This window comes from Thalia democratica, chromosome 6 (assembly GCF_965202585.1).
Source record: "Thalia democratica chromosome 6, ktThaDemo2.hap1.1, whole genome shotgun sequence".
Taxonomy (NCBI): Eukaryota; Metazoa; Chordata; class Thaliacea; order Salpida; family Salpidae; genus Thalia; species Thalia democratica.
In genome coordinates, this window is record NC_139170.1 from 3544094 (window position 1) to 3616182 (window position 72089).

Sequence of the window (72089 nt, forward strand, 5' to 3'; positions counted from 1 at the left end):
TAGTTGTTTTTTAGAAAAATGCTTTATAAAACACTTTACAAACTCTTAAAGCAGTGCAAGAAAACAAAAAGAACCAAAGAAAACGTTAAGCTATATTAAAAGAAACTGAATCACAATAAAAGAAAAATTTATAGATCATTAAGTATTGAAGGTTATTGTGTGTAATTTTACTTTTACCTTTCAGAAATTAAAGAATAATATTTTTGTGTTCACAAGCTTATTTAAATTGTTTTTGTGTTCACAGATGCTTATTTAAATAAGTTTGTTATTGAGTCAACTACATTATTTAAAAATGACTTGAATTTATAAAACTTTCAGGTTTTTAGTTGTTTTAAAGGTGTATAATTTATTTATTTCTCTACTCTTTGTTTTACCAATTTTGTTTTGTATTCTAGTGTAAGTATTGTTGAAACTTGTTTTTGTAAGTTAAAAAATTATGGGTGGAAATAACATAGAATGTAGCTAACTTAATGTTTTTTTGATTTCATTAAAAGAAGATGTAAAAACTATTTATTTAGTTATTTTTTGTAAAAAATAATTCTAAATTTTGTTTTGTTATCAAATATCATGTTTACTTAAACCTGTTATTATTTTCAAATATGTAAACTTTATATATAATAGTAATAAACTAAAACTTAGTATAAAAAAGTATACAAAAATGAAAAAAAATACTTTTTTTGATAAACTTCTTGACTTTAACCAAATGCTATTTTATATTTGACTATTTATTACGAGCTTGTTGCTCGCTTTAAAATTTAAATCACCCGAAATATCGAATAATTGCTATAAATGTTTGAGCATAAGCTACTTTAAATATGTACTAAACTTTGCATTTATCATTTGCGTTTTATTTTTCGTGACGTCACTAGGAGACAAATAAAGTTTTTTTTTGATGCGAAATAATCTCATAACTTTAGGTTTGGGTTTTTATAAAAAAGATTAACGCAAATCGCTAATAACCAGTTAAATTGAAAAGTATTGGTAAAAATAAATTACAAAATTTAATTTATAAAAACTTGTGATAATTAAGTTTTTTTTTTTTCTATAATTTAATAAGTAAATATACAGAATTTAAAAATAAATACTTAGTAAAACTATCAATATTTAAAGAAATATTTTAGTTGATTATAAAAAATATACCATTCTGATATTGATCTGTCAGTTATTTTATTAATTTTATTTCAAACTAGTGAAACTTATAATCTTTATTATATAATTACCTTTTTAAAATCTAATTTCTTTATATATTCTCATATGTAGTTAAATAGAAAAAAAATATTATGGTATTTAAACTTTAAAATTTTTATTTTACTTTTAAAAAACAAATTCAAAATCAACTTGAAATTAGAAATAAAAACAGTAAGATTAGTTTAATAATAGGGTAATAAAATTTTATTTTTTTTACTTTTTCTTTTTATTTACTTTACACAAAACTTTTTCTTTAATTTAAAACTATAGTTGAAAGAAAAATTGCACCTTTATAATGTTAATATAAAGTAAAACTCTTAATAAAAAGTTTTCACTTTTATTAACTTTTAAGCTAAAAGTCTAGCTTCTTTTATTTAGGAATTTAAATGTTTAAAAATCTTAAAATAAAAAGTGTTATGATAAGTAACCTATTAATTATAATTTTTCTAAAACATCATTTTGAAAAAATTTTGAAACTTTTTAACCACCTTTTATAAATGTTTTATAAAAGTACTTGAAAACTAAAAAATCCAAAAATATATTAGAGACAAATAGCGCTTAATTATAAAAATAACAACTAAAACAGTAAACTTATAAATTATAATCAATTTTATCTATAAGTTAAATAGTAAAATTTACCAAAACTATATATGTTTCAAAAGTCTAAATGGCACCTTAGAAATGCAAGCTTAGGCTCGTATAAAAAATTAGTGAATTTAAAAAGAATAACAAGTCAAAAACTCTTTTGAAAATATAACAAAGTTTGTGACAATAATTTGTCTATATATACCTGACGTGGCTTAAAAATAAATAAGCTTAAAGTTTATAGAATCATATGACATCAGACATTTTTTTCTGATTAGCTTCAATTTGAAATACTTTAAGTATACGATTGTTTAGTGATATTTTGCAATATATATTGGAATCTTCTGATTAGTTCAATTTTACTTTTAATGAAAGTTTTGTTATACATGTTAAGCTTAATTTTAAATGTATCTGTAAAAAAGAAAAAACAATGTTAAAATCAATATCTTGTTTTCAAAACACTTTACAAATTATACTATAAATATAAAATTTTGTTAGATAATGTTAAAATAAAGAAAAAAAATCTTAAAAATATTGAAAAAGGCTGTGGATTTAAAATGTTACTAAATGACGTTTTAGAAATGCAAGCTTAAACTTATAAAAAAAATATTCACGTAATAACATTGTAAATGAGTCAAAACACCTTGACTAAATGATTTTTTTGGCATTTCTTATAGGTTAAAATAATTTAAAATAGGCATTACAGTTTAAGTTTTTAGTTATTTTTCAGAGATATATTTATGAAGCTTGTAACTAGTTTTGACTTAGCTATATTATAAAACTTTTTTTAAATTGTTTATGGCCTGAATAAAACTGTGTTATTTAGTTTAGTCTTAAATGAAACGTTATTGAAAAAAATAGTTTTATAAAAATTTTAATAAGATTACTTAAATTAAGATGTAAAACCACATAATAAAATAAATATTAGTTTACTTCACTGTTTGAAAAAGTATAACAAAATTATATTAATATAAAGTATATTGCGAGCTTGTAGCTCGTTTAAAAACTTCACAGAAACTTTTCCGAATCTTGAGTCCTTGTACGTACGAAAATGTTTAAATATATTGTCAAAACTGAAACTTCGATGGTTAGTTGTGTATGATGTCACTTGAATGTTATGCAATGCGATGTTTAAGTAAGATTTAGTTATACTTTTTTCAGATTGTTTTTTTAATGTCATTTTTTATAGTTTATAAATAATTTTTTTAACCCTGAATGCTCGGTAAGACTGCAAATGAATTATTTGTAGATCTCATGTATTTCAATGTTCAGAAATATACAGATACGTTTGTAGCGCTATTAAGCGCGTTACCGAAAAGCAAAGTAAATAAGTATGCTACTTAGTATTTTATTTAGTTATGATGTCATGCTCGATTGATTTTTTGGCAATTTCTCCATAAAAGTATAGCAACTACACCTACTACCGCTCGCTTAACACCACACTTTTGTCATCTAGTGTCAAAAAGCTGTCCTTAGCCATCGATAAGTTTCTCAAGTCCTTAATAAGTTGAAAAAAAATTATACTAAAATATTATTCAAAACTCTTAAGTTATCCTGAGTACTGAGCTTGAGTGTAATGACCATTCCGAGTGTGTGGTAAGTGGGAACACTGTAAAATACCTAGCTCAACAGTTAAACCTTCAAATTTTAGGAACTTGAGTACAACCATTGGCCAGCATTTGGTAAGGTGCATACTGGGTTTGAAGTGCGCAGGCAGCATGAATCATGCGCTACTGATTAACAGGTAAAATTTATGGAGAAACCCAGTTATCCAGCTTAGCGACAATTTTACAGGCTTAAAATGTGGATCCGTGTAGTTGACGTGAAAAAATGTTGGTAGAACTTTTGCATTGCGACCACGTTGGAGCAGCTTTAAGACCAAGTTCAGTGTTAGTAATTCTGATATGTGAAGTCTGAATGTCCTGTAAGTGCAACCAAGCAGAACTTAATGTTTCTTACAGTTTTGTAACAACGAATGTGAAGTTTGCTTGAATAATTTTTTTTTAAATGTTTAAACTTTAGATCAAATTATTTTTCTTATTTTAATAGCTAAATAAAAACTTTTTTTATTTTAGAGAGCGGTCCTTTGTTTTTAATATATAGAAAAAATCCATTTGATTGGGGCTTTACTTTCAGTGTTGGACCCCTTAGAAAAAAAGAGTTTTTTTTATCAATTTTTACTTAGCTCGAATTTAAAAAATAAATAGATAACAAAACTTTTATTTTTATTCTAATATTCATATTTATTACCATATGAATTATATATAACACTTTTTTTTTTTTCAACTGTTAATATTTTTTACTATTTAGCCTTATTCTAGAAATCCTAATTCCAGCTATTCGAGCTAAATAAAATTCGATAACAAAACTCATATTTCGTACTGTTTGGCCTTATTCAGGAATTAGGAATTCTAGAGTAGATGAAAATAATCAAAAAATTAAATTATTTATATGGTTTATAAGATAAGAAATACTTAAGAAATTAGTTTTCTTAAATTTACTATTTGTAATTTAACTAAGTAACTATAATTAAACAATTTCGAAATAAGAATGCAGTATTATGTTATAAACAATTACATCACATAATTAATTTAGTTATTCTGGATCTTTATTTAATATTATTTTTAGTTTAATAAGAATTTCTGTTCATTATTAGCAAGGTTGCCTATAATCCTGGAAAAACCTGGATTTTCAAACTTTGGAGTAAAATAACCTGTAAAGCCTGAAATGTGATTAACTTTGAAAAAAAACTGGAATAATAAACAATTTTTTACATATAAAATTTGATTATAACAAAAAATATATTATTAAAAAATAATTGTTTCTATATATTTTTCCATTAAGAAACACATATAGAGCACAAGTAGCTTAAGCCTACTAAAAGATAATTTGAAACAGTCTGTAACTTAAAAACTTACCTTTGTTATATTACTTATATAACTTTAGTAGGTTTTGCTTAGCCTTAGATGTAAAACGTACCACTGACTCTCAATGACTAATTTCTATTAATTATATTGGTTGTTTCAAATTTATGTAAAGTTAACTTTATCAGGGTTGCCAAAAAACCTGGAAACATTAAAATACCTGGAATTTGAGAAATTTGGAATAAAACCTGGAATTTTTAACAAAAATCACTAAAAAAACATGGAATTTAAAAAAAATTTAACAATCTAAGTAGTAAAATTTCGACTTGACACAAAAACCTATCATATTAATAATTTTTTTGGTCATCATCAACAAATTATTTTTTTAATATGTATATATTATTTAACACAGTTTCTTATCTTAAACTTACCTTTAAACTAAAATTAGACTCAAAGATTAGTATTTTTAAATACCTGAAGAAAACCTGCCTAAAATATTTGGCAACCCTGGTGTATACAAAAGTTGTATAAATTTTTGTAAAGATTAATATACAGCACCAATTTTTTTTATTGCCTTAAGTTATGAAAATAACTAAAAGAGGGTTTAGACATAAAGTTTTTTAATAGTTAAATTTGATTTTGACATAAAAAACCAAAGTTTTATAATATTGTTTTTATTTTCAGTGTGAAAAATAATCTTTTGATCTATATCAAGGTTTCCTAAACATTTTTTCAAAAGCCCTTCTTTAAAAAAAAATTGGAAAAGCTATGGCTTCCGCAAACGATGTTACTCCAAAAACTAGAATTAAAAACTAATACGATCTTTTTTTTAACTTGCTCTTCATTTGCATCTCCGGAATATTTAATTTAAGTTTCGAATGATGACCTCATGGCCCCCTGTAGCTCATTTGCTGATCATTTCCCCCTCTGTTTGGTGGCTTTGCTACTCACAACCCAATAGGAGGCCACTTGGCCAACTTTTGAAAACCCTGGTGTATATTGACTTTTGTACAATTTGTTATAGTTTCAAAGTTAAATTTTGTATATGTTCTATTTTCTGTCTGTAGTATTAAAACATTTACATAACTTTTTGTTGAAAATTGTAAAATTAATATTTTATAAACAAATATTTTGCATAAGTTTTAAGTTATACTAAGTAAGCAGGAAAATCTTACAATTTGGAGTTAATCTAAACAAATAAATTTTTTTAAAATTAGTTTTCATTAAAAAGTTTACTTTTGTCATATTTATTTTAAATGCAAAAATGTGTTATTAGAAAATTTAAGGATAGTTTAAAATATTTTTTTTGTGTTGCTTACTTAAATTAATTCAAAATATTTTACGTTCTTCTCCATATTTTACATTGAAAAAAGTTATTTTATATTTAGTGTGACTAGTGTAGTTATGCTCCTATAAGTACTTGTTATTTAACAAATAATATTTTCAAGTTTCTAGTTTTAAAAAAAGATGCAAGTTAAAATGACGAGTCTGCTTGTAATTACAGGCAGGTCACTAGTTTTTTAGAATTTAAAAAAAATTGTAAGTACATGTTTTTGGTCCATTTTTATTTTAAACTTAAGTAAAAGTTTAAAAACTATGTTAAGTAGTATAACAACATAACAACAAGTTACTATGAATGAGTTTTTCATTAATTTATTTTGATGATGACAAAAAAAATATTTTTGTATAATAGAATTTTTGTGTTAGTCAAAATGTAACTACAGAACATGTAAAACTTGTTTAAAAATCCAGATTTTTTTTTTTATTTTTCAAGCATAAGATTTTTAAGCCTAAATTATAAAATTCCAGGATTCCAGGGTTAGTGGCCACCCTGTAAGTATTATATTTAGTCAGGGTTTATGTAGGGTTTCAATAATAGTATTTTTTATTGATTATACGACTTTATGCTAATTTGAGCTTGCCTCACAACACTTGTTATCAATCCTTTGGCTCTGATAAATTTTTACTCATGTTTTCTTCAAGTTTAATCCAAAGTATTTTGCTTAAAATTTAAAACAATTACTTGTTTCCAAAATTTTAGTGTGGTGCGAATTTAAAGGTAGTAGGCATAGCTGCTATATTTCTTTAAGAAAATCGCGAAATAATTATTTGAGCAGTAAATTCTAAATAAAAACAGCTAAATATTAAGGTAAGAGAAGAAAAAATATATCTGAATACTGGGTAAACTATTATTTTTTAAGCTTAAAACAGTTTTAAATGCATTTTCAAATTAATTTTGAATAAGCCTTTTATGAAACTCTTTTAGATGAAACTTAAATAAAACATCAGCAAAAATTTTTCAAAAGACAAATTCTAGAATAGATCATCATGTGCCGTGAGACAATCTCAACTTATCATATAATAAGCAACGAAAATAATTATCAGAAACTCAATGTAAAGCACAGATTATTTTTTTTATTACAATAGTATTGTAGTATTCTAGTACAGTTTTTATTACATTTTCTAAATATAAATATCTTAATTATTTTTATTGATATATTGTTATATTTATAGTTAAATTTATTTTTATGAAAAAGTTTTTTGACGTCACAAAAAAGCATAAAATTAACCTTGAAAAAATTAGAAAACCCATGATTCACTCTGACAAGTTTTCTTGAAAAACTCATCCTAAAAACACTTAACATTTATGTTTTGCTTGTTATCATCAACTCCATAAATTTTTGTGTAAATTTTATGTTATAGCATTGTGGCCCCCATTTACATATTATAAACCCCCAACATTCTGAAAACTTCCGATAAGATTTTTAAAAGTATTAAAATTACCCTAAATACGCCAGGACCTTTTTTATGGCTCATCAACTTAAACTTCAGAATAATAAGTGTAAGTTTCAAATTGTGGCTTTGTGGCCCTCTTCTAACAGCTTATAACCTCTAAACTTCTTAAAAGTTTGCATAAAATCAAATAAAAGCTTAAAAACTACCTTTAAATACGTTTAAGATATTTGATTTTGCTTTTCACCATCAATTATTATCAAGACTATCTATTTAAAGTTTCAAATTTTAGGCTCATGGATCCCCTATGTCCTGTTTACAACCCAAAGACCGTCTTTGCATCTATTGCCTTCTAAATTTCTAAAATGAACTCAGCCTTTAGGAATCTCTGTTATACACTTGTATACATTTAGTCTTAATTTTTTTTTTACAATAAACAAATTTTATTTAAGTTGTACTTATTTATTGTTTGTTTAATTTTCAGATTATACAGTATTCCTTAACTTTAAAAATGTCAAAAAACCTCAAAAGAACAACGCAGAAGGAAGCCAAAGAAGAAAAAAGCTGCTTTAAAGAGCCAAGTAGAAAAACAACAAGACTCGAATATGCCACACAAAATATATTCAAGTCGCTAACAAATACTTATAACCTAAACTGCCATGAATTTGTTATGCTGAACAAGAAAGCAACTTTTGAAAAAATGAATAAAGTGTTTTATAAAGTCAAAGATTTCGGGAAGCAAGGTTTTTTATTTTTTGTTTTTTTTTTTTCATTTAAAATTTGTAAATAATTAAGTATTTTTTGATTTAATTATTTTTTTTTACTTTTGTAGTTTCTTTTGCAAATTCAATATAACAGTTCAAATTTTAAAATTTTTCTAATAGTAAAATCATTTCGTTATTTAGATTTTTTTATTAAAAACTACTTTAATAATTTTTAATGCATCAGTAAAAAGTGTAAGACTAAATCAGGGTTTTACAAACTTGTTTTCATAAATGCCCCCTCGGTATCAAGCTTTAAAATAATAGCTTTTTTACTAGTTATCTACCTATTTAGTTTTCGTTTATTTACGAGTTAGTGTTGCCTAGTACTGAATTTTTACATAAGGGTGATATCTTCTATGTTAGAAAACTCTAAAAAAACTAAGGACCTAAATAAACGTTTTTTTATTTGAAATATACGACTAAACTTTATCTTTTTATTTAAAATGTAATATCTACAGAAAACCCTATCATGGACATAATTTTGCCAAATGTAACATTTCTCGCGATTTGCTAAGCAATGTTAAGGATTAAAAAAATGCAAAAATATAACGTCAAAATTGATATGAAAAGCAATTAAGTAATATATATCTTGTCGAAAAATTTTAAGCTATCAAATTTAGCTAAAGTTTCTATGAACTTATAAAGCGATGTTTTCCAATGATCGCTTATTCTAACAAATTTTACAGTTCATAGTTTAGCTTTTCTAAACCCAGAAACTTTTTTTTTAGATTTTTGCTAATTAATAAGCTAAGGTGTTCTTTGCGCTATAGAAAGTGTAAAACTAAAGCAAGGTTTCAAAAAAATAAATTTTTTCATCTCTTGCTATGAAAAAGTTTATATATTATCGCTCCTTCTATCATATGTAGCCCTTTTAATATAAAACGACTCATCCAAAATTTACCCCCTTGCTTGTTAGTTGCCCTGATAAAAAAAGTTTACGCAAAAATTTACGCTGAGGGCAGTTTTCCTGATAAAGCTAGAGAGCTCGATATAAGTTGTTATGATTACATGATACATTACAATAATCAGGTTACAATAATAATATAAATTAAAATGTTTAAATTGTATTACTTACAGAAAACTTCACTATGGACGAGTTAGAGCTTGTGACGTCAATGAAATTAAACAAGATTTTACTAAACAAAATTGAATATGATAAAATAAATAAAACTATGATGTCCAAGACTGATATAAATAACTGTCTAGCTATACTTTACTCATCAGATATTTTCAACCTATCAAGTTCGATAAAAGTTTCCATGAACCTTATTGAGCGCTTTTTTCCAATGATTGCTGACTCTGACAATTATTTAGAGTTAGACTTTATCTTTGTTCGAAAGTTACAATCAAGTACTGGATTGGTTGTTGATTCAGAACTACAAGTATTTGATGCAGTAGATAGCTGGTTGTCTCATGACATAACTGAACGTAGCAAATACGCACAAGATCTTCTGTCTAAAGTTCGACTTGCGCTTCTATCAATTCCAGCGTTAAAACTAATTTTAGACAGAGTATCATCAAAGTTTTGTGAATGTGGTGATACTATTGCAGCAGTTTTAAACAACAAACAACAATTAAACACAAACACTTCTAATACCACTAGCAGGTACTGCAACCAAACTAGTTTTAAAATATTAGTTTGTGGGGGTCGAAATACTTATACACCTGTCAGTGATGTCAAATCTTTTGATGCAAATGATGTTAGTCAAGCTGATAATCTTCCACAAATGAAAGAAGTCCGATGGTATTTTGGAGCTGTTTGTATCAAGGGTGAAGCTTATGTGTTTGGTGGTTATGATAACAACATAGTTGAAAAGTATTCACCTGTTACTAACACTTGGGAGTATGTAACTAACATGATAGACAACCGTATACATTTTTCTTCTTGTTCTTTTATGGATTGTGTATACTTTATGGGCGGCGAAATTGATCGTGATTCACAACAAGATACAGCAACTTGTTTTGAGTTTGACACAAAAATTCTTGAATGGAAAGAAATATCAGAAATGAACATTGCAAGAAGAGTTTCAGCTTGCTCGGTGTTTGAAGGAAGAATTGTCGTATCTGGTGGAATGTATAACAATCCTGGAACTGGATTAAGCAATGTTGATGCATACGACCGTGTAGCTGATACATGGATAAAAATGCCCAATATGATCCATAGAAGATTCTACCACAAAACAGTTGCGGTAAAAAATAAGTTATTTGTTGTTGGTGGACTTGGTATAAACAACTGTGAAGTTTTTGATTCTACGACTACTAAGTTTACTTTGTTAAAACAAATTACTCCGAAATATAATTTACACATGCCTTTCGAAGTGGTTGCAATTGGAAGCAAGCTTTTTGTGTTTTGCAACAATGATGATTTAATCACTTACGATTTTGAGAACGATGAGTGGTCAGAAGTAACATGTGAAGCGACAAAAAATGTAAAATGGTATTCTTGTGTTAAAATGCCTATGAAAACTTGTTGAGAATTGTTATTAAATTTAGTATAAACGAACAAAAATTTGTAGGTTTTTGTATAACTATAATTTTTTTAGTTTTCATTTTCTCGAGTGTTATATGTTCGAAAAAGAATTTAAAAAAAGGGTTGGCTATAAATAAAAGCCATATTTTAAGGTTTATAAGGGCTAAATATTGTAGCTGAACATAAAGTTTAGTAGCACTGCAGCTTTTTAACTATACTTTTTTAATTTTTAATGTAAAAAACCTTACTGCAGATTTTTAACAATACCTTTTTTTTGTAATACTGAAAATTAAACATTTAATATGTATTAATAAATATTGTTTGGTGTTTTCTTTTTAAACACTCGTTTCATTGAATAGGTTATGTAGTATTATTTATTGCATAATTCTTACACGTATATATAATATATCATATTTTTGATACGTATTCGTTTTTTTTGTAGATAATTTTTTACGTTAGATGTATTTACCAAATAATTTTAACTTTTATTATTTACCAAATAATAATTAATTTTTTTATCTTTTATTATTTAAAAAAATAGAATTTATTATCGCTTAAACACACGTCTTAACAAGATAAAACTTTTATATAAAAACTATTTAAAAATGTTGTTTTAAAACGTCTAAATTATAAACATAAAAGCCCTCAAGTTTTAAATTAAAGAACAAACCATAATATTCTATAACATATACTGAGAATTAAGCGGTAAAATAAGTAGAATAAAATTTATCAGGGGCATAAGATCGACAAGCCTTGAAAAAATGAAAACAACTTAAAATAGAATTTTATTAGCCAGATAAACATGATTCCGAGCCAAAGAATTAAGTTCCTTCTTCAAATGTTTTTATTTTAATAAATTAATATAATACTTAAATATAAAACGCGTTTGTTTAATCCGCGCAAGTATTTTTTATTTACAGTTAGTAAGTGTTAATGTTTTGCTGTAATGTTAGGAAATGTAAATTACTTTTTCTTTCATATATAAAGCATGAGAGAAGTAGCGTTCGTAGGTTAGTATATTTACAGTTTGAATTAATAATTGTAGCTATTGCTGTTTTTATATCAATATAGCTTAAAATAACTTCTGTAAAAAAACAAAGGTATTCATTTACTAAACAGTTTATGTGTATATGTATATTTTACATATAAAGAGCTTTAAAAATTCAATAAGTTTCAAGTTTGTAAAAGGTTTGCTAGTTGATAAGTTTATTAATTATCTTAAGTATGTTTTTAAAAGACTTTTAAAACTGTTTGGTTATTGATCTTTGCAGTTTTTATTTGGTTATTAGCGAGCAGTTTAACTATCAGACTAGACGTAATAACTATCAATTAACTCTTGTTCTCTATATAGTAAATAAATATTGTTTGTTTAGCTGTTTATTATAACTTGTCCTGTATAGACTATATAAACAAAGTGTATTTAGTTGCCATTTACATCAAAAATAAAAGTAAGTATTCAAAATAATCTTTTGAGAACCGCTTAAAAGTTTTCAGTTCAAAAATCACATTTCCAGTTTCTATAATTAATTTATAACTTTTTTTGCTATAGATTGCATTTTTTTCAAACATCACTAAAGGAATAATTTAACTATACTTCAACGAATACTTAGCTTACGTTAATTTTAAAAGAATTATCAATTATAAACTATATTAAGTGTTTTAAAAATAATACAGTTTATTAATGTTGCTAACACTTTAAAATTTAATTTGCTTCTACAAAAAAAAGAGTTAACCTTATACTTGGTCAGTGTTTCCCAAACTAATTACTAAATCGCAGTATTTGAATAAAAATTGTCCCTCCCCCATGTATTTATACAGTAATTTTCCTCTTGAGTACGCACTTTTCAGCCAAAAAATGTGTTTGAAATGTAATTGATACCGGTGCTTCTTAGGCACGCACCTATGGGCTGTGTTCAAATTAGCTTACACAGCGTGAGAAATAATTTGCAGTTAATTTATTGTAAGCCTGGTAAAGTGCTTTATAATGTTTAATATTATAAATCCTTGAGACTTCTGTAATAAATTCTGTTCAAATATGAATTTTTTCGAAATTAATGAAACCTTTAGGTTAGTGGTGGACTAATTTTATAGTCAACAGGTCATGTTTTCTAAAGACGGATGTTCAATTTTAAAGGGTAATTTAGTAGTACTTATTACAAAAATCAATTTTTAAGTAAAAAGTAAAAAAGGTGAATCTTATTTCTATATAAGTTTTTATATTGATCTTAGGTGTATTTTTTTTGGAATTTTTGTTTATCTTTTTCATAAACTACGTAGTAGTATAAATAAACGTTATAATTCTATAAAAATTACCATAATAACTGCCAATTTTATATCAATATATTCTATAACTTTTAAGATATTTCTTTGTAAAGCAAGCGGTAGGTACTTAATAAACAAAGATTATATGTTAAGTAACTGTTTAGTTACTGTATAAACTTTTTTTTCGGGTGTATTTTACTAAATTAAAAAAAAAACTATTGCAACTTGAAAATTGATATTTGAAAACGGCGATTATAACTTTTGTAGTTTGTTAAAGATTAACTTAAAATATATATATAATTATTTCTAATATACTTGTTTTAACTATCAATTCGTAATTTAAAAAGTAAAATGTTTATACTATCAGAGCATATCAGAATAAAATATATCAGAGAGTATTTCAGTATCAAAAGAAATAATGATTTCAAGAAAACATTTAAAGAGTACGATCTAGATTTGACATCGACAATAATGTCGGGAGAAAATGAGGTAGAGAAGTTGCCTTTCCTAGATATTGAGCACATTCTTACTGGAATAAACGAAAAAAGTTTTTTCTATACCAGAAAATTTAAAAAAACTACCGATGTGAATTCTACTTTTTTGAACGGAAAATCTTTCCACCCACTGAATATCTTTAAAGGTATAATTACAGGCGAAAAAAAAGAATGGAAAGAATAAATGAAAGAAAAGTAGATTATTATGAGAGTTTGAAAAAACTTAATACTAAATGTCTAGCAACCAATTTCAACCCCAAACTAGTAGAAGACCAATTTAAGAAAATTTATTGCAAAAATAAGAACGTTCCAATTGAACAAAAAGACATAACTAAAAACGAAAAGGTATATTGGTCTAATCAATTTAAGAAGCTCCTAAGTTTCACTAAAGAGGAAACAAAACTTTTCCTAGTGCAACTGAATTTCTTTCACTGGATCTTTGTGCTACCCACTCCGATAAATTGATGAATTATCTGCTATAACACCAGGAGGAACTTGCTTCTTTATTAGTATAGATTTACGAGAGGCTTATTTAAGCTTGCCTATGAGAAAGTATGCAGCAGTGATAACTTATTACGGAGTTTTTATCCCATCACGTTGTCAGTTTGGGCTGAAAATGCGCCGATGCGCTTTCAAAGTATGATGGAAAGCTTATTAAGAGAATGTGGGAAATTTACGCGTACTTAGATGACATCCTTGTACAATCAAAAACAGAGGATGACCACCTTATGCATGTGAAAGAAGTCTTAAAGGTATGTCTAAGTCTAGGTCTAAGTCTACTTTTGCTAAACCACAACTAGAGCTTTTGGGACATTCAATAGGTGTCAATGTAATAGACGTGTTGAGTACAAAGGTACAAGCTATAAGTGAATACCCCATGCCAATTACAAAGGAAAGATTTGATAAGATTCTTTGCTCTCGTAAATTACTACCATAAATATGTACAAAAAATGGCAGAAATTACGGCACCCTTAAACGAAATCTCAATGGGCCCGAAGCAAAAAAACAGGACAATATTACAACTAAACGATACACAGGTTCAGTCTTTTGAGAAAAAAAAATGTGCACTGGCAGAGGCGGTAACTTTAGAGTATGAAGACAATGACAAATCCTTGTACTATCCTCCAAAGCTTCCGACACTCACTTCGGAGCTGTCCTAGAAAAAAAAGAAGAAGGGAAAATGGTTTCTTTTGCATTTTTCTCAAAATGTTTGCCAAGACTCAGTAGAGTGCGGTCTATGTTCTACAAAAAACTGCGAGCCCTTTCACTAAGTATGAAACACTTTCATGCAAGAATATTAGGAATAAAATTATTTGTCAAATTCTTTAGCTCTGGTGAACGCAGTAAAAATGATTTAAAAAACCTGCTTACTTCTAAGCAAAGGTATCTGCAAAGAGTAAAAGAATATGACCCAGAAATCATTCATATTCCAGAGTCAGAAAATCTCAGTCGCCCACCCCAAGTAACATCAATGCATCTCTGACGGTATGAGTCAGACTGCAATTGTGAGGAAATACTTGATTCTGAATCAGAGGTTGAACAGGAGCTGCAGTACGAAGGAGTAGATGACGACGGGGAAGTAATTGGCTAAGAGAGTCTTAATAGGGGATCACATGCGACAATCCAGAGAAATGAACCCAACCTCATAGAAAGAGCTACAAGCCTTGAAAAAAAGCTTGAGTTTCTTCAACCAGAAAACCAGGTGCTTATAGTTAAGGAAATTACAGGATAATTTTACCAACTGATTTAAGATTAGCAGTTTTTAATGTGGCCCACCTACGACTTCATCTGGGTATAGAGCAGGGTTTCCCAATGAGTAGCAAAGTGGGAAAAGGGGGCCATGAGCAGTAAAGGAGCCACAGAGGGGGGGGAGGTATGAGGCCATAACTTAAAACTTACACTAGATAATCTTGAGTTGCAGATGAAGAGCAAAAAAAAAGAAGGTCGTATGTGTTTTTTATCGTTAGTATATGAGTAATCTTGTTGAAAGGGGCCATTGCTTTTTCAAATTCTTTAAAGTGGGCCATTTGCAAAAAAGTTTGGGAAACCGTGGTATAGAGAAATCAAGAATGTTAGTGGCACAATGTTATTGGTGGTCAACTTTAAAAAAAAAAAGTTGAACATGGAAATTGGTCGCGCGTTGAGTGCCAAGCTGTCAAAGTAATCCGTCACATTAGGCCAAAAATTGTTATTTTTTTCTTTCATCAGGGGAAGAACGCTTTCAGTTCGTCCACATTAATACAGTTGGTCCAATGGATGTGATTTCAAAGAGTAACAAATATGTTCTAACCATGAAGGACCGGAGTACATGCTCTCTAGTAACAGTACCAATTCCAAACAAACGAGCAGAGACTGTCAGAAATGCATTTATTGAACACTGGTGTGGATACTTTGGGATCCCACAGGTTGTTATCAGTGACAAGGGGGTAGAAGTCAAGAACAATCTCCTTGAAGTAGATTGCCAACAACTATGAATTGATCATCGGACAACAGCCCGCAAACAAATGGTTTCATTGAGCTCCAGTATCGCGTTATAAATCAAGCTCTACGCGCTGAGACGGTCAAAACAAACTGGGCATTAAGATGCCTTTAATAACAGTAGCTATCAATAACACGGAAGGAACCTCATCACACTATCACAATACGCATTTCGAGCGTGTTTAAATCTACCTGGACAAATATTCATGGACAAAGTTCATGGAGAGATGGTAAACTTTCCTGAAGCTGTCATGCGGCTTTTATTGAAAAATATTGGAAAGAAAAGCAGGAAATACAATAACAAATCAAAGCAAACATGAATACTCTTTAGCGCCAAGTTACAAATTAGTGTTGCAAAAATCAAAAATAACAAAGGACAGTTTGTTACAATTTCACTTTGATATTTTTTTACGTCAGATTTATAATTTCTAACCTTTTTTTATATTTTACTACACGCATTAAATGACACAATCAAATGCTTGGTAAGTGTTTTACTGTTAGTCACTAGTATTTTCTTCTTAAAAGAAAAGCAGTTTGAATGCTCAATTGAAGACTAAATGAAAGGCATTATTTTTGTGTAGCGTCTTTTTAAAACCATATCGATCCCTTTTTTAATGTTTTTTATTATTATTGCAAAACACGAAGATTTAAACTAAAACCTACATATTTTAAAAGTTTTATTAGCCAAAATCATTTAGTGTTTTATAAATTAAATGTTTTTGTAAATTATTTTGCATGAAGTTTTTTGCATTGTTTTTATAATATTTTATAAAATAAAATCTATATGTATAAATAGTCTACTAAAACAAATAGTTAAGTGGAAGCGTATGCAAACTTATTTTATTATCTTTCCTAACTTTCCCCAAATCTTTATAAGATCTTAATAAAACGTTTTACTTATTGTTGTAATAAAAAGATTTCAAAACTAATTAAAATTTATTTACAAGAACTTCTTTTACTGTTTGTTTAAGGTTTCATTAAATTTGTTTGATTATGGACTCTAAAGTTTTGAAATTTAACTAGTATTAAATAACGCGTAAAAACTTTGAAATAAAAGTTACATCTAATAAAAAGTATATATTAATAAATTAAGTGTTTTTATATTATTAAAATCTTTCCAATACAAATGTGGTTTTACTAAAAAATTGCTTATATCAAGACTATCCTGGACAATGAAGTTTAAAAGTAATCGTGGTGTACGACTCGATAACCGAATGGTTTTTCGTGAACTAGGTATATCTTCCATATATTTTGAGCGTATTTTTTTATTCATTCAATAAAAAATTAGTATAATACAGCTCAAGTTTTACTAGAACTGAGTAAGGTAAGTTAATAACTATAAGTAATAATAATTTTTTTAATAAAAATAAAATTCAACTTAATTTTGAGATCTAATCAAAATTTTAATAAATATTAAAAAAAAACTAGCACACAATTAAACAAAAACGAAAAATTTTAATTATGTAGCTTTTTAGATGTAAACTACAATAATTTTAATAAAAATTGTAATCTATTGTTTGTATTTTTTTTAATTTTCATAATAGTTTTAATCTTTTTTGTTGTAGGAAATAACAAACTTAACTAAAAAATCTAATACAGAATTTAAATTTGTTTTCTATTAATAATAGCGTACTCACTTAACGAGAAAACCGTACTTAAGCTAAAAAGTACTGTTATGAATACTGAAAAAAATCAAACTCAATTTATAACACTACATTAATTAATGAAATACTGTAACATAAAACTTGCTTAAAATTTTGCAAAAATTTCAAACTTCTTCTTTGTCAAGTAGAAATTTCTATTTGGAATAATGTAGTTTAACAAGCTTCGAGCTTGTTTTAAAAATTCAAGTTGAAGAAATACTTGAACACATACTTATTTAGCAGAACTGTTATTAATATATAGTTAAAACTTGAGCTCTAGTTTGCTTTTTTTGTACGCATGACGTCACTATTTGAGATGCTGGCATTCATCGTCATTAAAAGTAAAATTATACTAACGTTGTTACCCGCCAAAATGAACACTTCTAAAATGTCGTAAACTTTAGTTTTTATGAAAAAGTCGCTTTTCATTATAAATTGTTCAAAGTTGTACACCTTAGAACTATACAAAATGTTTTAACCTTTTTCTTTATGTTATAGATAAACTAAAACATAAAAAAAAAATTTAAAAACTTGACAATAAATTTAAAATGAGCCATTTTATATTTTATTATAGTTAAAGATGTGAAAGATTTTTATAGTTTAGTTTTGTCTTGTCCTAAACAAGATAAAAACGTTAAATTGTATCCAAGTTGCTCACGACTTAATAAGTGAAATATTCATGACCAAATATAAGCGTTTTTTTTTTGGGGTTTAATAGACATGATTTTATTTTAAATACATTACTAAAATTTAATTTAAATTAATTGTATACTTATTCTTTCAAGACTAATTTTAAAGTCAAATTCGAATTTCGATCCGGTCTAAGGCTAGTTTAAAAATAATATTCGGATTCGGGTAACGCTTATTCCAAAATTTATGTTTAATAAACTTTTGAAATTAATTTAAATAAAAAAGTTTTAAAAGTGGTCTATTTCTTTTTTAATTATAGCTACATAATTTATTACCTATCTTAATAACTTTAACATAAACAGAGTTTAATTTGACAATCAAAATACTTTTTTTAAATTTTAACATAAGTAGTTCTTAAAAATTTTTATTAACACTTTCAATAAATATACAAAATAATTTATAAGTTTACTGCATCAAAGAATTAGTTATTCGAAATAATATAAACTGATTCTTTTTTATTTGTTAGCATATTTGTGAAACTATTTTGTTTCAGTCAAAATAAAACTACAAGCTGTTTAATTTGAGATAAACCAACATTATTTAATATTTATAAATTCTTACTAAACTCTGGTAACCCTGCTCGTAAGTTGGCGCTTAAAGTATTTATTTGATTTTTGAGAGTTTTTTAAATGCTTTTTTTATATAATAAATTTATTTGCTATTATATGGTTCACAAAAGTATTACATGTTAAAGTACACCATAAAATTTAAGTTAACAAAGTTTTACGATTGAACGCAAATAAATAAAGACTATGAAAATACAGAATAAATAATTTTAATCAAATTTATATGGAAAATAATAAAAAGTTAATTTTTTTCTGTAATAGAAAATTTTTACAATAAGTTAAATACAAATTTAACAACAATTATCTTATTTTGTTTGCTAACTAGTCACTGATACAAAACAAAAATGTTTTAATTTTAAGGGACTTACCCTTTAGCAAAAGTTAAGCAAAACAGTCTCATGCCAATATCAAAACAAATATTCTAAGCTACAGTAACCATCAGTTCTTACAAAGTAATTTTTAACAAGTGTTTTTTTTTTGAGGTGTATGAAGTTTTTTGAAGAAAATTTATACAGTAAATAAATGTTTATGGAACTTTGATAAAAACTGTTTGTTTAAAGTATATTAAAAATTAGTAAAGCTATTTTTATTTTTTTTAAATATAGCTATAAGTAGTTGTAGTTAATTATACTATTATAATAAATTATCATTTGAAACATACCATGTAAACTATTATAAACCACTTTCAATTTAAATGTAAAGAGAAGTAATTTCATTAAAAATCTTATTTTTTACAGTCATGAACATGTTTAAGATTTGTTTTAGCCATTTGTTAATTTATACCACATTTACACTATTCTTTAAATACAAAAAGTTTCTTGTATTTTTCATATTTACAGTTTTAACAAAAAAATGTTTTAAGTTTGAGGTACATGTCAGAAAGAAATATACTTTTGGAAAACATTAGCTTCAACTGCATACCAAAAGTTACAATGGTTGAAGTATTTGAATTTTAAAATAACCATTAAAAGGTGCTTTTTACCAATTTAAAAGCTGACAGATTAAAATTGTGTTTAGTAGACTATCATTAGGTATTCTTAGACACTACTAATGGTAAAAATTTTTAATTGAATTATTTCCTGTTCAATAGAAAATCATTTTACTATTCTAAGTGGAAGTGAGTAAAATAGTACATAATGGTTTTTTTTTGTTTTATTCTAAACAACACTTAAAATATAAACAATGTTCCATTGACTGTTTTTTTTTTATTTCAAGATGTTAAGTAGAAAAAAAAACTATTTACTAGGAAATAAAAATATATTTACTATCTTCTAAAATAGTACTGTATAGATTTTATATAGTTTAAAAATGATGGTTAAGGTTAATAGTAAGAAACTTACCATTTTAAAAAGGTATGTTACTTTTTTAAAAGTATTTAAAAATTTTTAAAAGAGCAATGTTAGTTAATAATACATATTAAGTTTTGATAAATTTTAAAATTGTTATCAGATATCTTTTCATGCAAAGATTAATAGATTTTAAAAGAAAATCTAATGTAAAACTAATTTATTTTCTAAAATTCAATAAATTTATTATTTTAGTTTTTAATTAAGATAATTTTTTTAGTGTGGTCATTTAAATTGACCTTGAAAATCTTGAAATTTTTAAAATTTGGACAAAACAAACATGCAAAACCTGTAACTTAATATTTAAAAAAAATCAAAAAGTTTTGATCAATAATCATAAAAGTCCTTGAGTTTTCAACAAATTTCCAATGTAAAAATTGAAGTTTGGATAAGATACAAAGTATCTACTCTATGCAATAAAATATATTTATAGAATTTAAACTTTTGTTAAATACATTTTAAGTAGAGCTACAGTATCTTTTCAATTTTTATTTACTTTTTAAATCAGTGTTTGACCTTAAATTTAATTCTATACTTAAAATGAACAAAAAACTTGTAGTTTTAAAAACCTGAAAGAAAATTCAAAAAAGCCAGTTGCCACCATGTAATTTATATTTGGTCTCCTGAAATCTTATTAATATTAAGATTTTTTTTTAATTTGAGCATAAATTATTTTAGACCAGAAAAGTTTATCTTATTGAAACATTTTTAAATTTTACAGTACTTGTTAATAAAATGATTTTTTTTATCTATGTACAATTATCTACAAACATATTTTCTTTATCATTCGTGCAAAATTTTATTTGTTGACACAATAAATTTTCTTTGTTATGGTGTTGGAATGCATTGAAATGTATTTTTTATATCTTAAATGTTCTTTCAATCTCCATTAAAACCAATACTATTAAGTATGCTTGTAGTTTAATATACAATTACATTTGTTAAAATATAAAATTAGAAATATAATTTATATGGGCTTATACTGAAAATATATGTTACTCACTGAAGGATTTGAATAAGACTTTTCCATTTTTTTATTGCTTAAATGAAAGAAATATTTAATCTTTAGAGTAACCTTTTTTGAAAGCCAAGAATTTTACCTAATTTTATTAAAACTATGCTACTATCAGATAAAAAACAATAACATTTAAAAAAAAAATCTCTAAATATTTAAGCTGATCAAAGTTAAACAATGAAGTTAATTATCAAAATTATTAAATGAACGTTGTACAAAAACTACAACCCTTATATATTTACAAAATTTTTAACATAATATAACTGCCATAAAAAAATTTTCTTTAATTTTTTAGCAAAGTTTAGGTAAATAGTTTTTAATCAAAGAAAGTTTAAGCTTTTTTTGTTTATATCATTGTTAAGTTTTACTTTTTTTCTTGTGTTTCTATTTTAAGTAAAAGTTTTAACATATACTTTTAATAAAAATTCTATAGATGCTTTGACTATTTATGTATTATAAATAGAAAAACATTTTTTCAGACATATACTTTGAAACTTAAAAAGGTCTACTTAAGTAATGTCCACACATGAAATGAAAGTTTCTGAACCGAATGAGGAAACAACCCCAACAAAAACCAACAATGAGAAGTCAGCAGGTGATACTGATGCAAACAAAAACCACCAGATTTTGAATGGTGACTTTCCAAGCAGAAATGAAGATGAGAACAACAATGAAAAATGCAGCAAAACTATTTCATTTTCAAGTTAGTTTGTGTGTGAACTTGTATTATAAAAAGCTAAAATTTTATTTTATATTGCAAACTTTTTTCTAAAATTCTAATATTTTTTTTTAAACTATCAAACAAACACTCATTATTTTTATTTATGTTGCTAGATAATGTTTTAAATTTTAATTATTTTAGTTTGTGTTTTTTTAATTATCAAAATCAATCTTTTAATGAATTCATTGAGTAATTTTTATAAAGTTATGTTTAGATTATTGGACATTATTCATTATTGTTGTAATCTTCTAGTTTTTAAGTTTATAAGAGTTTAAATTATTTAAGGATTGTTTTGAATTAAAAGGTAAACAGTGTAATTCAAGACAATGATGGTATTACAACTAACAGATAAAACTGGTTTTATTAATTAGATCAAATTGTATTTTATGCATTTTAAATACCTTTTAATCTGTTTTTAATATCAAGTAATTGTTAGGTGAAAGGTCAGTAATTATAATTTTTTTTCAGCATTTTAATAAATTATTTTGTAAGTCAAATAATTAAAAACTTACCACAGGTATTTGTTGAAGTATACTTATTTTTTGACAGTATCATTTTGTTTTAGTGTTTTTGTTCAAGTTTTAACTTGTTTTGAGAACTAGTATAGTGGCAGCATTTTTTAGATAGATAAAATTTAAAACTTTTGTGCAAAAATGCAATGAGTTCTAAAGTAGCAGGGAATATAAAAGTGAAATTTTATTAGTCTCTTTATTAGTCAAAAAAATTTTTTTTAACACAAATCCTAAATGTCTTATATTTATGCAATAAAAAATTATGATTTTGTTTTCTATCACATACAGAATACTGATATTTTCTGGTTTTTAACATATTAAATTTCTGAAATTTTAACAAAAAAGAAAGTTGTTTCCTACAGATTTAGTTTTTAGTAAGTTAATAATTCAAAAATTTACACTTATAAATTTTTCTACAATACTTCTCCTTATATCAACTTTCTGAAAATTTTTTATTGAAATAACAAAATACAAAGTAGTTTATTGTTGCCTAAAGTTAAATTTTTTTACATTTAGTTTCGTTTTGAAGTAACTAAAGTTTTTCTACATGTCTTGTGGTTACTTAATGTTGGTAGTTTGTTGTTTAATACATTAAGTTCCTAAATTTTTATTTGTTTTGTAATAAGCAGAACTGTAAATTAGTTTCTCATCATAAAACTTTTTTTAAATATTAACCTCACTTGTAACAATAAAATGAAGAAGCTTTATTTTAAAATTTTATGATTTGATTAAACTGCAGTTAAATTTAAGTAAAGTCTGAAAGTCATAAAATGTAAATATTTGTAGAAATAAAAAATATTTTGTCAAATAAGTAGATTCACTAACAGTTTGTTAATCCTTTTTATAAGTTTCATTCATTTGTTTTGTTTAAATGCTGTATTTTAAATTATTAACAGTAAAGTAGAATCAACTTTAAAACAGACTTTTAATTTTATAAGCATAAAAACATTAGGTTTTTATTACTGTTTTTATTTAATTAAACAAGTTCAAAAAAATTTCTTAGGGAAAAACATTACTAGATGAATTTGTATTAGTTCAAGAATTAACTTAAGTAGATAAATAGTATATGCTTATTTTAATTGAGTTATTAACAACTATTGGATCAGGTAGAGTATAATTTTTATGGTATAAATACTGTAGTTTTAATACACTACTTCTGTACAAATATACAGTTTCACTTACAATTAAGTATTTCGTAAACTAACGTAGTTGAACTGCTTTAAATAATAAAATATATAAATTTTATTTAAAACAAACCATAAAGACAACATGAGTATTTTATTAGTTTAGAAAAGGTCAAACAACTATAGAATACATGATAATAATTTGATACTTATTTTGAACTTATTGTTTGTAGCTTAAAAATAATTAATCGTTTGATTATACTGAGTACTTCAAGTTTTAAAAATAACTGTCCTTACTTTTTACTAATCGTGTAATTCGTTGTTGTATATTTTCTAAACTCAACAAGTTGTCATAGTTCTAATTCAAAAGTTATTGTATATTAATTTGAAAGTACTAGAAACATTTATTCGAAGTCTATTGTTTATTTACCACAATGGTTTTATGAAGAAAAAGCTAAAATTTTATATGTAAATTTTTAAACAATTAAAAAAAGATATCAAATGGGAAGAAAGTTTAAAAAACATTATTTGCATATAGCTTAAACTTTTAACTAAAATAAATAGTGTTCTTTTTACTTTAGTATACAGCATAACACTTTAATTATTTAGTTTTTCTTTTGTCATAAACCTTTATATTTTTACAAAAGATAAACATAGATATTAGTTTAAATAAGCAAGTAATTTTTTTGTTAAACAAGTTTATTTAAATTTATTTTCTAAACAGTTTTGTGTAAATATATTTTTATAACATTTTATTACTACTTAATTGTCCTAAAAAAATATTTTTTAAATATTAAATAACATTTATATGAAAAATACTATGAATATAATTTTTATAAGTGTTTTTTTGTAATTGAAAAATTGAGTAAGTATGTTTGAAAAAGATATATTATGGTTTTATTCTTAACTAAGTAGTGTAACTTGACTTAGATTATGTCAATTAATAAACCATGATACAAAATATAAATCGAAATTTATATTTTGGTGTAAAATACATTTTAAAGTGATAGATTTTGGTTTTATTTATTTTTACTAAACAAGTTATAAATGTAATAAAATTGCAAAACTGTTTTTTATTTTTTAGAATAGATATGAAAAACCCAATTTAATTTAAATTAACATATTTGTTTTGTGAGAATTAATTATAATTTAATGGTTCTTAACTGAAAAATTTTTTCCTTCAATATTTGAAAAATCATAAATAAGTATAAAATTGAATAAAGACTTTAACACTATAGTTTATGATAATACGTAAGACTTTTTAACATCTAATAAAAAATAGTAAGGTTTTGTAAAACAAGCTCAACTTTTAGCAACAATGTTTGAAAATTCGTCTACTAACTAAAAAAGTTTTTAAAATCATGAAACAAATTACAATACACATTACTTTAAAAAAAGACTAAAATAACTTTTTATATAATTTTTAACTTCAGGAAAATTTTTGCTTCAATTTTTACCTAAATAAAAAAAAAACGAAACCCAAAATAAAGTTTGTAAACTTTTACTTGATTCTATTACATAAACTATAGTTTGCATTAAAAAAAACACTTTGACTGAAAAAGGTTTTGTAAGATAATGTGAATCACTATTTTCAAAAAAAACTTAGTTATAAAAACCTTTAAAGTTTGAAAGAATTTGTGAATCATTTTTTTGCCTTTCAAAAACTTTTTACTTCCGTTATTGCTTTCTACTTGCTCAAGTTCCGGCTTGGCTCCACCTCTCTTAAACAGCTCGCTGTGACGTCATAATAGACATTCCATTTGTATGCAATCATCGCCAGTCGCTACTGGTCTTTATTGTTCGTTTGTTTATAAACACAAGTTTTAATGGAGATTTTTTTATATCAGAAAGTAGAGAAAGCTTTCAAAAATGTGTTTTTTTTTTGTTTTTCAAAACGTTTGGAGTATAGAATTGTTTTTTTTTGTAAAGTTTAGAAGAGTCTAGTCAATGTTTTAAGCAAGGAGATGCTTTTTTTTATTAAATATTTGTTAAAATTAGTCAATTAATGACAAGAGCCTCTTAAAAGTTTTTTGTTGTTTTAAAGATTAAAATTTTGAATTATTGCTTAGTTCTACAATTTTTGAAAAACTTAAAGTATGTTTTTAAGCTTAAAAACTAAATAGAACTGTTGATAAAACAGTAAATATTATCAAAAAAGCGTTGGAATACCAACACTTTAGGTAAAATTCAGTTTTAGTTTTAAAATGTTTTAATCTACAAAGCACTTTTAATATAACTTTATTTACTCACAAAGATTAAAACATTAAGTTTAGTTTAAAAGAGCTTATTATTTGTTAAATTAGTTTCAGTATGATTAACTTAGTTATTTTGTTTTAATCTGATTTTGGATTAAAAAACAATAAATGTTGATAAAAACAGTTTAAAACTTAAAAATTGAACAGTAACTTTTTAATCACGTAAACATTTATTTATTTTTTATTAGCACGTTTTATTCCATAGCAAAAACCGTGAACAAATTTTCAATGACCTGTTTTATTTCAAACGAGCGTTTGATATTGCGTTAAATCAATTGCAAAACTCAACTGCAGAGTGTGCAATAGTTTATTCAAGCCTTATGTGTTGTTGTCGTGATCACAGTTGCAATCGCACAAAGTGAGTGCTCTTAACATGCGATAAGCCCCTAATGAAGTTTTATTTGAAACCTCTTGTTACATATGTGGTTCCAATTTGTTGTTTTGTTTGGTTTAAATTTTTTTTTAAGTGTTATAAAAACTTAAACAGTCAATCAAATATCAATAAACCCAATGTTGTTTTTTTAAACGTTTTAATCTAATTACAAAGTACTAGTTTCTTAAAATGTTAATATTTTTCGATAAATTTTCAAGAATATTTTAAAAGGAACTCTGTTTTGGTTTTTAGTTTTTTAAGTTCGTCTAGCTAGCTATCTATAAAAATTACAAAAAATTGTATTAGTCATCAATCTTTAATTTCTCAATCTTATTTCGTAAAGTTAGTTAATTAGTGCATTTACATATAGTCAAAATAACTTATAACTATATAACCTGTAGTTTTACACTTTAAAATATAATGCACACTAAACACAAATTTCAGTTATGGTTTTATATCTTTTTATATTAAAATATATATATATATATAAATAAGTACTTTTCAAATTAAGTTTTGGTTTAAGCCCTGTAAATAATTATAAAAGTTAAAAAGTTCGTTAGTTTGATATTCAAGTTGTTAAAGTTTCACAAGACGTCATTTTTAAGACATAATAGTTTTTCTCGAAAGTTAATGACTTCCGCAAACAATAGCAAAAACACCCTTAAAATTTTACGAGCAAATAACTCTCTCAGCAATATAAACTTTTTTTACAAATTCAAACTGTAAACGATGAGAAAAAAGTTCTAGTGTTTCTGACCTTATTTCTAAATTAACTTTTTATAATGAGAAAAAGTAATAAAGAACGTTTAGATATTGCTTTTAAGTCAAACTTTTTTCAATTTTCTATAAAATTCTCCGAACTTACAAGTTAAGTTTCCGTTTAAAAGTAAAGCTAATAGAGAATAATTAAGATTTTTTAAACACTTTAACAAATTTTCTCCGTTTTTTTTTGTAAACATTACCAACAAATTAGCGGTTTCAAAGCTGCACCTAACGAAGAAAATAAAACTTTTTTATGCGAAGTCATTTTTGCTTATTGAAATGAAATAACAAACAGCGAGAAAACATTCGCGGAAATCGGCTTGAAATTAGTGGAAATTATTCACTTTTTCTTGTGTGTCTGCTGCACAGAACAATACTGGGCTTTTCAACTTCCGCCAAAACATGAAAGAAAGCCTTTCATGGAATTTCTTCAACTAAAATAAACATTAAAAAACTTTTCAGCGCAACTTTGAGAAAATTGAAGTTGGATGTTTTTACCGGAAATTTGTTTTATTTGCTTTTCGCCTTTTCGCTTTTTGTTGAAACAATTACATCACAGTGGAAGGTTGGAACGTTTTGTTTATAAAAAGTAAACACAGCTTATTTTGAAATGAAAACTTTTATTACAGCGGACAAAAAGTTTATGTAACTTGTTGTTTTAAAGCATTTTTAGTTTTAGTTCCGGAAAATAAGCGTAGCTTTGAGTATTCAGCAAATACTTTTGTTAAAAAACTGGTCAAGTAGTTGGAATTTTCTCAAAATGCAAAATTTTGTAAACACAAATCACTAGGGACTTAATTGGTCAAAAATTACAAGGTTGCGAATTTTTTTGCTTGCTTTTAACTTTTAAAATTTAGAAAACTACTTTACATATTGATGAGAAAACATGTTTTTTTTAATAAAAACAGTTAGAGCAAAACAACATGTATAAATCTATTCAGATTTGTAGTTGTTGTCAAAGTTGCATCGTAATTCATCAAAAGGAAGTGTACTTAAAATTTTCACAATAATAATTTAAAAAGAAAATTGGTATAAATCTATTTTTATTCTTGCAGCTTATGTGAAAAGTATTGTGTTAAAACAGCTTCCTGTAGAACCCATGTAGCATTATTTTCCTGCTTGCAACAGCTTCACAACTTTTTTTTTACTTGCAGCTTTTTGCATTGTGTTTTTACGTTGGGCTGTATGTGATGAAAAAAAATTGTTTGTAGTTTTTATTACTAGTTGTACAATTTTTATTTGTTTGTAAAGTGTTCATAATTAGTCGTAGAGCTGAACATATTGTTTTACAATTAGTTGTTTATTTTTTATAAATATTAGTGCTGTTAGAATATTATTTCATAATTAGTTATTAAAATATAGGTGTTTTTAATTAAATAATATTTCTATAAATTATGCTATTAACTAAAATTAATTGTGCATTTATAATTGAAAACTTTTTTATGTAGTGTAATTAAGTAATTTGTTTTGGAGAAACTTTTCAACAAATAAATAATTAAGGTACACAGTTTATTTATATGACAATACTTAATTTGTTCTAATTTAAGGAGAAGTTCTAGTTGGCAAATTAATAAATAAAACATAACTGGTGTATGTCATTAAGTAATAGTTATTAATTTGTTTTCCAGAGAAAATTTAATTAAGGTTTTAAACTTAATACTTAATTAGCTTAAATTTTTGGTTCATCTTGGTTTGTAAAGGTGCTTTTAATTCCAATTTATCTTCATAAAAATAACTTGAAGTTAAACTGTATTAACAACGTGTTCTAAATAATTAAAAGTTTAAAGCCTTACAGAAAATGAGATATTTTGTAAAACTAACCTTTGGTAATAGTTGTGTTTTAGCATTTTGTTGTTTTTTTTTTTTTACACATTTGTTTTTAATTAGTTAAAATGAAGTTTGTAAATTTTAGTTATGATCCAAACACTATAAGCTTTAGAACAAAGTATTTGTAGAAACAGCTTGTATAATTATGCTAAACTGTTTTTTGTTTTAAGATGTTTCAAAACCAACATATACTATATTACTAGTGATGATGGTGGTGTAAAACTTGATTTAAAATTATTAAAAAATTAGTCTCATTTCTAAACAAATTAAAAAAATTATACAAACTTATCTTATACCTAAAAACATAAATAATCCAAATAATTTTTAATTATATACCAAAATATATAGGTCAATAATTTTTATAGTCGGAACTTAAACAATCGAATACAATAAAAGCAAACTCATTTTTTGTTCAGGAGCTAAGTTTTTAGCGAAAGTGTTTTATGCAATAATAAATTGAAGCTACGCTACTATAAATTTCATCAGTTTGATTGATACCTTTAACTTTTTTCATAACGTAAAAGTTACATAAAAAATTTGGCACTTTATTAGCGGAAGGTAACATTAAAGAGAAAAAATTGACTAAAAAAAGCAGCAAATTTGAACAGCATAAATAAAAATTTTGTATAAAAGTTAAGAAAATAATCACACCCTAAAGTTAAACTTTTATATACAGCTACGCCTATTTTGTTGTTGGTAAATTTTTAAGATCGTAATTCTTCATTCATAGTACATTATCAAACACAAAATTCAGTTAATTTTCGTTTAGTTTTCTTTTATTTTTCTTTTTGTTTAACTGATTGTTTTATTACTAAATATTTAAATAATTAAATGATAAAAAAGCTATGTGTAATAGCTCGTAAGAAACTTTATAAGCATGTGGTGTACGACTCGATAACCAAAAGGTCCTTTGTACACCAGGTCATTAGACCAAACTTTTTGAACGCTTTTTTTTAAGGAGTTTTAATTTATTTTATTTTACATTTCTTCTAAACGGCTTTAAGTCTTAAAATAAATTAACATTTGTAATTAAAAGATTATTCACAGCTTAAAGTATTACTAGAAATGCGATTAAAATATTAATAGCAAAATAAAAACTCTTACATGTAAAAAACTATCACATATTAAGTTAACTTGGTAAACTGTAAGGTTCTAAAATAATATTTTAACACCAAGCTTTGCATTTTACAGTTGAAATATAAACATTAAACAGATCTTTTTTTACATTTGAAATATGAACAGTAAATAGTTTTCATATTACAACTGAAATATGAACTTTAAATAATTTCCATATTACAACTGAAACGTGAACATTGCACATTTGTGTTTGCAAAGTACAAAGTTTGCTCTCTCACTTGCTTCCTGTTTAAATATTTTTTAAACTTAAAACTTTTATAAATATTTCTTTTGTAGCTGTTTTTAATATTTTATACCTTTGTGCTAACAACAAGTTGTGTATTCAGCTCAACCGATAGAAACAGCAAGCAAAATGAACCTCTCAATGGAACTTTCAAGATTACCTGAAAACGAGGTGGAACTTTCAAGATTACCTGAAAACAAGGTGGAACTTTCCAGATTACCCGAAAACAAGGTCGAACTGTCCAGAATACCTGAAAATAAGGTAGAACTGTCCAGGATACCCGAAAACAAGGTCGAACTTTCCAGGATACCTGAAAATAAGGATTGCTGCAAGGAAGAACCGCTTCAAATTCACCAAAACTCCAGCAATAACCTGCCTAAAGGTTGGTTGTAGTTTTTAATGATCTAAACTAATAATACTTAATTAAGATTTTCAACCTTAATTTACAAACTCTAATAACAATCTCTATAAATCTAAAAACTCTTTGTTGCATTTTACTTGTTTTTAAAATTGAATTAAAGCATGTTTACTGATTTAGTTTTGTTATACTTAATCCAATGTTTTATTTGTTTTATATATAATGAGATTATTTACAAGTCATAATTAATTTACTTACAACTTATCATTCAATTATTTACTGATAAGTATGGCAGTATTTTCCTTCGAATAAAAAAACCATTCTTTTTTTTTAACAAGAATATCACTCACACATAATAATCTACTGTTCCTCACAAACTTTCTTTTGTCAGCCAAATTTTCATAAAGCAAATCCGATCACACTTGAACTTCTTTTTACACAAAAATTAAAATGCTTGACAAGGTAGCAGCTATTCGTATGTAATGCTAATTACCCGCTCACACAAAAGCCGAGCACAGTAGCTGATGAAGACACACTCATGTAACAAAGCTCTCACATGCAGTACAAGGCAGCACATTGTGAAAAATTTTGTTTGTTTAGCCTACGTGATCTGCGCGAGAGACAATTAGCTTCTGCATGAGCTTTCGCACGAAATGTTCAGTGTGCTAGCGAACTTCTTGCGACCAATGTTACCTTACAGTGTTGTTTTGGTATACGAGTTTATTGTGGTTTTGCTCATTTTCTGCCCACAATATGAACCATGTAAAGACTTGTGTATTGGCGCTTAGAACGCCAAAAAAGGCAATTTTTTTAATGTCACTTCAACCGTGAAAAAAACAGGCGGAAATTGATTAATCACGTCGCGCGCTGAAATATGTCGTTAGTTCAATACACACCGCAAACGTTATTTATTTTGTTTGATGAAAGTTGTCATAACAACTTGTGTTAGCTCCTGTGTGCTCATTCACGCGTGACCGAAATCACGTGGTCTGTTGCGCTTGTTCAATAAAGGCTGCTTTTTACTTGAAAACATTTAAAACAATTATATTTTAAAAAATATTTTTTCGCGTTTAACCTTAAATGTTCAAAAACAAGGAATAGATCAGATTTAAATGCTGATAATCTGCTTTTAATTATGGTGATTAGTGTGTGAAACATGAGTGATTTCGAATTTAACTTGACAAGATGTTTTAGAATATTTTAAACTGAAAAATATTGCTTTTTAATTATACATGAAGTCATTTGAAATCTTTAATACTGTATTTTCTTAATTTGTTTATGACAGTTTAATTATAAAATTAATCAGTGTCTTCTTAAAATAAAGTATGTTTTCATCGCTTTTAAGTGCTCTACATCAAAAGTTTATATTTTGTAACAAAACTAAAAAACAACTTCAAGTGCGATTTACATGCTCATTAAATCATACTTATATATCTTAAACATACAAACAAGTCTTATAAGTTCTTTGTACTAAATTTAAATATAGCTGTTACTTTTTGACGTTACAAATTATAGCCGAAATTAATGAATTTTCAATACAATTCAGTTGTTTGACTTCTTGTTTTTCTACTGTAAAAGTATTTAAGCTGATGGATTGTCACTTATAAGCTTCTTGCGTTTAAAACAAAGTACAACAAGTTTAAACTCAATTAGCAAACTAGTTTTGATGTTGTTTTGTTTTGATTTACTGCTATCAATACTGATATTAGTGCTAGCTTTTGTTTGCATATATATCTCAATAGTTTAAGATATAAAGATGTTGCAAATGGAAAGCTTTTAGCACAATTCTTGTTGTTGTGTCACTGAAACTGTTGCCAGGAAGTGATAATTCCCATGGGGTCTCAATAAGTCTACATCGGTTGTACAGTCTCGTGATATATATGACCTTGCGATATTAATTTGTATTAATTGCACAAATTCGTGTGATCTAACCAGCTGCTATTGGTTTGACCCTTTGACATTGTTTTTACCCTTTTTATTTTCAATTTTTTATGTCTGCATTTTTGAATAAAATGTTTTGCTAAGCACGTTTTTTCTTAGTATTTGCAATGCGTTGTATTTAGTTTACGATTTTTGTTTCACCGAGCCTAAAGTAGACTTTATGTATTTTGTTATGGCTGTTTATTTAAATTACAAACATGTTTGAAACACGATTTTTCACAAAAGTTTTAAAACGTACAAGCTGAAGTTTAAACAAAGCGCATACTGTGTTGTTATAAGACAGAGCTTTAATATAAATATTACGTAATATTTGTGCAATAAACTGTCTAATGAGATACTTAGCTTCTCATTACCTTTTAAAGTATTATTGTTCAAGTACGTCATTAAGTACTAAATGGAAGCTTGTTTACAAAAAAGTTTAAGTAAACTTGTCCTTTTTTACATAAAATTAAAATATAGTTTTTAAAAGTTTTAGCTTTAAGTTATTTCTAAGCTTGTTGAATAAAGAAGAATTTTTAACAATAGAAATTAGAGTTTACATAATTGTTAAACTTAATATTGAAAATGATATTAATAATGGTTTTAGGTCTTAGAGAAATTTTAACAAAACTGAAACGTTGATTAATAATTGATGAGCCACTACTATGTATTGTAGCATATTCAAATTAAATTTAATTTAATAATGTCAAAACTCTAGTTTGTACTAAACTTGTACTTTGTAACGTTTAAATATCGAATTAAATTTACGATTACTAAGCGAATAAACTGAAAAAAAAAAGTTTTAAATTTGTTCTCATTAGCAAACTGATAAGTTCAAGTCGAAAGGTCATTTTTCGACTACATCTAACAAAATAAGTTTTAAAAACTGTTTTTTTTTTAAACTTTAGAAAAAAATTGTTTGCAGAAAAGTTTCTTTGCGGTTTGCAGATAGCACACTTTTTTTCCCATCACATTTTCACACAAAGGTTATACTTCAAAGTTATTGGTAATTTTCGACACTGATTGCCTTTTTGTTTTTCTGCACCTTTTCAAAGGACAACAAACAATTTGCTGATTACGTTTCTGCGCCTCTTGCTTCACCTCCGTCTGGCAGTAAACAAATAAACTTTGCAAAATCGGTGATGCTTATCTTAACTTTTGTTTGAACTCTACCCCCTCGAAAACTCTACCCCTCGTTTTTTATTTCACGTTCCGTAGCTTTTGTTTGTTTTCGTCAAAATTTATTATTTTTTGTTTTTTTGAATTTTTCATGCTGTACAGTTTGCGCCATGACTTACATTTTTTGACCCGTTGAAATTCGTGTGCTTGTTTTAAAATTTTTAACTGGAAATAAATGAACTTCTTAAGGGTACACCTGTATAACTCTGCTCCAAACAAATAGGTTCCGTTTGTTTGATTAGTTTAAGTATAATTGAAACTTTTTTTGAAAATTGTAAGCCGCCTAGAAATAAATTCAATGAGGTTTTTTTTCGCAACTAAGTTCTGCCGCAAAGTCTTTTAAGTAAGCCGTCCGAAATACCTCTTTAATCACTGAGGTTCCGCAGAAAACTGCATTTTTTGTTTGTTTTTCTGTGAAATTGCTTTTGTTCTGCTGACCTTCTGTTTGTTTGCGCCTACACATTCGTCTTTTAGTTTTTATAGTTTACAACACTTACAGAGGAATTAAAAAGGTTTTTGTGAGCAAAGTTGACGGTATTTCGATTAATGTAAAACAGCTCAGAATTACATATTTACCACCCAAGCAGGCTATTTTCTCAAAAAGACATTTTCGTGTTTATATAATACACAAGTCATTATGAATATATTTAAATTTTGAAGTTTAACCTAATTGAGTGCATTGAAGTGATTAAAAAATTAGTTAATCACGGTATTGTTACGTCATAATATCCCGTTAATAAAGTTGGTAAAACATTGAAAAACATGAAAACTTTTATTTTAGTACATACTTGAAAATATTTTAGCAAAAATGTGAAAAAACAACACTGTTGTAAAAGTTCTTGCTATCAAAGAACAATACTTTTATTTTACAAAAAAAGCAAAGTTTTTCTTAATGTTCTTGTGGAGTCACAACTTTTTGACTTCCTCGTTTCAAGCTGCCTTCCGCCCTTTGTTGTACAAAATTTCTTTCCAGTCACACACATATCACATGTGCCCATCATGAGCTCTTTCCTTTTTAATTTTTTTGTGCTTTTTTATTTTAACTTTTTTATGCGCAAAGGAAGCAGTAACGAGATAGCTTCCTGGTTCGAAGTGTATTTTGAACTTTTTATTTTTCATATACGTGTTCAAATATTGCTTCATCTTGTTAGAAATAGCAGCTGTTTTCAAAAAGTCACGTATTTTTTCCACCGGTCTTTTTCAAGTGTTGAAACGGAAAGCTTTCAACTCGTTTTCTAGACTTGAAAAAAGTTGCAAGTATATTGCAGTAAGTGTATTTATAACAAAAATCTTCGGTATGTAAGATTTTTTTAGCTATCAGACCTAAAATCCAATAATTTTACTAGAAAAAGAAGTTATAAATTTATAATTAAAGAAAGGTCAGTGTTCTTCAAAAGTTTGCATTCTTTTGCATTAAAAGAAAAACAAATATAAAATATAAATTTAAAATGCTTTTGCTCATGTTAGCATTTCAAACGATTATCATTACGACTCAATGATTTACAATGCTTTTTCTTTGAAAATCAAAAGCACACTTTATGGAAGAAAACAGTATCATTGAACTACAAAAGCTCATGTTTTTTATTTGTTTTTTTCGCTGTTTCAATTCATACCAAGTTTCGATTGTTTCGGTTCAGTGGTTTTAACGAGGTATTCTTGAAACCGGCGCATAAAAGCTCACATTCCACTGTGACATGTGAGTACGCTTTGTTACGTCATAATGCTTGAGTCAACATTCAGAAAGCCCCGTCCAAGGTTTCATGTTTCTGATTTTCGACGGTTAAATGAAATACAGTGGGGTGTAGTGAGCTTTGAAGTCGTTTGTATGCAAATAATTTTCTTTAAAAAATGTGTACTTTTAAACAGTTAAAAAACTATTTTAGTAATAAACATTTTATTACATCAAAACAATAAGTTATTTGAATCTTAAACTTCACATTTATTATTTTAGACGCTTAGTTGAGTTAGAGTCGGGGTGCTTTGTGATAGAATCGTTGAATCTTTTATATGTAAAAAAAAACTCCTTTTCATCAGAAAACAATTTTGATTTAAATACAATTTGATCGCTCGCTAAAAAATAGAGTTAAGTCGTTGTAGAAGAATATTCGAGCAACTTTGTCGCAAATGAGTTTTTTTTTTGTTTTTTGATTAGAAACCGAAAATAACATTTTGAATTACTCGAATTCTGATGGCTGTTAAATAGAGCAAATAAAAACAAATATTCTGAAAACATAAACTATATAAGCCAAAACAATTTTTTTATAGTATCACTTATGAATTTTTCATGTAGCATATACCGAGCACAAAACTTTTCTGCAATGACTCATTTGTCAACTTCAAGCGGGAATTTTTTATTCATCACAAACTTCATCTCAGAGTGATGACGTCATAGCTTCGTTATTTTCACTTATGACGGCGAAAACCTTAAAAGTTCAAATCTTGAAATCGAATATTTGTTCTACGTACAATTACTACTCATGAATTGTGTGGAGTAGCTTCGAATGATTTGGTTTAGTTTAAGTTTGGTAAAATAATTGTGTTTGAGATGACCAGAGATTCAGAATAAGAAACAAGTGCAAAGTTCTAAACTTGATAAATGTAATATCCTTTGTTTAAACCACTACTTACTTGAAAGTTATTATTACGGAAAAAAAATTATATTCTTTAAAGATGATTTTAGTTTGCTTTATAGTAGATATCTAACAAATAATTTCGATTAATATTTTTTAAAAGTCAGTTGATAATTATGAAAGAGATCGCACATACATATAGCTGTGTGCATAGAAACCTATTTACTTGAACTAATTGTTCTATATCTAAAGTGTTATTACGCTGTATTTGTTTAAAAGCGTTCCAACTTTTTATGTAAGCAGTTAATCCACGGGCTTAGCGCTTAACATCATTTTATCTGCTCGATAAATCTATTAAGCAACTCAACTCGTTCAGACTGTCAACTTGTGTATGAGTAATTGAGAGTAATACAAATTTCAAAATGGTGGGTTGAAGAGTACTGAAGTTTTGATTAATTTGAAAAATTGTAGTGTTCATTTTGAAATTCGACTCAACTTGAAAAAAAAACTGATGATCAGTTATTTCTTTAAATTGACTTATGGTCTAGTAAAATATTTGCTACAATAACTTTGTTTAAATTGTTTAGATTGCTTTTCCGGTTTTTATGTTTTTTGATACTTTAAACAGAGTTAATTTTTTCTTCAAATGTAAGAACTTTTATTTGAAGATGTTCTAGTCTTAATGTAATCCATTAGTCATGACTATTGACCTTGTTCAAACTGTCTAATGACGTTTAGTGTAGTTAAAAGAAATACAAACTTGACCACTTTTTTTTGATAAATATTGAAACTTTGATTAATTTTTTGTTTTTTAAGCTTTAACCTTGGTTGACTCAACTTTTAAATTTTCTGTAATGAATTATTAATTAGGCGAGCTAATCACACAATCATTTAAGAACAATTATGCTTAAGAAGTATATAATTGTTGTTTATTTTGGCTGAAACTGTTGTTTAGTCTTATTCATTTTACAACTATGTCAAAGTTAACTGTCACAATTATAAATGATTATAAATTATAAATTTTATTTTAAAACAAGAAGAACTAAAGTTAATTTAATTATCTACATTATTTTATTTTAGTTCCTTATTTAACAATTGAAAAAAACAGTTTTTAGTTTTCGCTAAAAGTTTATACAAAAGTTTATTTGAAAAGGTGTGCTATTTGGTTCTTAAAAAATTTGTTTTAGAAAAACAATATGTAAATTAAATAAGTTTTTATCAGAACATAAAACTGAGAACAACATAAAAAAGCTTATATTTAATTATCACGTAACATTCTTGTATTAAAAGTAATTAAGGATTTCGACCTACATTTACCACAACGAATTAAACTTTTTGTTTGACTAATCGTTACCAATAATGTCATATTAGACCGTAAAAATGTTTATGTTAATGTGTCCATAATTTCTTCATTCCTAAATTCAACGTGTTATTATGGCATTTCTTCATGAAACTTATTAACATAACATAAATATGTTTATCATAATAAACTCATGTTGTTGCAGTTGAAGCTCCTAAATGATCACAACTGTAATTTTTTACTAAAGTTACTTTATTTTGACATGTTCGAAAATATTCTGATTTATTTTTCCAGTCCTAGATCTGAACGTGACGTTGTGGCAGTTCCTGCTGGAGCTCCTGAACGATCCCCAGCACGCCTCCCACCTGATATCCTGGACGTCCAACGACGGGGAGTTCAAGCTGCACGACAGCGAGGAGGTGGCCCGGATGTGGGGGATGAGGAAGAACAAGACCAACATGAACTACGACAAGCTTTCGAGGGCGTTGAGATACTACTATGACAAGGTTGGATAATTATCATATTATATTTATTATATTTGTTTTTATTGTTGTTAACATGAACTACGACAAATTGTCAAGAGCGTTGCGGTACTACTATGATAAGGTTAGATATTGATACGTTTATATAAGACCAATTATATATTTAAGTTTATTTTAGTTACTTTTAGCATGAACTCCTACAAGTTTTCCAGGGCTTTGCGACATTACTATGATAGGCTAGATTTAATTTGTGTTTTTTATTATAAAGAATAAGACCAACATGAATTGTCCAGAGCATTGCGGTACTATTATGATGGGGTTGGTTAAACTTAAACTGTTATTTTTTTACTGCCCTATTAAAAATTTATCAGATAGTTAATTTGAACTAAATAGGCTTTGAGATTTATTAAAATTATTTTTTATAAGAACACAATAAAGGATACTGTAAACTTTGATAAACTGGAATGTTTTATATAATGTATAAATTCAATTTGAGTTTTGTTATAGGATATCTAGGCCATTTAGGTATTATTACAATAGAATACCAAAAATTCTACAAACTCATCATTATAAAGTAAATAGAATTTTGTTGCATGATGGTGTACACTTACTATATACACAGCTGCTTTAACGTAACAAAATAAATAAAATTACTTTGCACATATTTATCATGATGCAGCAAAATACAACACTTTTGAAATAACTTTTAAATAGATTACCTTAATTTACACGCTTGTTAGATATTTTAAAAATAAGATATAAACTTGCAGATAAAACCATTTATATAATTACAAGATAAAACATTTACGTATTTTGATATAATTTTATCAACGGTTTTTCCTTATTAAAAACTGTCGTATACTACTTTGTTGTGTTTCATTTTCAAAGTAATTCTCAAGCTAAGAATTTTGATGATAAAATATGAGTTTCAATTTATACGGTTAGTTTTAAGAATTAATGAAATTATAAGTTGTTTTCAATAAAATAGAGTTTTTAAAATAAAATATTTTGAATGATCGATTGATTATTAATAAAATATTTAGCATACTAAACATTTTTAAACAACGCAACTTAACTAACTTCACTTTAGTTAAACATTTTTTATATATTCCTTCATCTTGAATTTTATACAACATAATATAACACAGTTAGATTAAGTTTAATGACACATTATTTAAAAACAATTAATTAAATTATCAAATAAGTGAAAAATATAAATAAACAACATACTTACAAAACTTACTTAAAATTACAGAAGTTTAGACAGGCTGTTTTTTTTTATTATTTTTTACTTTTTATACTCAAAGTTTGTACAATACATTTTAAAGCAGTTTCATTGAGTTAATTTCTGTAAATACAATCAAAAGTTTAAACTAAAAATTACAAACTTGTCAGTAATTGGTTTTATCAATTATAAATTAAACTACCAGACTTGTGTTGTAAAGTTTACTAAATTTAGAAAGAAGTAAGCTGAAATGACGTTTTCAAAAAAGACATTTCTCCATACATTGAGTGTTAACACAGTTGGTTTTTGTTAAACTTTTCTCAAAAAGTTTTTCTCGTCAAAGGCTACACTTTTATTTTCCGTTTTTCCGCGTAAGCATTTAGGAAGGCCTGAGTAAATCGGCGCAAATCAATTTTTGAAAGCTCAGCTAATTTCGATGCTTTTAGAAAAAAATTAAAAGATGTAAAGAAGCTATATCCTGTTGGCTATGCGTTAAAATCCGTGTGACATTTGTGAAAAACCCGCTTTGTTTTAAGTTGCACACAAAAAAAACACAGTGATGTATCTTTGTTCCTGTTAAAGTTTTTAGAAGTTTGAAAAATTGTTGCTCTACAGTTTTGTAATAGGCTACCGAAGTTCTGTAAATTTTAGCATAGATGCTTGTTATTAAATATTATTTATATATTAGACTTCAATGGTAAGAAAACAAACATTTAAATTGGTTAAGTAATTAACTATGGCTTATTTTAATTGCAATTTATTTTCTTTGAACAAACAAATAAAGCTTTGTTGCAAAATTTAAAAAGAAAATTCACCTCTACATAAAACTCAAAAAACGGATTTATTTCTGCTTGTAGAGCTTGTACATTTTAAGTGTTCTTGCTACAAAACGTGAGTTAGTTTTATGTAAAAACGAGTATAAAACACGGTTACTTAGTTGTATTTCGTTTTCGTATTAATTTTTGTCTACATTTTGAGTTGTTGGCAACACTCTAATAAAATTTTTTATTTAATTTACAAAATCAAATTATTTTGAACTTATAACATATATTTTTTTTATACTAAGTACTTCAATGAGTTCTACTAAAACTGAATAACATTTTTTATACAAACTGTAGTAAAACTTTAATATCTTTTATAAGCGATTTCCCGTCTAGTCACAAAAGTTCATATATTTTCCACATTCAAATACATTACTGTCAAAATAATGTATTTAGCTATAGACATTTTTGTTTTCGTATAAATATCTACAAACGCTACTTCTAGTTTTTAAAGGTAAATTAGCAAACTAGTGTATAATTTCATACTGTTTTTAACAGTAAGAGAAAGTTTTACTACACAAATTCTTTACATATTTTATTTTTATTAAATTAAAAACAAGAAACTTGGTTTATTTAAGTTTGAATTTTATCAAATGACAAAATGAGACATTAGGGTTAATTTGAAACCATTTGTAGAACTCTAACGCTACTAATTATATTTAAAAAAATACATTATATAAGATATACAGATGAATTAAACATACATACCTGACTTTATATTTAATCACGTTTTAAATACGGTAAACTTAAATTAAAAAACACTTGAAGTTATCTTTAAACTGTACAAAACTCAAAAAAGTTTTTTTTTATTACTTAACCCTCTTAAAATGTTAAGTTAATTATAACACTTAAGACTTTACTATATGCCAAAAAGTTAAAAAAAAAACTTAATACATTTTTGAGTTAAAAATTGGATATTTGATAATCCAATGTAAAGTTATAAAGTCCAAAAGTATTACTGCTAGAAAATGTTGTTCTTACATCTGCATATCAATTAAATTGCCTTCTGATTTTTGAAAACTTTCCTTAATGAGCTTGTTTTAAAATATATTTTACAATTAAAACCATAGTATAAAAATAAATACATTTTTAAACGCTGAATCTAATAACTTTTTAAAATAATAATTTTATGTAGAAAGTTTAAAGTTCTTTAAATGTTTTTTATTAAAACTGATATTCACATAATTGCATAAACGTTTAAAAAGTTTAATATTTTTTTCAAGTGTGATCATTTTAAAACACTTGTAACACTTAAGACTACAATAAAAATGCAAATAAATTCAAAATATTATTTTTCACTATATTTTAAGTGTGCGGTCCAATTTATCAAATACTTGGAATTCAAAATTGCTTTTTCACCTGGCTAAACTGTTCCGCAAAAATTCGCAAATCTGCTATTATATTTACCAAGCTTTCTAATATGCATATTTACATCAAAGAAGAAAATAAACGCTTTAAAAGTAATTTAGTAAAAGTTTTCGTGTAAGGATAATTAGTTTAATCGGTAATTCTATGTAATTTGTCAATCTTAAATTATTCTAACGCCTTTATAAATGTAAATTTATTATTTTACGCAAAATATAGTTTTTCGGTAAATTTTTTTAATTTTACAGCAATACTTTTATAAGCTTTCGTAAAAGCTTGTTTTTCTACTGTTTTTAAAAAAGTCAAAAAAAAAGTGTTTTTTATTTGGTGTCAATATCTCCTAATAAGTTGATGCAAAAAAATAAAAACACAAAGTTTGGTGTTAAAAAACGAGTTTTAAATTTTCTTGTAGTAAAACAACGCGATTTTACAATCCACAATAAACTCTTACGTTGTTTCAAACATAAGCAATAAACTTTTACTTAAGTTTACACACAAGCAATAAATCCACGTTTTTACATTGCTCTTGTGTTTGAATTGTCAAAAAAGGGTAATCCCCTCTTCGCGAAGTCCGCAGACGAAACTCGTCTCGTCTTTTGTTGTTTCGGCGGAGAATTAAAAACATCATTTGTTGTTATTCGCAAAAGGCAGCCAATAAGGAGGCAGTATTCTTGTCACGAAACTTTTCACTCTTTTTTCTGCCATCACAAATTTTTCTATGATTGTATTTTTAAAATGCTCATACAACTTAATTTTCATAAAATTTATTTGAAATTCAACAATAAACACTCGTTTTTAATAACGTTAAAAAAAAAAGGATTGAAAAACATCATCAAAACGAAAATCGCACAGCGTCATGAATTTTTTTCAACAACAAAAAGCCTTTGGTGAGAAGGTTATCGTTTGTTCGCGCAATTTCCATTGTGACGTAACGCCCCGAACCGGAAGCTCTCGGCTTGAAAAATTGCGCGCGTCATCCCAACAGCATCCGGCAGCGAAATTGGCAGGAAATCCAGCGTTGCTGCTGGCAACGGGCGAAAATTAAATCATCACCGATGAAAAAAGAAAAATAAAAAAAAAACTGAGAACTTCACCTTGTGTTTCTTGTGTGTCACGCGAGCTTTTTGTGATTTTCTTGGCAAAAAAAAATCGACCTTTCGAGCGACTCTCTCCTAACAAGCGGAAGTAATTTCGGTTTGTGACGTCATAGCAACAATCACAAACCGGACGTAAACGTAAATGGAGGGAGAATTTTCGGCGGCTTTGTTGCTTTGATGCGTCGGTTTTTAATGTTTGAAGATTTTTCATCTGGATGTTTGAAAAAGTATTTTATATGAAATTTGATTAATTATCGAGTTACTTTTAATTGCTACCAATTTAATTCGATAGGTTAAAGTATTCTAATGCGTTGCAAAAAATAATACATAGCTTTTTTAATTTATTTTAGTTTTTCATTTATGTTTATTTCTTGATTTTTATTTATTGCTGTTTTAAAGTACTTTATAAAATATATTTTTTTAGCATATAATTATGGTAACTAGAAAAAAAAAACTGTGGTTTAATTTTATTGAAGCTGGCAAACTAAAACATCCGTCTTAAAACTATTTTTTTTTCTTTTATTATTCAGTTATTAAAATATTTAAACTTTTAACCTTCAAATACTTATTTGATCAACAAATTTTTAAATCAGCTGAGTAAACAAACTAGGCTATTATATTATACTTAAAAATTTAGAATATTAAGGATGTTATTAAGATATATTACAATAAATGGTAAAATATATACTTTTAAAAAGCGTAAAATTATATTGTTTGTTGAAAATTAGCTCAAAAATAGACTAATTTTATTTGCAAAAGCAGTAGTCAAACAAATTGTTTAAACAAGATAAAGTTTTTAATTAGTTTGTTTCTAAAGCCTGTCAAAACTTTTATTAGTTATTGGATAGGATAAATTAAGTGTTAAGTAGTTTTAAAAACAAAAGTTTTTTTATAAAAGCGGTACTTAAAAAAATTGTGTGAAATTATTTTATATTTAGCTTATTATTTAAAACTTGTACTGCTTTTAAAAATACACAAAAAAACATTGAGGTTAGTACTAAATACTTATTTATAAGGTAGTTTAAATCATGACAAACTAATAAGTTGAACAAACTTTTTATTTCAAAACATCAAAGTTCAACAGTCGAATGTTACGTCACACTAGCGTTAATACGTCACAGTAGTCAACGATGAGCAAACAGTCGGCAGCTGATGCTGGCAGGAAGTCGAAAATTTTGTAGGCGGGGTTTAATTCGTGGTTTAGCTGCTAAATTTTTATCAACTCTCCTTAAATCGTCGCTAAGTTTGTCTAAAAGTATGATACTTTTATGAGCTGCTAAACAAACCTTGGTACAACAAAATTCTCTACATAGTATCGTTTTCATATTGTTGTGTATTAATTTATTCACAAATAACTCAAAATCTTTGTTTCTTATACAAGTCAGTAAAAAATCAAGTTGTTTTAAAAACTTTCTTAAATCTGATAGCCACCAGAAAATTTCTCTTTTTTTTTGTTTATCCAATTGTCGGTTGCTTGCACGGGTTTTGGCGCCAACAAGCTTGCAACATCCGCCTAACTATGACGTCATAACGACAGATTTTAAGCGTGGAAACTCAGCACGACACTGAAGCGTCGCCATGGCAACCAGCTGATGAGGTCGCAGTTGATTGCCCACCGTCGAAATTGCTAAGTTGAATTATGACGTCACAGCCTCTATATATACCAACGGATATTAACAGCCGCTCCGATGTAGCTTGCTGTGATGTTTTATGGTTTCCTGCCGAGCAATGAACAGTTGCTCGCATTCCGTGTAACTTGGAAAAGATTGAATTGTGTTTTGGAACAAGTCTAATTCGCAATGCATTTAGAATAAAGTCGGTTGTGTGTTTGAGTTTTTTAATTTGCTTTACTTTGCAGTTTTGAAAAAGCTGGTGATTTAATATTTAACTTGGTAAAGTCGATTATAAATTGTAGTTTAAATTAAGTAAATCTTAAAGATTATCCTCTGTTGCCTTGAAAACTCGACAACATAATTAGTTTTCATTAGTTTAAATTAAATTTTGAATAAAAAAATGTTTATTAAAAAGTTTTGAAGTAATTTGGAGTTTGAAAAGCTTTGATCTAAAAAACTGTATACGAAAATAAACTAAAACAAAATAATTAAATCATGTTTTTTAAAACTTTTGAGTTATACTGAACGTGTAGAATGAGCTGGTACAAATTTAAGTTTGAGTTTTCTAAAACTTTAAATAAATTATTTTGATTAACATGTTTTAATAGATACATTCAACAGTATAACAACATATAAATGTATAGAAAGCATATTTCATATAAGTATTCTTTTCTTTAAAATTTATAAAAATAGACAATATTTAGGCTTAAAGGTATAAACTTGTATAGGTTTTTGTTAAAAAAAGCTACTTGAACAACAATTTTGCGTGGAACTGTTTTAAATCAAAACTGAATTTTTGAAGTGTATAATGCATTTAAGCTCAAAGCTTTATAAAATCCTTACCTATTATTTCAAAATTTTAAATAAGTAAAAAAGTTTATTTGTCGTTTATCGTGAGTAGTCCTCTGTTCAAAATAGTTTTATTTCTTTGTTCGTAAGGCTAAATATTGTTAAACAGCCAAGTTTTTCTAATTTATCGTACTAACAAAAACTTATGTTTTGTTGTAATAACACTTTTCTATATTCCTTTATTGCGTTGAAACTAATCAAAACTTATTTTTTATTTAAATAACACTTTTCTATATTCTTTTATTGCGTTGAAAACTCCCTCTTGCTATGAATGATTAAACGAGCTCAAAGTCCACCTCCTCAAAGACACTTTCGACGCAAGCGTTTGCGACCTTGGCTCAAGTGCCCGTCTTGAGCACTCGTTTCAAACGTGACCCCATAACAAGTGCGCCCGTAACAAAAAGCCCTAAAAAGTTGTGACCGGCCCTCGGCATTATGACGTAACAATCCCTTTTGTTGTTTCAACCTCGCACCACGGCGGTCGCTTTGTAATGTTTTCTCTCAATGAGCTCTTCAGATATCTGTGTGACGTGTTTAGATGCTTGAACTTCGAATTTATTACAAATGTCTCGTTCGTTTTGTTTGTAAACACAGACAATTTGTCTTGTTAAAAAAAATCAATGTTGTATATTATCAGAAAAAATAATGTCTTTTTGTAATTTTAGTATTTCTTAATGGTATAAATAAATATTTCATTGCCATCAAATACTCCAATTTTATTTCCACTGTTAGTAGTCGAAATTTCCTTGGTGAAATATAGATTTATTCTATTGATTTTTTAGATTAAAGCTCAAATATCTTTACATTTAATGTTCGTTATTTGCATGGTCTCGAAAAATAAATCACTTTTTGCTTTTACAAACGGATTATTCATTACTATAACATTTGCAATATTCTCACAAAACACGAATGTTGATTAATAATTTTATTTCCTGTTGTTTTTGTTGTCCTTCCGCTATTTTTCTCATTATCTCGAGTATTTCGCAACCGCGTTTTGAGATAAAGCAGGTTTTTTGTTGTTTGCATTTTGAGTGGTGTTTGTAATGTGTTAAAAGGAAAACACAATGACTGTAAAAGTCCACTGTGTATTGAAATTCAATTTTAAAGATTTGTATTTTATATTTCATAATTAAGTTTTTATACTAATATGCAAATATAAGTATTGTTTTTAGTATTGTATTTTATAGTTATTAGTTTAAAATTTGTTGAATATACAATGAACACATAAATAGAAACTTATTTTAAGTATAAATGTTGCGTTGTATTTTATGTCTATACAAGAATTATTAACAACTTAAATAATTGCATAAGTTCTATCTAAAAGTATCTAAAAAATTTTTGTACGATAAACAACTCATACAAAAACATATTTTTAAAGTACTTTAATTAAATTTAATCAAAAATTATATTCAACAAACAGTAGATATCAGTTTAAACAACTATCAAAAAACTTAAATTTTCCACAGAACATAATAAAGAAAGTGAACGGTCAGAAATTCGTGTACAAATTCGTTTGTTTGCCGGAAATTTCGAAGGAGGCAAAAGTTCCCTTCAAAATACGAATGGAACGACTTGCGATGCGTAACCAGCAGAATTCCCGTCAACAATCAATTATGACGTCACAGCAACAAATCATCACGTCACACCAACCAATGACGTCACCGCCTTCGATGGTCGTCAGCCACGTCGCCAAGACGACCGCCCCGACAACCATAAGCCCCAGAAACTCGTTGCTAAGCAGCAAGAAGGGGTTCGAGCAGAACCACCGCAGGAGCCCAAAAAACCCCCAGATGAGAAACTATCGCCGCACGATGAAGAACAAGCCAATCGGCGAGCTTGATTCTTTAAAAGGTGATTCCCCTTTCACGACCAAAAGTTTGCTGCAGTCGGCCGCCTACCTGAGGGTCTACAACCAGATGCAGATGCTGAGACAGAACGGGGGATTGCCCTCTCAAAATGGGGGAATACCCCAGCAAAATGGGGGCGGCAGCAGCTGCAGCTCGCCCACAAACTTCAACCTGAACAAGGATTTCATAAAAAACTTCAGCAAAAGTCAGGATTTCATGGAAAACTTCAACAAAAATCAGGATTTCATGGAAAACTTCAACAAAAGTCAGGATTTGGCGACGTTTCAGCAGCAGAAGATCGGAGAAATTCTCAAAAACTTCACTCTGCAAGGTTCGTGCTTGTTTTGATATATAATAGGAATGTTATGTAGTATTACTTACATGATTGAAAAAAATAATAAAGGCCTGATATTAGCGACTTTTGAAATTAGTGGTGTTGAGATTCATACAAAAACATTTCAATAATTATGTATACATGGTAAACAAGCATAGTACTTATATATAAATAGATTACACATGTATAAGTATAAGTATATTAGTATGAAGTATAAATATTACTTAGTTTATAAATACATGAGTTTATTGAATTTGATTATATTAAGGTTTAATATATATATATATATTTCTAAAAACAGATTTACGTCATGTACGTATATGTGTTAACAGTAACAAATTAGAAAATAAATATAGCTTAAGCAAATAGAAAATATAGTTTCTATAAAAGTTATAACCACCTTTTTCTCCATACAAAATCAATCTAATAACCATTTATAGCAAAGTATGTTCTTTATTATTTCTGTAATTTAAAGTATTTCCAGAACTTATTGTTACAGCCCAACTTCCGTCTGTGTATAACAAAAAGCACTTACGTATAGCAAAGCAGTAGTAAGTATTCCTTTTTGTTGTCAATTCAGGTTTGACGACTGTTTGAAACTATAAGGAGATTAAAACCATTTTTTTCACGGTATTCAGAAAGTGAATGGACCGAAAAGCTGGTGTAAATTTATGTGCAAACACAAGTGTTTTGACAAAATGACGTTTCTTATACATTTATGACGTTTATATTTTTAAATGATAATACGTTACGCACGCAAATTTTTACTTAAATTAGCTTTTACGTTTCTATTTTTACAAAGAAACTTTTTTAACATTCTCCTTGTTAAAGTTTTTACCTAAAAGTTGAAACACTTGTAAGGGGTGTAACTTTTTATTGACAATACTAAAATACAATTTTATGGTTTAATCTTATTAATTTAAGCCGCAATAGCCTTTACTGTGCACATGGTCAATGTAAGCAAAAATAGTAAAATTTCTTTGTTTTTATTATGTTTGTAAACATTGAACATTTTAAGGAATAAAAGTTTTTACAAAACTGATAAGATCTTTAATAAGTAATTACAAACATTTTGTATGATAAAAAGAAAGTATAAATGTTGCGGTATCTAACAAACAGAGTAATTCAAATTATTATCAAGCTTTAGTTACAAGGATGAGTAAGCACTAATATTAAAATGATAAATGTAAATACAGTTCACAAAAAGAACCATAACTATAAATTTTTGTGATCTCCAAATAGTTCTAAATTTGTGAATTTATTTTTTACAAAAATAGTAAGTTCTACAAAACAGATAACATTTGACAACAAGCTTTAATATTATCTCAAATTTGTTTCTTGTAAATAAATTGGCCAAAGTGTACATATTAAATCTGCTATTGCTGCTACCCTGTATCAAAAGCGTGTATTTTAAGTTATTAAACTAAACCCTTTTAAATAAATATTTATGACATACCAAGTTTTTTAGTTACTTTATATACTCTTACAGGCGGAATGAACGGATTTAACTTTCCAACGAATCAGCAACAAGTTTCAGGTTTTTCAGCCAATCAGCAGCAAGCTTCAGGTTTTTCAGCCAATCAGCAGCCTTCAAACTTCCAGCAGTGGCAGTCCGCGCAGCAGTACACTTCCGTGATGCAGAGGGCGCTGCAGAACATGTACCAGCACAGCAACCACTATAACCAGCAGTTGAATTGTCACCAGCAGCTCAACAATCAGGAGTTGAACTGTCACCAGGAGAGCTCGAACATCACGAACAACAACAACAACCTGACCAACTTGGAGCTGATCAGAGAAAACCACCTGAAGCTGCAGCGAGCCCTGCAGCAGAGGAACCCCCTGAACAGGAGAAACGAGAGGAAGCGGAAGGGGGCGAGCGAATTGCAGAGGGGTCACAAGAAAACGGCTCCCAACAGCTTGCTCATCCCCAACGTTCAAACGGGATCCGTGGATCTCATGCGGAGGTCATCTTTGCTGAAGAAGAGCTTGGAGTTGGCTGAGGACAAAACGACTTATCAGAGCGGCCTTGCTCCCATGATACATCACAGGAAGTCGGCGTCTTTTCCGTCGTTTGCCGCGGAAGATCTCCAGGAGAAAGATGAACAGTCCCCCGAGAAGATCTCCAGACAGAGCGGATCTTCGTCGAACGACGAGAACGAAGCTCGAGACAGAATTCGGAAAACCCAGGATTTTAGTTTGGACAGGAGCAAGTCTTTTCCGGACCTCCAAAACTTTCCCAACATGAAACTACCGACCATAAAAATTGAGCCTGCGGGGAGCAGCGATGAAGCGAAAGAAGAAGAAAGCAGTTGCGAGAAAGATGATGCGAAGATCACAAAGAATGACGAAAAAGAAGAAGACAAGGCAAAAAAGACCTGCGAAAAACCTTCCAACATTGACCTGTCAAAATCCAACATAACCGACTCGCTTTTGATCAACGAAAAGGGCGAGGACTTGTTGAAGCAGTTTCCCGGGCTCAAGTACCCCTTTTTAAACGGGAAAATCCCTGACCTGAACAAACCGATGACCCCGAATGAACTTTTGTCTTTCTTCAGCTCCCAGAGTCAGATTCAGCCTTCCAATTCAACAGCTCCATCCCCATTGGTTTGTTTGCTTTTTTTTTGAAGAAGTTGTAACAACATACTATGTATGGAAAAAAAGTTATTGAGTTATATATATTTAATTTCATCTATAAATTAATAGAAGCTAACCATTATTTACATAGTTTCAGAGATAATTGTTTGCTAAACAATTAAATTAAACAATATAGAGTAGACAAAATTAATAAGATTTTGTTAAGTTTTATTTGTTTAAATAACTATAAGCAACATTTAAGTATGTTAATGTCAAACGAATTTTTTTTTCTAAACTAATATATTTTCTCAGGTCATTCCGAGCATCACTTTTTGGAGCGCTCTTAGCCCCAATCAGCTTCAAAAAACCCCCAAAACCAAGAAATCGCCTCAGTCACGTGACGGTAAAACTCCCTCAAGCGAAGACAACCTGATATTCCAGTTTCCATCGTCACCTGATAACCAGGTTGCCATGGAAACCATGTTTGGTGGCGTACCCGTCAGACCGGTGGCGGCACTGGCGTTGGGGCAACCCATTCCGTGGGAAGTCCCCACACAAAATCAGTCGTAGTTCCGACTTGGGGGATTTTTTGAATACGAACATTGAGTTTTAATGTGAAAGGATTTTATTGAAAGTCATGACTATTAATCGGCAGATTTGATAGTTATGTTGTTTATTTTTTTAAAGTTATTAATTAAGATATACTTTATTATGGACTTCATACTAGTTTTTTAGACTTAAATATTATTCTTGACTTGTCATTGAAATAAATGTAATAAGTTTTAGATACAAGATCATATTTCTGCTACAGTTTTGCTTATCATAAATTATTATAATAAGATTAGTTTAAATGTTTTAAAAACTGTAGATATATATTTTATTGTTCATTGAAAAGTTTACCCATATTGCTTGTTAGTAATTATAAAAAAAAATGTTTTAATATAAATAAGAAACTAAAGTTGCTTTAAATAGGATTTTTCATAGTTTCTACTTTTCATAAAAATATATTTCGGCTAATTTTTATTAAATTAATTTTAGTCAAACTTAACTATTTTTCTAAATACTTTTTGTAGATTTCTGTTAAAAAAGTTTCAGAAAAGCAAAGAATTTATAAGTTAAGTTATTAAAAAGTTATTATATAAATACATTTTTTTAAATTTTATATACTTTGTACATGACACAAAATTCTATTAACAAAAACCTTTGTTCTTCAAAACTAAAACTTCCACATAACAATTATATTATTGAATTGAGTTTTGCTAGCAAACGCTCACCCAAGTAACAATATTTTAGATATATTTCTCATTTTTCTCAATCAAAATTCGTCCGATATTTTAACACTTAAGTTGTCGTTTTTATTTAAATATCGATATTGAACATTTTATAGTTGCCTTACTTCAATTTTATTTTCTCGTTTTACTTTTATTATAAACATGTTCTTTTGTTGATTTTAAGCTTTCAGTAAATGCGTATAATACTCAGCTTGAAAAACTTTCTTAAATTTTTTTTACCAAAAGAATTGCATAAAAAGTGTTTTTCGCAACCAAAGACGTTATAATTTTTAAATAATGTATCTAATATGCTTTACATCAGTCTAATGTTGCAAACATCATCATTTTGTTTTTCACTGTATGCAAACTATTTCTACCGAAGAAGAACACCTTTTTATTTCAATACCTACTTTAGTCTGCAAAATGAAGCTATGTTTAAACGAACTAAATATTGTACTTTGCAAATGTCACAAAAAAATCTTTAGGTAGCTAAATTAATTTTTTGCTCTTAAGGTAGCTAATTTTAAGTTTATTTTTTGGTACTCTATATGCGGTGCTAATGTTTTCTCAATTTGTTAAATAGTTTTCTTTTTGACGGTGTTTATATTTTGTTGCCTTAAATCTTGAGTACGTTTTATTTTTGTGTGATACAATAAATTTTAAATATAAAGTGATTACTATAAAGTATTTTTTTTGACAACATGTATAAAAAATAAAACAGAACAATTGTTTTTCTTTTACTGTAACTTTTTAAATTATTTCAATTGAAAATATAGTAACTAACTCAGAAAAAAACAATTAGAATAAATCGTATTATGAAGAAAAAAAACTTTTCTGAAAACATATACTTGTTAAACAAAGTTATATACTTTTATTCTATAGTTTGCTTAATTTAAACAAGTATAAGATAAATAAAACATTGGCAAAATAGACTAAAAAAATAAACTATAACCTACTTAATTAAATATTTATTTACTACTGAAAAATTTTTTATGCTCTCTTGAAAAGGTATACTAGAGTATTTTTGTCAAAAAACTAGAGACAACTACAAATTTTTTGTAGTTCAAAAGGTCTTCTGTCATATTCTACTTTTATATTCTAGTTTTAATGTGAAATTATTACCTATTTAAAAAAGTATAAAATTTATGTGCTAAATACTAAAAAAGTAAGAAACACCAGCACAGCTACACAAAAAAATAAGAATTAATAAAAGTTATGCTAACAACAAAAAAAGGTGATTAATTTAATTATTTTCATGCTTAGTTATACGAGTTAGGTCTCTTTAAGCTTTAATTTATTTACAACTATTTGTTACAAGCTAGTTTTAATGATTAGTTTAAAAGTGTTAAAAACATTGATAATTATCGTATAAAGTATTCTGATACAAATTACTCCTACCAAGATTCAACAACAAGAGAGTCACTAATCGTTAGCTTACCAAGGTAGTAAAATATGGACTGAGCTACCATTGTGTTCAAAAAATCTAAGTCATTTGAGAAAGCCTCATGATAAATTAAAAAAAAATATTAAATAGTGATTAATAATACCATAAGTGACTATTGCTACTTGTATATTTAGTTTTGTTTAAGGAGTTAGTAGTAATTGTCATCTGACACACAAAAACGTTTGTTCAAAAGTTGTTTTGTTATTTTACAATAACAGTGGTTCATCCATATTTCCAGCATTTTATATCTAGCTATTCTTTCGATTATTTACTAAGATTACCACTACGACTACTATTTTGAACTTATACAGAACTTTTACTAATTTCTTAATGCATATATACAAAGATTTCTGTAGAATGCCCAAATAAAAATTAAGTGATAGATTTTCTTTTTAAGAGAGAGTTAAGTAAATATATAAATGGTAAGCTGAGATCACTATAACAAGTTAACAATTAATCTAATTTTTGAGGAAAACTAAAAATGTTTCTTTTTTTTTATGTTTTGAAATATCATTTGCATCTTTATAGTTACATTTTTGGACTTAGTGAAATGTTCAGAGAAAAAAAAAATAATCGAAGAAAATTGTTTGTTGTTATTTTATTCATTTTAACTGTTCTTTTATAAAGTGCATAGTTTTTAAATACTACGCTGCTTATTTTTGTATTATCATTTATAAAAATTAATTTTAGTTTATAATTAAGTCAAATTATTTCAAATGTAATAAAAATTTAATAATATTTTGAAAGATAAGTGCGTATTTTGTTTGCGACAACATAGAATGTTTGTATTTAAGCCTGTAAACTATTTTTCTTATAAAGAACTTACGCAAAAATCTATTTTTAAACAGTTTTTAAATAAAAGCATTATTAAAATAAAGTTTAAAGCTATATATCTTTAAAAATATTTTTTGTTTTCAGTGAAAAACAGTTCTATAACAAAGGTATACAAGTAGAACTCATAAATGTGTTGTAAATTTCTTTTTATTTCGACTAATGTAATTGTTTTGGTGGTATAGTTATTCTCAAACCTATGATATATCAACAAAATTTAGAAGTAACTGCATAGAACTTAAGCTAAGTTTGTGAGTGTTTCGAACATTGAAAGTTAATAAAAATAAGTATGTGTTTGTTTATTGTACAGCAGCAACTTAAATGCTAATAATGTAAGTGTCAATAATGCTTTTTATAAAATTATATACATGTAACTATTTATCTTCCATAGAAATAATATTGATTATCATTTAATAGTTTAATAAAAATAACAGTTTGCACAGTAGTATCTTATCACTTAAGTAGTTTATTTAGATTAAAAAAAATACTGTGTTTAAAATAATGTTATAATATTAAACTTGATAATAGTTGTTTATTATCTAATGAAAAAGCACAATAAAGCCTAGTTTAGTAGTATTTTATACCACGACGAAGCTTTTAAACTGAGTTTTAAAGTTAGTTTTGATTGCATATTGCTTACGAGGTTAAGTAAAATGTTTATAAGATAGCTTTATGACTATACTTAGCTTTGTTTGATGTACTCATGACTTATGTTTTTTAGTTTTGTTGAAATGTGTAACTTACTAAAAATTTATAAATTATTATTAGGTTTTTATTACGTCTTTAATTCTTTTTAATTAACTTATAGTTTGTTTTAACAATTTCGTACAACTTAAAAACTCTTACATTTTCTTTTTATGCCGCTAATTTTAATTTTTCACAACTTATCACTGAACAAACCAATGGCACTTATCTATTATTAGATATAAAAGCTTATCACCACTGTTTTTTTTCTTTTGGTTACAACAAATACTTTTATCATATCAAAAAATTTACATAGAATGATAAAAGCTTCTTTCTTTTAGTTTTTATATTAATGATAAAATCAACTTTATTACACATAATATTTTAAAATTTAATATAAAAAATAATTTAAAATTGACTACTTGAAAATCTGAATATTTTACTTTAAAAATAGTTTTGCAATTTAAGCACAACATAGCAAGGACGTAGCTAAATGGAAAAAGTTACCAATCTGCAGAAAAATATAATGAAACTGAAATAATGCCCTATGAGCGGGAACAGAGCAATTCAAACTCACTCTAATGTTATTGTAGTTTATGTTAAAGTATATATATATATATATATATATATATATATATAAATACATAGTTTATTAAACGACAAAATATTCCCTAAAAATGTTTGATTTAGGACATGGTGCATAAAAGTTCATTTGGTAATGGAGTCGCACACCACGGATAACTTTTAACGTCTTTTCAAGGACAGTTAAAAAATAAATGGAAAGTTGAAGTATTAGTAATAACTGCATACAAAGCAATTTATTTTGCTCCATATCATCAATGATTCTTTATTCGTTGCCAATTGTGTAAACACATAAAAAATATTGACATGTTTATCAAATCTAATTTGGTTTTTGTAGTTTCTGCTAGTAGTTTCTTAATTTTCCCAGCTCCATTGAAGTGCGTTAACCCGGTACTTTAGATTTACAAAATTTCTAATTGTTGTTAGTTAATTTTTTTTAGTAATACAACCTTTTTTAATTGATTTGAGGAATATGTTTAACCTAAGACTTAAGTAAATATAAACTTAAATAATTTCTTTAACTAAAATTAAATTACTATTCTTTGATTATTTAACAAAATTTATGTTTAATTAGTTATAACTGGTTAATAAATATTTGAATTAAATATATTAATTTAACTCTATAAGAATTCTTGTTTCTAACAAATTATGCGCGTATTAAAACATTAAGTAACTGATTAATTGATTATGAAGAAAAAGCTAGCAAAATTTGTTTTTGACTTACAAATATATAGTCTGTCTTACTAATGGTGTAGAACCAACTAAAATAAGAAAATAATCAAAAACGCTTTAGCGAAAACGACTTGTTATAGAACAACATCATAAAAAAACTTTGTTGGTATTTTTAGTTAAATTACAAAATACCTAATTTTGTATAATTTTATTGCTGTACTTACAAGTTTGCTTTTTACTGAATAAAACTTTGCTAAAGACGCGTATTAAACGCAGAAACAGCTGTCACAAGTAAAAGTTTATCTTGTGTATTTTAGTTATATATATATACATATATATAAAAAATTTTATGATCATTTAAACTTAAGTGCTTTCCACAGAACTCACTTGAAGGGCTTTTAAATAATTAAAAAATTTTAAAAACGATATTAAAAAACAAGAACACTCGTTTTGTTGTAATAATATTAACTTACACCAAAAAAAAAATTAGTTATTACAACTTATCAACTTAATATTTCTTTAGCAAAGTGCTGTTTATTTAAAACCGTACAACAATAAGATCAAAAACGTTTTTTTTTTATACGAAACATATTCTCCAGTTTATTCTTAAGTCGACTTTTCTAAATAATTTATATTTACAACATATTCATAAATCAAAATGCAAGATTGTAATTTTTTAATCAAAAAATTTCATGTTATAATAAAAAAGTATTTTATATTAAACACTTCATCCATTTATGACAGTTAATAGTTGTTTTAATAAGCAGTTACTTTTTTTTTGATAAAAATTGTTCAATTAAAATAATGTTTTACATACATTTATTTTATCAAACACAAATAAAATATTTAAAAAGTTATAGAATATAGTTAACTCAAAAGAACAAATATATAAAAGTACAGTAGTTTTTAATAGTTTACTTCGCCTAGTTTTTTTCAAGTAACTGAGTTTAGAAAGTTTTGATTAGATATTTATCCTTTTAAAAAATAGTTTTGACCACTAGTATAAAAAAAATATTTAAAACTAATAAAAAGATTATTAGTTTAGAAAAACAATTAAAATCAGTTTGTTTTTTTTGTACACAATATATTTTTTAGAAAATTTCAGCTTACAATTTTTAATTCACTTTATAAGCACGAAACTCACGTTAAGTTCTTTGTGTAAATAAAAACCTAGCATTGTACCGTTTTTAGTTTTTTTTTTAGATTTTATTGGTTTTGTTCATATATAAAAATTAAATTACATTAGTCATCAAAAAATCGTTAGGGTTTTTTGAATAGTTTCAGTTATTAAACAGAATATACTTTTTAATTATTTTTTAAATTATAACCCATGCTTAATAAGAATAGGCTTTTAGCTAAATAATTTAAGATGTTTACAATTTGCGATTACTAACTAAATATTTTTGTAATTTATTTCACGAGCTTTATACTCGTTTCAAAATTGAGGTACATCAAAAGAATAAAAAAATATGGTCATAAAAGCTAAATATGTTAAAATATATATTGAAACTTGAAGCTTTAATTTGTTTTACAATGCGCATGACGTAACTATGAGTTTAAAGGAAAACACGCATTTTAGAAAGATTTTAGTTGCATTTTAGTTGCATTATTTTATACCATACAGTTTTTACTTACACTGGTTTTACTTTTAGTTGTAAGGTTTTATTGAATTATTCAGTATTTCGTTCAAGTATTGTATACGTAAAGTCTTTCGTTAAAGTATTGCTTTGAGATCATGAGATAGTGTATAAATAACTTTTAAGAGCATAATTAATTATTTAAACACTTTTTAACTTAATTATTCTCTTATTTTTGATTTTGAGCACGAATTTTAGTTATATAACTTATCAAATATCGTTGTATTAATATTTTTAAAAGTAAGTTTTAAGTATTTGAAATTCAGTATCTTTAATTGTAAAAAATGTTTATAGAAATCAGTTATTTATTGAAAAAAATACAAATACTTACTTAAAACTTTGTCATGGTTTTATAAATTACAATCAGCACAGTTGTTTGTAAATCTATTGTTATATTATTGAGTATAAGTTATGATAGATACTTTTCTACTTAATTGAAATATACCACATTACAATAACTAAAAATCTCTAATTTTAAACTTCTTTAAAGTTTATTCAAAACAGTAAAAAATAAAATATGAGATTTCTAAAATAAAGTTAAATACATATTTGGACTTTTAAACATGCAAAATGTTAAAATTAAAATTAAAAGGCTTAAATCTTTAGTTTGTATTTAAAAGCATTTAAACAGAAAGTTAATTAATCAAATCTTAAAAATGTTTCAGAAACTTTTGAACAATTGTTAATCATTTTTATTGCATAGAAAGGTTTGTAGTAACTTGAAGCAATTAAAGTTCTACTTTAAGTAAGACAGATAATATTATTTTTTTACTTATCCTTATAACCTTTAAAACAACATAGACGTCTAGTATTAAGTACCATCTTTCATTACAGTTTTGAAAACGAATGAATCAGTTCTATAACTGAAAGCTTAAAATATTGTACAAAGTTTTAACATTATTAGATAACTGTTAATATATTTAAGTTTTACTAACTAAACACAGTTTAATAAAATTGAAAGACCTTAAAAATACAATATCAACACACAAAATTAAAAATTAAAAAATATTAAACATTTTTGTAAAAACATATACCAAAATGTTCCTACTAACTTATATATTAAAAATAAAACACTATAAAACTTTTATTAAATTATTCATAACAGGTTTTAATTATTATAATAACAAAGTGTTTTGTGTTTAAAACGTTTTTTTTTTGTTTAGTCTTCTTTTTTAAAATTTTTCTTAGTAATCAAATTTTTTCTACTACTTTATTCAGTTAGTTTAAACCAGGGTATCCTAAAGTTTTTTATTCACAAAGTCCTTCTTTAAGTTAAAAGCTATGGTTTAGAACCCTCTCTCAAAAACAAATGTTAAGTTCGCCTAAAAGTTTTTTTTTTTTCTTCGTCATCAATTCAACAATATTTAGTATAAGTTTTGAAACTACCCTCAAACACGGCCAAGATATTCTCTTTTCAAATTAACGTCAGCTTTTAACCCTTCCTTTGGCCCCTGTGTAGCCTATATCTAACTTTCGGAGATCGTTGTCTAAAAGTTTTTTTTTTGAATTTTTATTTTCATAATCTGAAAGGCACGAGCTTGACAGTCGTGAACCCTTATCAAAAACTGCTTTTTTAAATAAACAACCAAAATCAATTATAAATGTTCTTTATGTTGTTTTGAGTTTTTAAATCAAAATATAGTTTATATCACATAAAAACTGTAACCAGTATTTGAGTCATCGTTTTATATAAAATAACGATATCTTTAAATTCATGGTAAGATTTCTTAGGAGAAATTTGTTAATCGAAAACGAAAAGTTTATCAACTTAAGTTTCTTTTAAGTTAGCTTTTTTAGGAATGAATAAAAAGATATATTCTACTTTTTTTTTTAATACTTCAAAAAACTTATTTTAAATAGTTACACTCAGGGTTATTTTATAATCAATTAAATACATTTTAGATCTAGTAGGATATTTGCAAGACTATTATAAGAGTATTGACAAACTTTCAGATGTTATCAAGTAAATCATTCAAATACTTTTCATCATTTGGAATTCTTTCTTTCGGACTTTATAAACTCTGTCTTGTAATACTTAAATTATATAAAAATTACTTATAAAAAGTTTCATTTCAAATCTATGTAAAACTATTCAGATAGTTTTATTGGCTGCAATATTCCAAAATTTCCTTTTTTTTGGAAAACGATTTAGTAGAAAGTAAATTTGTTTAAAAGGTCATTGAGTGCATTTTTATAAACTGCGTATTAATAAAATGTAAGAGATATATACTAAAATGAAAACAGAAAAATATATTATATAAAATATTATAGTCATTGATTTCATTTAGTCAGATTATTTTTAGTGTTAGAACTTTCTTCAAAAACTAGAGAAATAATTTAATATTTTTTTAAAGGTTTTATTTCATTTTAAATAAGTTTAGGTAACAAGCTAAATTTTAAAACAGTTTACGATTTAGCGATAACTTATTAATTATATTATATAATTCATTTTTATTTTACGAGCTTAATGCTCGTTCAAAATTGATACCGTCGGTCAAATGACAAAAATTTGAATTAAAAGTTAAAATTACTTTAAAATATATATTTAATCTTGAACCTTTAATTTGCTTTGTAATGCTCATGACATAACTAGGAGTTGAAGAAAAACACGCATTTTAGTCGCATTTTAGTTGCATTTTAATCGCACTATCTTATTAAACATGGAGTTTTTAATTACACTGTTTTACTTTTATTTATAAATTTTTATTGCATTCTGCAATGTTATTTTCTAAAAACTTTGTTTGGATCATAAATTAGTGTATGAATAACTTCTAAAAGTATAATAAATTATATAAAACTTTTAAATTTATTTATTCGATCCTTATTATAAAAATTTGAGCAAGATTTTAGTTATAAAAACAATCAAGTATTATTGTATTATTTTTTTTTTAAGAATTAAGTCTTAAGTAAAAGAAATTCAGTTTGTTTAGCTATAAAAGCGTTTAAAATTATTAATACTAAATTTAAATTATTTTTTAGTAAAAAATACACGAATATTTACTTATAGATTTATCATGTTTTAACAATTCACAATCACAAGAGTTGTTTGTAAATCTATTATTATACTAATTAATATAAGTTTTTAAAAAACTTAACTACTTATTTAAATTATACCACATTACAATAATTGTAAAACTCTAGTTTAAACTTTTTCAAAAAAATATTTAAAACAGTTACAAATAAAATATGAGATTTTTAAGAAAAAATTAAATACATATTTGAACTTAAAAACATGCAAAATATTAAAATTAAAATGATTATTAAATTTTAGTTCTTTTTTAAAAAGCAGTTAAACAGAGTTTTCATAAACTAAATTCACAAAATGTTATAGAAACTTTTGCATAATTGTTGAATATTTTGTTTGCATAGCAATGTTCATACAAAGTACTAGCCTTTAAAAATCAGATAAACGTCAAGTTAAAGTACCATTTTAAACAAAATTTTTAAAGACAAATTGTAAAAACTTATTAAAAGTTATTTTTTAATTTTTGTTCTAAAACAGAAAAATTAAACAACATTTTATGTTAGCTATAAATAAAAGCTTAATAAAATACGTAAATTAGGTTAAAACAGTAAAATTTATAAAAATTATTTTAAATAAAATACATTTGTTACTTAAAATATCTACAGTAGTTAGAAGAATATGTTACGTAAACTATACAAAAGAAGATCTAATTTCAAATATTCCACTGACTTTGATACAAAAAAAACATTTTTTTTTTCCAAAATAAATGCTAGCTAAAAATTTATAATTGTATTTCGTGTATACAATATTAAACTTGATTTAATTTTATGACTAAACTAATTTGGTATACAGTCTATAGTTATTTTAGTTTTAATCAAGATACGGAAAATAATATTAAAAAAATAACTAACTTATATCTTGTTTCAATATGCAAAGTTAAAAATTTTAATTAGCTCATGCTAACAAAGAAAAGTAGAACATTTTTTTTTAATCAAAAAAATGTTTTATATGTAATTGCAAATCTTTTAAAATAAAAAATCTAAAATGTACTACAGGCCATAACAGAAGTTGACAAAAACAATATTAAAATGATATTTATAGTGCTTTTAATAAAACAGTTTTTTTACATGTAATTTTTAACAAAAACATTTAATATCAACTAGTTTTATTTTATCTAAACTTATGTGTTTAATAGTTTTTTGTTAAAAGAACATAAATTAAATAATTACAGACTAATTTTTACTCATAGTTAAATGTTAAACCGTTTTTACTGACAAAAACTAGCGTAAAAACTTAAAAAAAAACAATAAACCAGTTCTATAACAAAAAGCCTAAAATATTGTATCTTTTTTTTACATTACTAAATAAATTTTAGTATATTTAAGTTTTACTAAGTAAACATAGCTAAACATAAATAACAATCCTTACAAATGGAATGTTAACAAACAAAGTAAAAAAAATCAAATTATTCATAACATGTGTGAATTAATGCAATAATAAAGTATTATCTGTTGAAAACATTTTTTTTTGTTTAGTCTTCTTTGTTTAAATTTTTTGAATAATATTAATTTTTTCAACTACTTTACTTAGTCAGTTTAAACCAGGTTTTCTTAAAGTTTTTTTTTACAAAGTCCTTCTTTAAGTGAAAAGCTAGAGATTGAAACCCTCTCTAAAAAATGTTAGACACGCCACTTTAACATGACTAATCAACAAAATCGGCGAAAGTCTGCAGAACAAGTCCGGACTTTCGTTTGCCGTGAGACAAGCTCAAATTTAACAAAAGGGTTGATCATGCCAATTCGATCATCAGACCACAAGTTTCGGTAGTCTGAGACCGGTTTCGTCCTTATTAGGACTCATCAGTCAGTCACAACCGAAAAACTTGTAGTCGTCAATCTACAAACGGTTTATCATGCCAACATATATTATAATCCATTTTTATTATTACGAGCTTAATGCTCGTTCAAAATTGACACCAATGGTCAAATGAAAAAAAGTTGAATAATATGTTTAAAATAAATTTAAAATATATATTCAAACTTGAACCTTTAGTTTGTTTTATGATGCAAATGACGTAACGAGAAGTTTTTATGAAATCTTAAGAACAAATTTTAATCGCATTATTTTAATTAACTGTACAGTTTTTAATTAAACTGGTTGAGGTTTTATTTCACTTTTCAATATTTCTTTTAAAGTATTGCTTTGAGATCATGGAGTAGTGTATAGTCTTGAAAAAAACGTTAAACGGTATCTAATGTGTGCGACTCGATAACCGAAAGTTTTTTTGTGCACCAGGTCCTAAGACCAAATATTTTTAATAAATTAATAATTTTATTGACTTCTAAGAGTATAAATAGGCATATGAAAACTTATTTATTTATTATTTTTAATTTGAAATTTAGCATTATTATTTCGTTATAGAACTGATTAAATGTTAATGTATTAACTAACAAATAAAGATTAAGTTTTATATAAAATAAGTTTAATTTAATTAAACAAGTTACAAAGCAACTGATGGTCTGGCAATTAATAAAAATATCTCTCAAAGTAAACTTAATATTATAATTAGGCCACTAATTTTTAAGAATCTTTCTTCAGATTTTTCAAATTTCTTCCACGAATAAAGTATATATTTTAGGTTCTAATCTTAATTAAAAAAAAATTGTGGTACAAAACTGCGTTTAATGGTATATAAAATAAATTATAAGTCATAGATTATATATTTTAGGTCTTATTCTTATTTTAAAATAAAATTTGTGGTACAAAATTGCGTTAAGTAGTTTATAAAAGTTAAAAAGATAATGTAAAGCAACCTTAAATAAGTTTTTTCACTAAAAAGTTTAGTCTTGACAAACATTTTTGTGTATATGGTAGAATTTTTGAGTCGAAACAAAGTTTTGCTCTTTAGGTTTTATAGTGGTTTTTGTAAAAAAAGTACTATGTTTTTCTTTTTTTTAATTTTTTAATTTTAAGTTTTCAGCCATACTTTTTTATTTAATCTTTAAATGATTGAACGTAAATTCGATTTAATATTCTTTGTATGTTTTGTTGTTTTTAAGGGAGATGGCAACCGAGAATTTATTATTTTAATTATCGCAGAGATAATGCGTTAATGGTAATAAATTAGTGCAACTATCAACCTGCTTAAATTATACCCGAATTTTATGTTACATACATTCAGGGACGTAGCTTGGTACAATTCTGCAAACCTACAGAAACATATACTTATGTGCAAAAAATCTGGTTTTATTTCAGCTTGAAAAGACTCTGCTTCCTTACCTTTAGGATTCATTTATGCTTAGTTATGCACTCCTGAGAGACAATATTGACATATATGTACTCTTTAGCGTTTTTGGTTTTTAAAAATTAAACGAATTAAATACATCCAAATTATAACAATTACCGCTTTAAAGCTTTAATTTGTCAAAAAGCTGCATTTCAAAATTAATTCTATAAGAATTTGAGACAAAAATTCATTTTGCAGTTTATTTTATTTTTTGTTAACTAAAAATTTTTCAATCTACCCTTTTCAATAGTTCTTGTAGATAACTAAATAGATTTTTGTAAAATAGTAAACTTAATATAGTTGTAAGATTATGCGTCATAATAAGTAAATAAAATTATATGTACTATGCGATGCTATTATAAAATTGTTTAACAAATTTTAAAGTATAAAGCTTAAGTACTAGAAATTGAAACCATTAATAGCAATTTTAATAAGAGGAAACCGACTTATTTAAACTTTCTTTAAAATAAAATTAAACAACAAAAACAAAACTTAGTAGCGAATTTAAAATAATTTAAACAAATTAGAGTTATAAAAAAATTTTTGTTTGCATAAGCTTGGCTTATTAGTTTTTATAAATATAGATTCTAAAACATTTTTATAATACATGTTACGTCCTTTACAAACAATTAAAAACATATTATCGTTATAGTTTTTTGCGCATTCTGAATTATTTAACAAATTTTCACCTATTGCCGATTGACTTTTTATTGGCTTATTTGTCCCATAGATCATCCAGTTTCTTAAGGCGTTGGTCACGTGTTGGTCCCTTCTTATGTGGAATCGTTGCGAAGTTCTCCCAATATACTCACTATCACAGTGGCTTTTGTATTAATAGATTATATTGCATTTTTCTCGATCAGGAGTGAGATCTTTAACAATCTCGTTAAGGAGTTTTCTGATGGAATGAATAATTCTTAAATATACTTCCCTAAAAGTGTTATCTACGGTTTCTAAAACTTAGTTTTTAAAAAGCTTAGCTTCCTTTCCTAAATATGGAAGTCTTAAAATTTTACTACACATTAATTTCGGCCGTGTTTTGTAAGGCTGACAAGCTTCGCTGTAGACCTATTAATAGTTTTTTTTTTCAATAACTTCTAAAGGGTAACCTAAGGAGCCAAAAATACTTTAAATATTATTGATTTCTTTATTAAGTTTCTTCTTAAAACATATTTTATGTGTTCACAAACTAAGCACGATATTAAGTTGGTGTTTTGTGAGACTATAACGACAATATGATTTTAATTGTTTGTAAAGGACGTAACATGTATTATAAAAATGTTTTAGAATCTATATTTACAAAACTAATAAGCCAAGCTTATGCAAACAAAAATTTTTTTATAACTCTAATTTGTTTAAATTATTGTAAATTTGCTACTAAGTTTTGTTTTTGTTGTTTAATTTTATTTTAAAGAAAGTTTAAATAAGTTGGTTTCCTCTTATCAAAATTACTATTAATGGTTTCAATTTCTAGTACTTAAGATTTATACTTTAAATTTTGTTAAAAAATTTTATAATAGCATCGCATAATCCATATAATTTTATTTACTTATTATGACGCATACACTTACAATTTTATCAAGTTTACTATTTTACAAAAATCTATTTACTTATCTTCAAGAACTATTGATAAGGGTAAATTGAAAAATTTTCAGTTAACAAAAAATAAAGTAAGCTGCAAAATGAATTGTTGTCTCAAATGTTTATATAAAGTTATTACCGAAAAGAAGTGATTTAGTAAAATTGATTCTAATGGAAGCTGCAGCTTCAAAAATCAAAATCATACAATTTTATGTTACAAAAATTAGCATAATTTGTTATAACTATTGACTACAGTAAATGTTTGATATTTTAAAACGGTATAAATGTTATTGAGTTAAATTGTTTTTTTTATACTTATTTTTAATCAATGTTTTCTGGGTTTACACAAGTGACATGACATAAAGAGTCATATGGGGTGTTGAGCAAAATAAATTGTCTGTATACAGTTATCACTCGTACTTCAACATTTTATTTTTGATGTGTTAACATAACTGCATATTTTCAGATTAAATTCAGTAACATTAGAGATATTAAAAGTTGCTGTGTTCCTGCTTAGACGTGTTATATCAGATGTTTTAATTTATGCAGATTTGTAACTTTTTTAAGCTAGCTACGTCGCGGCATACATTTAGTACTTTAAAACATTTGTAAAAAAACTGAGTTTTACTCAAAACTAAAAAATAAATTATGAACACTTTAAAGTTAAGTTGTATTATTGAATTAAAAGTATTGTATTTCGTATTTGAAGACCTATTTTAATGAACGTAGGTCTGATTACTTAATAAAACCTGGTATGTTTCTAATTTTAAATGTCATGCTTGAATAGTTAGTATCTTTATAACGATTAAAACTTGGCAATTTAACAGCAGTTTGCGAAATGGGACTTGTTAAATACAACAGTTTTTAAAAATACTTTATCAAAATACTTTTTGTAAAGTTTTAAACGTTTAACTTACAATAATGCTAATTATTTGGTAATAACTCTTTACTAGTGCTTAAATATTGCTAATTTTTACATATTTGTACTTGAATGTTAAATATATTTATATAACTGCAGACGTCGAGGAACTTTTTTCTAGAAAAATAAGCGCAGACTTATACAAAAATGCTGGGACTGACCTGTGTTATAGATGGAAAAGATTTTAATAATAAAATTTTATTGTTGAAATAACTCCAGCATTACATTTAAAGTTTATTCTAATACTAGTTAGTTTAGAACAGGGTTTCCCAAAGTGGGCCCCTTGGATGGCATGACAAATACTCAGGGGGAAACGATCAGCAAAGGGGTAAGAGGGGCATGAGGTCATAATTTGAATATTTGTATCTTATACTAGATATTCTGGGAACGGGTCACTTTTGCACGAAGACTCTTTTGTACGAGGGGACACTTTTGTGCGGCAACTCTTTTGCAGGAGCGTAACTTTAGCACGAGGAACATTTTTGCATGAAGGGCCACTTTTGCATCAGGGGACACTTTTGCAGTGTCGTCACTTTAACACAAAGGGACACTTTTGCAGAGCGACTTTTTTGCACGGAGGGTCACTTTTGCACGCAGGGTCATTTTTTGCGTGGCGTCATTTTACCCAAGGAGACACTTTTGCACGGCGACATTTTTTCACGATGACAATTTTTTACGGCAGTCATCATATTTTATACATTTTTTTCGACTTTCCTATTCTACACTATTTTTAAACTAAGATTTAATAGAAAATAACTAAAACAAAATGTGTTTATTACAAATTTACAAATAGGTTTTTAATTTGTATAATTAATTGAAAAAAAATGTAATTCAATATGTTTAAATATTTAATTTTATTTATAGTACATGTTTTATATATAATATAAAAAACGCACACAATAGATTGAGGTTTTATCCAAAAACTAAATGAAAAACAATTTACTGCTTTGTAAAATCTAAACGTAAGATAGCACCTGCTTTTTCAGTATTGCATAACGACAAAAATAATATCTGATTATGTAAAAGTCTTGCAAAAGAGTCGCCGTGCAAAAGTGTCCTCTCATGTAAAAGTGACGACCGTGCAAAAATGACGCCATGAAAAAGTGTCGCCTCGTGCTAAAGTGATGCTCGTGTAAAAGTGTCCCTTCGTGCAAAAGTGACACCCAACTAGATATTCTTGAGTTGCAGATGAAGAACAAAAAAAATAGTCATAGCTGCATTTTATGGTATTTTAGAAACTTACACTAGATAAAAAAAGGTCTTAGGTGTTTGTTATGGTAGTTTATGAGTAATCTTGTTCGAGAGGGCCATGGCTTTTTTAATTTCTTTAATGGAGGCCATTTGCAAAATTTGAGAAACCCTGGTTTGGAATTTAGTTTATTGCTTAGTTCTGGCATTTATGCAGAATTTTGAATGTTGAAAAAAAAATGTTTTGATCTTTGTCTGGCCTAATGACAAAATTGAAGTGTTTTATGTTTCATATGTAAATAACATAAAATAAGTATCTATACTTAAATATTGATTTTTAATATACAATTGTATCTTTACAATTAAGCTAATGAGTTGATTTTATTTATTTAGAATAAAAAAATATTATTTTAAAAACAAATCTTTGTAATGTTTACTTCTTTATGCTTAAATGCATGTGTTTTTAATTTTCTGTTTATTTTATTGTAATTTACTGAAGAATATAGATTATTACTGGTTCATTTTAAATTTAATCAAAGAAATGTCTTAAGTAAAATTAGAGTTTCTGTTAAATGAAATACTTTAAAAATTTATATTCTTAAAATTAATTTCAAAACAAATTTATATTAGCATAGTATTAAAAAGGTTTTAGTAAAACAGATTAAAACTTAGTTAAGTACTTAACAAATAAAACTGTTTTACAGTTAATATAAAGTTAAAAATAATAAAAAATTTATGGTAAAAACTTGTACTTGTTATATGAAATACTTTAAAACTTTCTATTCTTCAAATTAATTTTAAAAACCAATTCATTTTAGCATAGTATAGAAAAGTAGTTTTTACTCAAGTAAATTAAAATTTAGTTAAGTACTTAACAAATAAATTTTTTATACAATAAAATTAAAGATAAGTATTATAAAAAAAGTTATAGTAAAAACTTTTAGTACTTATGCTAAAATTCTGATAATGATATTACCATAGAGTACTATAGAATTTTCTACTTTTGTATTTAATAAGTTTATTTACATAATTCAATTTGTGTTCATAATATTACTATTATTAATTTAGTCTTGAAAAAATATTATATTTTCTACATTTACAAAATAAAAGAACTTGTCAGAGGTAGGGATAAAAAAATTTAATAAAATTGTTAGTTGAACTTTTTTTTCTTTCAGTTTGTCTTAAATTTTAAAATATTGTAGGAAAAATGTTGGTATAAGGTTAAAAGTAAGATTTTATAAATTTTTTAAATACTTTAAACTTTATTATAGCTCAGGCTTACTTCTGTAAATTTCATAACTAAGGCTATTTTTTTTAATTTCAAAGTCAAAAAATCTGGAATTTGAGAATTAAAAAAAAAGGAAAAAATTAGTACTTCAAAATAAGTCTAAAAAACCTGGAATTTTAAATAATTTTTACGTATTGAAAAGTAAGACTTTGATTTGACTTAAAAAATCCACCATATAGCCAAAAAATTTATGTCAATACAAGTTTTTTTTTTTAACACATTATAAATAGATTGAAATTATCTTTTCAATTTTTATATTCTTTTTATATACAATTCCTTATCTTAAATTTAGATTATACTAAAAACAAACCTAAAAATTTGTACTTTACAAGACCTTGAACAATTTCAGAAAACCTTGAAATTTCTCAAAATAAGTGGTCATATAATTGAGTTTATAAGGGAAGTTTAAAAATAAGTTTTGAGTTTAACATACATTATAGTCAGGGTACTGTTTGCTTCTTAACTTGTAAATTTTAGGTAACCTATTAAATATTTTATTAAAGTTTTGAGAATGTCATGGGTTCAGGTACTCCTGGTTTCTCAGGAAAACTCTGAATAATTAGGGTTATGTTGTAAAACAGGTATTTTCTAAACTCCATGTATAGGTTTTTAATTTTATGTTTATTTTTTTACAATTTACTGTAAAGTATAGATTATTACTGGTTATTTTTTTTAATATAAGACATGTCTTTAGAAAGTTTAGAATATCTGTTAAATGAAATACTTTTAAAATTTCTGTTCTTAAAATTAATTTTTAAAACCAATTTTTTTAGCATAGTATAGAAAAGGTTTTCGTAAATAAATTGAGGTTCAATTAAGTACTTAACAACTAAAATTTTTTTACAATTGAAATAAATTAAGTATAATAAAAAAGTTTTGGTAAAAACTGATAGTACTTATGCTAAATTTTTGATAGTTATTTTATCATAGAGTACTATTAGAATTTTTTTATTTTTTATTAAATAAATTTATTTATATAATTCAAATAGAGTTAATCATATTACTATTGTTAATATGCTCTGTAAAAACTATTATAACTTTCTCTATTTTCAAAGTAAAAGAACTTGTCAGAGGTAGTGATAAACAATTTCATTAAATAAGTTTTTTGAACTTTTTTTTTTCTTTTACTTTAATCATTTGATTCAAATTTAAAATATTGTAGGAAAAATGGTTGCAATTAAAGTGTTGTTATAAGGTTAAAAGTAAGATTTTATAAATTTCTTCAAATACTTTAAAGTTTGTTATAGCTCAGGCTTACTAGTGGATTGATTCAAAACTTCAAAACTCAACCTTTTTTTTAACTCAAAAAACCTGGAACTTCAGAATTTAAAAAAAAACTAAAAAAAAAAAATTATTTTGAAAAATAAATCTAAAAAACCTTGAATTTTAAATGATTTTTATGTGTTAAAAAGCAAAACTTTGATTTGACACAAAAATTCTACCATATGGTCAATAATTTTATGTCATCACCATTTTTTATATAAAAAACACATTATGAGTAGCTGACATTACCTTTTCAATTTTTATATTCTTTTTTTAACACAATTCCTCATCTTAAATTTAGATTATACTTCAAAACAGACCGAAAAATTTGTACTTTATAAGACCTGGAAAAAGTTCAGAAAACCTGGAAATTTCTCAAATATGTGGTCATACAGTTGAGTTTATAAGGGAGGTATAAAAATATGCTTTGAGTTTAACATACATTATAGTCAGGGTACTATTTGCTTCTAAACTTGTATGTTTTAGGTTACTTATTAAATATTTTATTAAAGTTTTTAGAATGTCAAGGATTCAGGTAGGCTGTACACTCTGGTTTGTCATTATAACTTTGAATAATTAGGGTTGTGTTGTAAAACAGGTTTTTCTTAATTCCATGTACGGGTTTTTAATTTTCTGTGTATTTAGTTTCTATTTACTGTAGTTTATAGATTATTACTGGTTCATTCTTTATTTTAATCTAATACATGTCTTTAGTAAGTTTGGAGATTCTGTTAAATGAAATACTTTAAAAACTTCTATTCTTAATTTTTTATTTTAAAACTTATTTATTCTAGCATAGTATAGAAAAGGTTTTAGTAAAGTAGATTAAAAATTAGTTAAGTACTTAGCAAATAATATTTTTTACAATAAAAAAAAGATTAGTATATTTAAAGATATTTGATAAAAACTTTTAGTACTTATTCTAAAATTCTGATAATGATTTTATCATATAGTGCTATTAAATTTTTTACTTTTATATTTAATAAGTTTATTTATAAAATTCAATTAGTGTTCATAACATTACTAGTATTAATTTGGTCTTAAATAAATATTATAATTTTCTCAATTTTCAAAATAAAAAACTTGTCAGAAGTAGGGATAAAAAATTCAATAAAATTTTTATTTGAACTTTTTTTATTCTTTAAGTATAATAGTTTGATTTAAATTTTAAAATATTGTAGGGAAAAAGTTGTAATACAGAAAAGTAAGATTTTACAATTTTCTTTGAATACTTTAAACTCTACTATAGCTCAGGCTTTGCTGTAGATTGATTCAAAAATCAGCTATTTTTGATTTTTTTTTAATTTCAAGCTCAAAAAAAAAAAAAGGAATTTGAAAATTAAAATACTTGAAAACCCTAAAAAAACTGTGAAAAATTAGTATTTTGTACAAAATCTAAAAAACCTGGAGTTTTAAATGACATTTACGTTTCAAAAAATAAAACTTTGGTTTGACACAATAAGTCTACCATGTTGTCAAAACTTTATGTCATCACTATTTTTTTTTATAAAAACACATTATAAGTAGCTTGACATTATATTTTCAATTTTCATATTCTTTTGTTAGCACAATTCCTCAAATAAAAATTTTTATTATACTAAAAACAAAACAAAAATTTTGTACTTTATAAGACCTGGAAAAAATTCATATAATTTTAGGTAAACTATTAAATATGTTATTGAAGTTATGAGAATTTCAGTTTCTTGTAGGCTATACCTTCTGGTTTCTCAGGATATCTTTGAATAATTAGGGTTGTGTTGTAAAACAGGTTTTTTTCTAAATTTCATGTATGGGTTTTTAATTTTCTGTTTATTTTGTTTCAATTTACTGTATAATATAGATTATTACTGGTTCATTTTTATTTTAATCTAAGACATGTCTTTTGAAAGTTTAGGGTTTCTGTTAAATGAAATACTTAAAAAATTTTTATTCTTTAAATTAATTTTTTAAACCAATTTATTTTAGCATAGTATAGAAAAGGTTTTAGTAAAGTGGATTAAAATTTAGTGAAGTACTTAACAAATAACATTTAAAAAAAATAAAAATAATAATAAGTTTATTAAAAAAGTTATGGTAAAAACTTTAAGTACTTATGCTAAAATTCTGATAATGATTTTATCATAGAGTACTATTAGAATTTTTTACTTTTATATTTAATAAGTTAATTTATATAATTCAATTAGTATTCATAATGTTACTATTATTAATATAGTCTTGAATATTAATTATAACTTTCCTCCATTTTTAAAATAAAAGAATTTGTTAGAGGTAGGGATAAAAATTTAATTTAATTGTTAGTTGAACTTTTTTTTCTTTCCGATTAATAATTTGACTTAAAGTTTAAAATATTGTAGCAAAAATGGTTGCAAGTAAAGTCTTGGTATAAGGTTAAAAGTAAGATTTTATAATTTTCTTTAAATACTTAACACTTTATTAAAGCTCATGCTTACTTGTGGATTGATTCAAAACTAAGGCTTTTTTATTTAATTTCAAATTTAAAATTAAAATAAAAAAAACTAGTACCAATTTTACCTAAATACAGTAACCTCTCGCATATTTACGCACTCGTGACGTTACGCACTCTTGTTTAGTTACGCATTTTAGAATTCAAAAAAATTCAAAAATTTGTATTTTTCAATATTGCACAAATTAAGTTTATTGTATTTTTTACATTGAAATATGTTTTTAAATGCTAAGTCACCTCTCTATATCTTTAGACTTTGTAAACTTATGTTTCTTGATTAATTGATATATATTTAGTTATACTTCAGTATTTTAGAAATTTCGTTAACAATAAGAGATTAAAATAAAATTCTGAAGGAAATATGACTGTGTCAAATAATGAAATAATGAGAGTTTAATATACAAGTAAATAATACACTACTGTATATAGACATCACACCATTTTTCAA

At 26.0% G+C, this 72089-nt stretch overlaps 2 protein-coding genes across 2 annotated transcripts; both read left to right on the forward strand.

Moving 5' to 3' along the window:
- Positions 1-7881: 7881 nt before the first annotated feature.
- LOC145838126 (ectoderm-neural cortex protein 1-like) lies at positions 7882-10608 on the forward strand. Its single transcript, XM_082945672.1, has 2 exons — positions 7882-8113; positions 9212-10608. Exons 1-2 carry the CDS (start codon positions 7882-7884, stop codon positions 10606-10608), a joined length of 1629 nt encoding a protein of 542 aa, XP_082801798.1.
- Positions 10609-21586: 10978 nt separating this feature from the next.
- Positions 21587-51501, forward strand: LOC145837811 (uncharacterized). The gene is made up of 6 exons (XM_082945262.1): positions 21587-21801; positions 30136-30414; positions 37654-37865; positions 46278-46989; positions 48482-49596; positions 49879-51501. Exons 1-6 carry the CDS (start codon positions 21615-21617, stop codon positions 50134-50136), a joined length of 2763 nt encoding a protein of 920 aa, XP_082801388.1. The 5' UTR covers positions 21587-21614; the 3' UTR covers positions 50137-51501.
- Positions 51502-72089: the final 20588 nt, after the last annotated feature.

Excerpts from the sequence above, each read along its gene's own strand:
- LOC145838126 (XM_082945672.1), top strand. The coding sequence starts at position 7,882 with ATGTCAAAAAACCTCAAAAGAACAACGCAGAAGGAAGCCAAAGAAGAA. Across the intron at positions 8,114-9,211 it reads CAAAGATTTCGGGAAGCAAG|AAAACTTCACTATGGACGAG; the intron begins GTTTTTTATTTT and ends TATTACTTACAG.
- LOC145837811 (XM_082945262.1), top strand. The coding sequence starts at position 21,615 with ATGTCCACACATGAAATGAAAGTTTCTGAACCGAATGAGGAAACAACC. Across the intron at positions 21,802-30,135 it reads CAAAACTATTTCATTTTCAA|CTCAACCGATAGAAACAGCA; the intron begins GTTAGTTTGTGT and ends TTGTGTATTCAG. Across the intron at positions 30,415-37,653 it reads CAGCAATAACCTGCCTAAAG|TCCTAGATCTGAACGTGACG; the intron begins GTTGGTTGTAGT and ends TTATTTTTCCAG.